Below are 59,460 nucleotides of genomic sequence, written 5' to 3' on the forward strand. Positions count from 1 at the left end.
CTTCCACTCGGAGCAGAAATGTGGGCGACCCACTCCAGTCCTTTTCCTTCAGCTTGTCTGATCCAGCTGATGTCAGCATCACCGTCTGATATTCCTGCATATGTACACGTCAGTTTGTGGGATTCTCCAGGCTGCTTTACAACTGATCCAGACTCAGTCAGTGTCTGACTGAAAACATCTGAGGAGAAAATCAATTTCATCAATAAAGAGTCACACAAATGGCTGTAAATGAAAAAGAGCAGAGCAGGAATATTCACCAGAAACCACTGAGAGCAGCACAAAGGTTAAACATGGAGCTGAAGCCATGGTGAACCTCCTGAGTCTGGTTGGTGGTGAACTTGTCTGCAGTCTGCAGTCAGATAAATGAAGACGGAGGAGAACAAGATTTGCATCGATCCGTCCTCCAGCTGATGAATTATTCATATTTTGAGGGTCTGACTTCATTGGTCGTTTGTTGTTCAGTTGTTCTCAGGTTGGAATGTTGGAGGTTGTTGGTTCAGACTCACGAAATAAAGGGAACAGACTGGATCCTGCATGACTCCAGCTCGTATCAAATAAAAAACATGGTGCAGCGTAGATGTGCACTTTATTATATCAGTTCCTAGCAGAGTGGAAGAGGGAGGATGTGAGACACAGTCATTGATAAATGAACAAATAAGGTGATAGTGATAAACTACAACTGACACTGGATCAGTCAGTCCCTCTTTATTTGAATACCACCTTGAAAACACTTGAATTAATATTCAGAGTGCTTGGCAGTTGAATTATTCTATGAATAAAATAAAAATAAAAAGTCTGAACTACAAATGTGAAAACTACAAAAACAAAAGGGCAATAAAATTTGAAGTAGCCATATATTTACATATTGCACTGAAGAAAATAATTCAAACCATCCAACTACCATGTAACCAGCATGACGAGTGTGAAATGTAGTGTGAGCTGCAGAACCTTTGACATTCATTTTAGCTGACTGACTGTTTGAGTGAATAAGACTGAAGAATCAGACCCATGAGGAGGTGCAGGAGAAAACACAGGACCACTTTACCAGCACCAGAGGTGTTCGTGGTTGTAGTAGATCAGGGAGTAGTTTTTGAATGGCGCTCCAGTTACTCTGTCTCACAGTGTTTCTTCTGGCACAGTAATACACAGCTGTGTCCTCAGGCTGTAAATTCTGCCCTGTTAACGTCACTGTTCCTGCTGAAGTGTCTCTGCTGTAGCTGAACTTGTTCTTTAAAGCCTGGTTTTGGTAAAAGTTGCCTCCTCCCCACATGTGAGAGATCCAATCCATCGGTTTTCCTTCACACTGCTTGATCCAAGCAGTAGCATAGCTGTTATCAGTGAGAGAATAACCAGAGACCCGGCAGGTGATGGTCAAAGACTGTCCAGGCTGCACAACCAGTGATTGTGGCTGGATGAGATCAAGACCGTCCACACCTGTGGAAACACAAGTCACCATGACTTCTGTCATTCATCAGACTGCTGACGGTGTCTAAGAGAGGGAAGCCACTGAAAGCTACTCACAGGATCCAGCTGCTAGCAGCAGCAGCAGCAGCAGCATCCCAGCTACAGAGAACATGTTGATGGTGAACTGATGCAAGCTCACTGAGACACACACACACTGACACACACACCCACACCCACACATGCTCTTCCTGTTTTTATCAGCAGGATTCATTTGCATTTTGATAAATAAATCATGAGAGTTTTGTTTAAAAAATTCTGGAGATGAAAAATGAGCCTTCTGAGGTCCAAACTGAAGAATGGACACCTTTTTACCAAAAAACAAAAACAAAAAACAACTTAATTGTTGAATTTAAAGCGGAACATTGATGAACTTTGATGACACATGAAGTTCATTTATGATGAAATCCTGTGAAAATGAATAAAACCAGTTCAGGGTTAAAGCTAAGATGTTTCTATTGATGAATTTAATTTGTTTCATATTCATGGAAATGTGGGAGACAGTGAAGGAACATAATAAGATATTAAGCCACATTGAAAAGTCTATTTTTTATATTCCTCTATTTGCTTCATCAGAGTAAATTCTGGTGACTATGATTGTTCAAATGCATGTTGGAGGCTCTTATTTGGAATCTTGAAACAAATCACATGAATGTTGAGGAATCTTCTCACAAACCGAATTCCATGAATCTGATCATCATTCAACTCCAATCCCAATCTGAATGTTTAGAATCAAGAATCTACTTGATCTCATTTCTCCAGTTCATGTTTGGTCCAGAGCTTTCAAAGAGAGATTTGCTCCTCAGTATGAAACTGGTCTAAACTGGTGTGAGGGCTCCTCCTCTGGTGGCTTCATGTTCCAAGTGTTCAGCCTCTGAGGGGTTTTTGTTCAGGTCTGCTGATGCTTTGTGTTGTTGTGGGTCTCTGGCACAGTAATACACAGCAGAGTCTTCAGGCTGCATGTTCTCTCCCTTTAGAGTCACTCTGTTGCTGGAAGAGTCCATGTCGACACTGAACTTGTTCTTCAGTGAATCTTTGATGGTTGAGTCACTGCTGATCCACTCCAGTCCTTTCCCTGCAGGCTGTCTGATCCAAGCTGTGTAGTAGCTACTGATAGAATAGGAGACCCTGCAGGTGATTGTCAGACGTTGACCCTGCTGCACAGTCACAGAGGCTGGCTGGTCCAACTGTTGACACTTGACACCTGTGGAGGAAAACATGTTGAATCAGTGGACTAAGAGTCAGTGAGCTGGAATCCTACTGTCAGTGTCTCTGCCTCACTGAGACTCACAGGATCCAGCAGCCAGCAGCAGCAGCAGAGCGACACACAACATGGTTGCTCCTGAAGGTGGAACTCCTCTTCCTCTCCTGAAACTGACATCATGACATCAACTTATTTATGATTGGAGAGAGACTCACTTTGCATACAGACACTGGCAGCTTATAAAAGATGGTCATGGTGCACGTTGTCAAAAGTTGTGTTATAATTTTCTCTACTTACTCAGTGGACTCAATGATTCATGAATGAACTGACTGAATATAAGAAGCTGACCAACTTGTTGAACTGAATTTATTTAAAGTTACATTTTTGGCTCTTAGATTATTGCATTCATTTGCAGTTTTGGAGCCAGAAATTTTATAGTAAAATCCTTGTTTTAGAAAACTGTGTTTGACTGAATTGATTTCACAAAAAATATAAAAGGTTTAAAGGCAGGGCTGCACGGTGGTGCAGTGGTCAGCACTGTGGCCTCACAGCAAGACGGTTCCGGGTTTGAGTCCCGGCTCAGGCACGGGATCTTTCTGTGTGGAGTTTGCATGTTCTCCCCGTGCCTGCGTGGGTTCTCTCCGGGTACTCCGGCTTCCTCCCACCATCCAAAGACATGCAATTTGGGGAGTAGGCTGATTGGATACTCTAAATTGACCGTAGGCATGAAAGTGAGTGTGAATGGTTGTTCGTCTCTCTATGTTGGCCCTGCGATGGACTGGTGACCTGTCCAGGGTGAGCCCACCTCTCGCCTGCTGATGCTGGGATAGGCTCCAGCCCCCGCGCGACCCTTAATGTGTAGGAATAAGCAGAAGATGACGATGGATGGATGGTTTAAAGGCAAGTTTTTTTTTAATAACAGACAAATATTTTGGTCAAAAATTAGACAGAAGAAAGAAGAAGTTTCAAACCACAACCCAGCTGGTGCTTTCACAATGTGTTCTCTCTCTCCATTCTTTGCACGATCATAGAAATGGGCTTGGGTTTTTGCTGCCCCCTGCTGGTTTGATTGTTGACTCAGATCTCTGCAGATTTCTGAAGTTCAGCTTCCAAATGTTCAGCTTTTTCCATGAAATCAGTTCATTCATTTTTCAATGAGAACCATGTGCCAACCATGACCATCTTTTTTAAACTTAACTTCTTATTCCAATCACTTCCCTGGTTTGTCTCATTTTAATTGCAGTCAGATATCTTGGGAACCAGATTTCAGGCCTTAAATGATTTCTCATTTTCTGCATTTGTTTATCGGCTAGTGAAGAAGGGATCGGCACTCTTTTGGGAAGCTGATCTTGCGTGACAGTTTTCAAACTACATTATTTTAGAGTAACACTATTTTCATGCTTGGGTTGACACAAGGGAGTCACCTACTCCAAAACAAAATGTTGAGACAAGACCTGGTGCTGATATACCATCATTTGGCAATTGCAATATTGTCATCTAGAACAACATTCCAGTAAGTTTGCAGAATCATGCAGCACTTCCAGGATGGAGGACACAACGTGTCGAAAGTGAATGAGTGCGCCGCTATCAAAAAGGGTTGATGCTTGAATCTAACAAACATGGTTCCAGACTTAAGTTTGAAAACGATCATCAACAATCGTGTGGTAACGGCAGTAGAAAACAATCCCTGCCCGAAAACACCTGCGGTGACGATCCAGGTTGGACGAATGGTGATGACATAATCACAAGCTCACAACCACGTTTGTGTTGTTCTGTCACTCAGTCTGTCATCTTCACTGTCACTCAATCTTTCATCTTGACTGTCTCTCAAGTCTGTCATCTTGAATGGAACTCACTGTCAGTCACATGACTGCCAGTGTCATTTGGGAGAGCAGATTAAAAGCCTCTTGTAACACTGATAACCTTTGTGACACTTCTTGACTCTCATCCATCTAATATTGTTTTATCGTGACAATGAACGGATTGTACTTCAGCAGCAACAATGTACACATCACCACACAGGCCCTGCTCCCACTGGTGAAAAAACACTTTGACCAAGTTTCTGATGTTCAGTGGAGCCTGCTGTCTGATGGGGTCTGGGACTCGGCCACTGAGGCAACACTCGGTGAAATGTACATTGAGCTGATTCAGACGCTCGCCACAGGTATCCTGAGGGCTATGTTGGCCAACAGTTTGGCAGAGCAGTGTCACAACGATGGACAAAACAATGCGCAGTTAGAATCACTGCTGTTGACTCTTGGTGACTCCATCAATGAGACATTCGCCATTGCGCTTGGTTTTCCGCAGAAGGAATGCAAGAGTGCCAGAGAGCTCACGGCACTGATTGAGACAGAGATTTCGGTTAGGGTCACCTCCGCCATATCCACAGGCATGCGGGACAAGGCTTGGCCTTCAAACTCCCTCATTTACATACCCAGTACCATGTCCAACGTCAGCTTTCTACGGGATATGGTGTATCACACCCTGCAATGTTTGCAGAATTATTTAGGTAAGGTGAAAAGGAAACTGTGTTGGTGTCCAGAAGACACGGAAAATATAAGTAAGGAACCAGAGGCACTGAAACTAAATGGCACAGTAACAACTGACATCATGAGTAAAATCCTCATGAAGTGGTCAGTGACCAACAAACCTGCAGCAGCTGTGGATGCTCAGACTGCAGCGGTTGACATTTTGGCCACGATTGCCAAGGACCTTCGTTATAATGCTTCCAGACGTTACGTGTACGTCAACATGCAACCAATCCAGAAAAAGCTTAATCAGTTCTTTGCATCCCAAGCAAAGACCACTGACAGGACATTTAATCCAAATATCTACGAACGCAGCTATTTCACTGATCAACACCAGCTACGGCTGATGGAGGAGCTGAAGGGAATGTTTCAGAAGGAACACTCCCAATTCCTGGTGGGTCTCCCAGAGAGGTCTGTGGTATGTGCTGGTCCCAGGTCTCTCAGACCAGAATCCCCGTTAACCTGGAAGGTCAAGAATCTCGAGGGGACATCTCCTCCAGCCAACTTTGACATCATCCAGGAGGGTTTTGTTGATTTGGTCAAGAAAGTGGACCAGCCAGACTTCCAGAGTGAGATCGCTAAGTTCTCCAAAGAACTAACCAGTAATCTGTTGGAGCACGTGCTGTCTGGTGCAACGTTGGCCGGGCCCCTAGTCCCAACAGAACCCGAAGAGCCCAACCAGGTCATGTCAGGAAGCGACCTCAACAATCTTGAAGTCCTGCATGTGATGGCAGCGGACAATGTGAGAAACTTCCTACAGAAGGTGCTCCTCACGGTGCAGATGGGGCCACTGAAGGTGAATTACGCTGATGAGGCCACTGGTGCTCTGAGTGACATCAGCAAGTTGTTAACGGGGCTGAACAAACCCGAGGACCTGCAAATCACACCAGAGTCAACAGAAGCTTCATCTCATGACCAGAATCAAGAGCAGGTCAGCATTCTGATGCATGCTCTCATCATCAGGCTGGTCAAGCTCCTCCCCCGTAAATACAAGTCCTTGCATCTGTACATTTTCCCCATCATTAAACGTCTGTCTGAAAACCTACCAGGAGAGATCATCTCCCCTCATCTTGATGCTCTCCAAAACACAACCACCTGGACGAATTTATGCAAGGCTGTGATGAAGGGCCTTGTGAAGGAGTGTGGTTCTGCTGTTCAGCTCATGGAGGCTGCAGAGAACGGGGACTCTTCTTTTGATGAGGCTTTTTTTGAGCATTTAAAGAGACACCTCAATGCCCTCCAAGATGGTTCTTTACATGGAAAGAACAACAAGATCCGTCGCTTTTTATCCGCTGTACGGCGAGGTTTGGCCAAGCCCTTCAAGAAGTGCTTTCGATGCAACCGAATAAGTGACTCACACTTCCTGGAGTAAGGTGGACCCTGAGGAGATTTTTGGGATCATCGTCAGTGTTGGCTGCACAAGTAGAGCAGGTGTAGAACCACTCCTCCAATGAATTTACATCCAACAGTTTTTCATGAGCAGTCACACGCTGCAATAGCAGCTATGAAACAGCTTCCTTTTAACGGGCAGGGACATTGAGCAGATCCAGGATCAATGGGAATGGACATCTGCTTTGACAGGTCAGGAGGACAGAATGGGGCAGAGACAGAGACGGAGAGAGAAAGGGAGAGAAAAGAAAGAAAGAAAAGGAGACAGAGAGAGGGAGAAGGTAGGTGGGGCCGAATGGGTTTGGGCCTCTTTGGTGAGTGTGAGGTCCCCGTCCTTTTTTTGTTTTTTGGGGTGTGTATGTGTGTGTGTGTGTGTGTGTGTGTGGGGGGGTGCTCTGTCCAGTGCCGCTGACCCTGGTTCTTGTAGTGGGCTGTGGTTTGCCCTGTCTGGGCGTAGGGTGTGGGTGTGTGTCGGCCTCGCCCCTGGCTGAACGATGGGGCTCTGGCCAGATCTCGGGCTTGAGGGGCTCCATGCTCCTTTGCTCAGCTCGTACTGCTTGGGGAGAAATGCCCAGTGGCTGCAGGTTCCTCTGTCTCCCCTGTCTCTCTGCGGGCAGCCTCCGGATGGGGGTTGCTGCTCCTGTGATTTCTGCGGGTACTGGCATGAGTTTGGCCTGTTGCTGTCTCCTGGGGGCAGGCTGACCTGGGGCTCCCTGTGATCTGGGGCTTTCTGGGTGTCCTGGTGGCTTGGTCCTGACTTGCCTGCTATCCAGGACCGGGGGTGTTCTGGTCCCACACATCAACTACAGTCAGCTACCCACAGCATCCAATGACAAACCGTAGCATACACACACACACACACACACACGTGCATACACACACACAGTGCACAACAAATAGCTAAGTACACACTCATGCATTTATTTTAAATCATATTAAACCAAATTTTGAATTTTCACTGGAAATTCCGCAACCAATGTTTTTCTTTTTTTCTGTTGTTATTGTTGTTGTTGTTTTTTTTATTGTTGAGCCTCGGTCTGGTAGGTTTATCAATGAACCAATACCATTCCCAATAAAATTAAACACTGATGTAACAAAGGTATGTTGATGCAACATTTATTTAAAATAGTTGACACAGTGAATGAAAGCTGCTAGACATGTGACAAAGACGATGCTGTCACTCCACCGGTTTGACACATCATGACAAACAACACCAAACTTTTATATTTTGTTTTGTTTTACAATCACAAAGACTGGTGACATCTCAGGAGTTTCCATGGCAGAACAAAGAAACAGAAGAGCAGGTTGGCACAAAATGTCCCACTTAAAGCTGAATCACATCTATTCAACATTCAAGCAAGTTACCCAGGACACTAGAAACATCTCTGGACTTGGTAGACTTATTCCCCCCGGCTGGCCAGACGTTGCAGCTGAATTTATTGATTTTTTTAACCTTTATTTTACCAGGTACTCACTTGAGATCAGGTGATCTCTTTTCCGAGTGAGACCTGGCCAAAATGGCAACACCTAAAACAAGCAAAATAACACAAAATCAGACAAGAAAAAAAAAGCGACTTTGTCCAGAGAACAAACGAACAGTGAAAAAAAGGCCAGAAGTAGATAAAAGTTGAAGCAAGGAGGCAGGGGGAGGCGGGGCTTTACAAAGGGACACTTTTGGGTCCGTCCTGTCTGAAAGAAACATTTGTACTCTGACAGGGGTCAAATTGTACATTGAGAGCTATGAGGCCGCTGGAAAAAATTGGCCCCCATAGCTTCTTATTTGGCCCCCATAGATCCCCATTTGGTGTCTAAATTGGTGTCCCTCTTTAAAAAACTTGGCACTTTTCCTCACAAATCTGTCACCATTTGAAGCCAGTTTCAGAGGATATGTCATTCAATGTTATGAGAGTTTAAAAATGGACCCCAATTAAAACCAGTGTTCCAGTGAGTGACCTGTACAGTACTGTCACGATCAAACTGTAGCTTCTCCAATGCAAACTGCTATTCAGTCAATCAATTTGTACCAAAAAGTTTTTCACTTTCATCATTGGTGGCAATTTCATCAATAAAGAGTCACAGAAACGGCTGTAAATGAAAAAGAGCAGAGCAGGAATATTCACCAGAAACCACTGAGAGCAGCACAAAGGTTAAACATGGAGCTGAAGCCATGGTGAACCCCCTGAGTCTGGTTGGTGGTGAACTTGTCTGCAGTCTGCAGTCAGATGATTGAAGACGGAGGAGATCAAGATTTGCATCGATCCGTCCTCCAGCTGATGAATTATTCATATTTTGAGGGTCTGACTTCATTGGTCGTTTGTTGTTCAGTTGTTCTCAGGTTGGAATGTTGGAGGTTGTTGGTTCAGACTCACGAAATAAAGGGAACAGACTGGATCCTGCATGACTCCAGCTCGTATCAAATGAAAAGCATGGTGCAGCGTAGATGTGCACTTTATTATATCAGTTCCTAGCAGAGTGGAAGAGGGGAGGATGTGAGACACAGTCATTGATAAATGAACAAATAAAGTGATAGTGATAAACTACAACTGACACTGGATCAGTCAATCCCACTTTATTTGAATACCACATTGAAACACTTGAATTAATATTCAGAGTGCTTGGCAGTTGAATTATTCTATGAATAAAATAAAAATAAAAAGTCTGAACTACAAATGTGAAAACTACAAAAACAAAAGGGCAATAAAATTTGAAGTAGCCATATATTTACATATTGCACTGAAGAAAATAATTCAAACCATCCAACTACCATGTAACCAGCATGACGAGTGTGAAATGTAGTGTGAGCTGCAGAACCTTTGACATTCATTTTAGCTGACTGACTGTTTGAGTGAATAAGACTGAAGAATCAGACCCATGAGGAGGTGCAGGAGAAAACACAGGACCACTTTACCAGCACCAGAGGTGTTCGTGGTTGTAGTAGATCAGGGAGTAGTTTTTGAATGGCGCTCCAGTTACTCTGTCTCACAGTGTTTCTTCTGGCACAGTAATACACAGCTGTGTCCTCAGGCTGTAAATTCTGCCCTGTTAACGTCACTGTTCCTGCTGAAGTGTCTCTGCTGTAGCTGAACTTGTTCTTTAAAGCCTGGTTTTGGTTAAAGCTGCCTCCTCCCCACATGTGAGAGATCCAATCCATCGGTTTTCCTTCACACTGCCTGATCCAAGCAGTAGCATAGCTGTTATGAGTGAGAGAATAACCAGAGACCCAGCAGGTGATGGTCAAAGACTGTCCAGGCTGCACAACCAGTGATTGTGGCTGGATGAGATCAAGACCGTCCACACCTGTGGAAACACAAGTCACCATGACTTCTGTCATTCATCAGACTGCTGACGGTGTCTAAGAGAGGGAAGCCACTGAAAGCTACTCACAGGATCCAGCTGCTAGCAGCAGCAGCAGCAGCAGCATCCCAGCTACAGAGAACATGTTGATGGTGAACTGATGCAAGCTCACTGAGACACACACACACTGACACACACACCCACACCCACACATGCTCTTCCTGTTTTTATCAGCAGGATTCATTTGCATTTTGATACATAAATCATGAGAGTTTTGTTTAAAAAATTCTGGAGATGAAAAATGAGCCTTCTGAGGTCCAAACTGAAGAATGGACACCTTTTTACCAAAAAACAAAAACACAAAACAACTTAATTGTTGAATTTAAAGCGGAACATTGATGAACTTTGATGACACATGAAGTTCATTTATGATGAAATCCTGTGAAAATGAATAAAACCAGTTCAGTGTTAAAGCTAAGATGTTTCTATTGATGAATTTAATTTGTTTCATATTCATGGAAATGTGGGAGACAGTGAAGGAACATAATAAGATATTAAGCCACATTGAAAAGTCTATTTTTTATATTCCTCTCTTTGCTTCATCAGAGTAAATTCTTGTGACTATGATTGTTCAAATGCATGTTGGAGGCTCTTATTTGGAATCTTGAAACAAATCACATGAATGTTGAGGAATCTTCTCACAAACTGAATTCCCTGAATCTGATCATCATTCAACTCCAATCCCAATCTGAATGTTCAGAATCAAGAATCTACTGGATCTCATTTCTCCAGTTCATGTTTGGTCCAGAGCTTTCAAAGAGAGATTTGCTCCTCAGTATTAAAACTGGTCTAAACTGGTGTGAGGGCTCCTCCTCTGGTGGCTTCATGTTCCAAGTGTTCAGCCTCTGAGGGGTTTTTGTTCAGGTCTGCTGATGCTTTGTGTTGTTGTGGGTCTCTGGCACAGTAATACACAGCAGAGTCTTCAGGCTGCATGTTCTCTCCATTTAGAGTCACTGTCTTGCTGGAAGAGTCCAAGTCCATACTGAACTTGTTCTTCAGTGAATCTTTGTAGTATTTGGTTGAGCCAACAGCTTCATATCCAATCCACTCCAGTCCTTTCCCTGCAGGCTGTCTTATCCAAGCTGTGTAGTAGCCACTGATAGAATAGGAGACCCTGCAGGTGATGGTCAGACGTTGACCCTGCTGCACAGTCACAGAGGCTGGCTGGTCCAAACTTTCACACTTGACACCTGTGGAGGAAAACATGTTGAATCAGTGGACTAAGAGTCAGTGAGCTGGAATCCTACTGTCAGTGTCTCTGCCTCACTGAGACTCACAGGATCCAGCAGCCAGCAGCAGCAGCAGAGCGACACACAACATGGTTGCTCCTGAAGGTGGAACTCCTCTTCCTCTCCTGCAACTGACATCAACATGTTTTTATAGCAGATGAGGAGGAAGTTCTCTTTGCATAGGGAAGGATTCTGAGGGCTCATAAGAGCAGGATCCTGCAGAAGCAGTGAGACCACAAACTGGCCAGCTGCACCAGCAACAGAGAAGCAGAGCAGCACAACAGCACTGCTATGAATTCTGCTGCTAGGAAGCCAAACATTATGAATGCAACTTAACATGAGACATAAAAACATGTTTTAAAATGTCCTCTGATGTTTTTCTTGTGGTCTTGGTTCCCTTCTTTGTGTTCAACACATTAAATCCTGGTGTCATTGTGGGAGAGCGAGGCTGTTTCTCTCTTTCTTGTCTTCAGTTCAAGAGCTGCTGACTGGAATGTTTTATGGAACAAACAAACATGAGAATGATCTCCTACTGTAGATTATTAGCTGCAGAAGAGCATTTCACAAAAAGAGGAACTATTCTCATATTGAGGGAAACATTTGATAGCACCAGTTTCCTGCAAGACCAACAGGTGCACTGACGACGCCATCTGTTTCCTGCTCCGCACCGTCCTCACTCACCTGGAGACCCGACATGAGGATGCTGTTTGTTGACTCTAGCTCTGCTTTCAATACCATCAACGCAAGCAAGCTGGTCGACAAACTGCTGTTGCTCAGCCTGGATTACCACCTCTGCAGTTGGATTAAGGACTTCCTCTCCCAGAGACCTCAGCCCGTGAGACTGGGAGACGTCACTTCATCCATCACCATCCTCAACACCAGCACCCTTCAAGGCTGTGTTCTTAGCCCCCTTCTCTGCTCACTCTTCACCCACAACTGCACTACCATTCACTCAACAAACCACACATTCTAGTTTGCAGATGACACAGCAGTAGTGGGGGTGATTACCAACGGCACTGAGGCAGCCTACAGAGAGGAGGTTCAGACCCTCACGTCCTGGTGTCGGAACAATGACCTGCTCCTCTACACCAGCAGGACAAAGGAGCTCGTCATCGACTTCAGGAAACGCAGGGACCCATCTCAGGCCAGTCTGATGATCGATGGAGAAGTGGTGGAACTGGTGGAGAGTTTCAAATACCTTGGTGTTCATCTTTCCAAGGACCTGACAAGGGGAGTGATCACCAGGGAGCTGGTGAAGAAGGCCCAGCAGAGACTCTTCTTTCTGCAGGCCCTCAGGAAGACTGGCCTACCACAGAAACTCCTCACCAACTTCTACCAGTGCACCAAAGAGAGTGTCTTGAGCTATGGATGCACTGTGTGGTTCACCAGCAACACCTCAGAGGAGAAGCAAGACCTTCAGGGGATCATCAAGACTGCCCAAAAAAAATCCTCAGGACCCCTGCTCACACCCCTGGATCATATCCACCCCGCCCAGTTGGAAAATAGAGCTGAAAAATCAGGTCTGACTGGACACATACTGGACAAGGTCTTTTTGAGCCCCTTCCCTCTGGCAGGCTCAGGGTCATGAGGGCACAGAAAGAAAGACTGAGAAAAAGCTTCTTCCCCAGGGCTGTGAAAGCTCTGATCACAGCCTGAGCTGGAGTGTTGCTGCAGATTCTAAGCTGCACTTTACTTGTGATGGACATTCAATTCACAAACGTACAACATCACTGGACTCACTGCTCTAGCCTTTATTCTTTTCTATCCGGTTGTTTATTTTCTGTTTTTTATTTATCTATTTAGGCTGCTGTGTGACTGACTGTGTGAAATTTTCATTGAGAATTAAGAAACATTAAAAGTTAATAAATCATGAGAGTTTTGTTTAAAAAATTCTGGAGATGAAAAATGAGCCTTCTGAGGTCCAAACTAAAGAATGGACACCTTTTTACCAAAGAACAAAAACACAAAACAAATTAATTGTTGAATTTAAAGCGGAACATTGATGAACTTTGATGACACATGAAGTTCATTTATGATGAAATCCTGTGAAAATGAATAAAACCAGTTCAGTGTTAAAGCTAAGATGTTTCTATTGATGAATTTAATTTGTTTCATATTCATGGAAATGTGGGAGACAGTGAAGGAACATAATAAGATATTAAGCCACATTGAAAAGTCTATTTTTTATATTCCTCTACTTGCTTCATCAGAGTAAATTCTTGTGACTATGATTGTTCAAATGCATGTTGGAGGCTCTTATTTGGAATCTTGAAACAAATCACATGAATGTTGAGGAATCTTCTCACAAACTGAATTCCATGAATCTGATCATCATTCAACTCCAATCCCAATCTGAATGTTCAGAATCAAGAATCTACTGGATCTCATTTTTCCAGTTCATGTTTGGTCCAGAGCTTTCATAGAGACATTTGCTCCTCAGTATTAAACTGGTCTAAACTGGTGTGAGGGCTCCTCCTCTGGTGGCTTCATGTTCCAAGTGTTCAGCCTCTGAGGGGTTTTTGTTCAGGTCTGCTGATGCTTTGTGTTGTTGTGGGTCTCTGGCACAGTAATACACAGCAGAGTCTTCAGGCTGCATGTTCTCTCCCTTTAGAGTCACTGTCTTGCTGGAAGAGTCCAAGTCCATACTGAACTTGTTCTTCAGTGAATCTTTGTAGTATTTGGTTGAGCCAACGCGTTCATATCCAATCCACTCCAGTCCTTTCCCTGCTGGCTGTCTGATCCAAGCTGTGTACCAGCTACTGATAGAATAGGAGACCCTGCAGGTGATCGTCAGACGTTGACCTGGCTGCACAGTCACAGAGGCTGGCTGGTCCAAACTTTCACACTTGACACCTGTGGAGGAAAACATGTTGAATCAGTGGACTAAGAGTCAGTGAGCTGGAATCCTACTGTCAGTGTCTCTGCCTCACTGAGACTCACAGGATCCAGCAGCCAGCAGCAGCAGCAGAGCGACACACAACATGGTTGCTCCTGAAGGTGGAACTCCTCTTCCTCTCCTGAAACTGACATAATGACATCAACTTATTTATGATTGGGGAGAGACTCACTTTGCATACAGACACTGGCAGCTTATAAAAGATGGTCATGGTGCACGTTGTCAACAGTTGTGTCATAATTTTCTCTACTTACTCAGTGGACTCAATGATTCATGAATGAACTGACTGAATATAAGAAGCAGACCAACTTGTTGAACTGAATTTATTTGAAGTTACATTTTTGGCTCTTAGATTATTGCATTCATTTCCAGTTTTGGAGCCAGAAATTTTATAGTAAAATCTTTGTTACATAAAATTGTGTTTGATTGAATTGATTTCACAAAAAATATAAAAAGTTTAAAGGCAATTTTTTTTTTGAATAACAGACAAATATTTTGGTCAAAAATTAGAAAGAAGAAAGAAGAAGTTTCAAACCACAACCCAGCAGGTGCTTTCACAATGTGTTCTCTCTCTCCATTCTTTGCACGATCATAGAAATGGGCTTAGGTTTTTGCTGCCCCCTGCTGGTTTGATTGTTGACTCAGATCTCTGCAGATTTCTGAAGTTCAGCTTCCAAATGTTCAGCTTTTTCCATGAAATCAGTTCATTCATTTTTCAATGAGAACCATGTGCCAACCATGACCATCGTTTTTAAACTTAACTTCTTATTCCAATCACTTCCCTGGTTTGTCTCATTTTAATTGCAGTCAGATATCTTGGGAACCAGATTTCAGGCCTTAAATGATTTCTCATTTTCTGCATTTGTTTATCGGCTAGTGAAGAAGGGATCGGCACTCTTTTGGGAAGCTGATCTTGCGTGACAGTTTTCAAACTACACTGTTTTAGAGGAACACTATTTTCATTCTTGGGTTGACACAAGGGAGTCACCTACTCCAAAACAAAATGTTGAGACAAGACCTGGTGCTGATATACCATCATTTGGCAGTTGCAATATTGTCATCTAGAACAATATTCCAGTAAGTTTGCAGAATCATGCAGCACTTCCAGGATGGAGGACACAACGTGTCTAAAATGAATGAGTGCGCTGCTATCAAAAAGGGTTTGATGCTTGAATCTAACAAACATGGTTCCAGACTTAAGTTTGAAAACGATAATCAACGATCTTGTGGTAACGGCAGTAGAAAACAATCCCTGCCCGAAAACATCTGCGGTGACGATCCAGGTTGGACGAATGGTGATGACATCATCACAAGCTCACAACCACATGTTTGTGTTGTTCTGTCATCTCAGTCTGTCATCTTGACTGTCACTCATTCTGTCATCTTGACTGTCTCTCAAGTCTGTCATCTTGAATGGAACTCACTGTCAGTCACATGACTGCCAGTGTCATTTGGGAGAGCAGATTAAAAGCCTCTTGTAACACTGATAACCTTTGTGACACTTCTTGACTCTGATCCATCTAATATTGTTTTATCGTGACAATGAACGGATTGTACTTCAGCAGCAACAATGTACACATCACCACACAGGCCCTGCTCCCACTGGTGAAAAAACACTTTGACCAAGTCTCTGATGTTCAGTGGAGCCTGCTGTCTGATGGGGTCTGGGACTCGGCCACTGAGGCAACACTCGGTGAAATGTACATTGAGCTGATTCAGACGCTCGCCACAGGTATCCTGAGGGCTATGTTGGCCAACAGTTTGGCAGAGCAGTGTCACAACGATGGACAAAACAATGCGCAGTTAGAATCACTGCTGTTGACTCTTGGTGACTCCATCAATGAGACATTCGCCATTGCGCTTGGCGTTCTGCAGAAGGAATGCAAGAGTGCCAGAGAGCTCACGGCACTGATTGAGACGGAGATTTCGGTTAGGGTCACCTCCGCCATATCCACAGGCAAGCAGGACAAGGCTTGGCCTTCAAACTCCCTCATTTACATACCCAGTACCATGTCCAACGTCACCTTTCTACGGGATATGGTGTATCACACCCTGCAATGTTTGCAGAATTATTTAGGTAAGGTGAAAAGGAAACTGTGTTGGTGTCCAGAAGACACGGAAAAGATAAGTAAGGAACCAGAGGCACTGAAACTAAATGGCACAGTAACAACTGACACGATGAGTAAAATCCTCATGAAGTGGTCAGTGACCAACAAACCTACAGCAGCTGTGGATGCTCAGACTGCAGCGGCTGACATTTTGGCCACGATTGCCAAGGACCTTCGTTATAATGCTTCCAGACGTTACGTGTACGTCAGCATGCGACCAATCCAGAAAAAGCTTAATCAGTTCTTTGCATCCCAAGCAAAGACCACTGACAGGACATTTGATCCAAATATCTACGAACGCAGCTATTTAACTGATCAACACCAGCTACGGCTGATGGAGGAGCTGAAGGGAACGTTTCAGAAGGAACACTCCCAATTCCTGGTGGGTCTCCCAGAGAGGTCTGTGGTATGTGCTGGTCCCAGGTCTCTCAGACCAGAATCCCCGTTAACCTGGAAGGTCAAGAATCTCGAGGAGACATCTCCTCCAGCCAACTTTGACATCATCCAGGAGGGTTTTGTTGATTTGGTCAAGAAAGTGGACCAGCCAGACTTCCAGAGTGAGATCGCCAAGTTCTCCAAAGAACTAACCAGTAATCTGTTGGAGCACGTGCTGTCTGGTGCAACGTTTGCCGGGCCCTTAGTCCCAACAGAACCCGAAGAGCCCAACCAGGTCATGTCAGGAAGCGACCTCAACAATCTTGAAGTCCTGCATGTGATGGCAGCGGACAATGTGAGAAACTTCCTACAGAAGGTGCTCCTCGCGGTGCAGATGGGGCCAATGAAGGTGAATTACGCTGATGAGGCCACTGGTGCTCTGAGTGACATCAGCAAGTTGTTAACGGGGCTGAACAAACCCGAGGACCTGCAAATCACACCAGAGTCAACAGAAGCTTCATCTCATGACCAGAATCAAGAGCAGGTCAGCATTCTGATGCATGCTCTCATCATCAGGCTGGTCAAGCTCCTCCCCCGTAAATACAAGTCCCTGCATCTGAACATTTTCCCCATCATTAAACGTCTGTCTGAAAACCTACCAGGAGAGATCATCTCCCCTCATCTTGATGCTCTCCAAAACACAACCACCTGGACGAATTTATGCAAGGCTGTGATGAAGGGCCTTGTGAAGGAGTGTGGTTCTGCTGTTCAGCTCATGGAGGCTGCAGAGAACGGGGACTCTTCTTTTGATGAGGCTGTTTTTGAGCATTTAAAGAGACACCTCAATGCCCTCCAAGATGGTTCTTTACATGGAAAGAACAACAAGATCCGTCGCTTCTTCTCCGCTGTACGGCGAGGTTTGGCCAAGCCCTTCAAGAAGTGCTTTCGATGCAACCGAATAAGTGACTCACACTTCCTGGAGTAAGGTGGACCCTGAGGAGATTTTTGGGATCATCGTCAGTGCTGGCTGCACAAGTAGAGCAGGTGTAGAACCACTCCTCCAGTGAATTTACATCCAACAGTTTTTCATGAGCAGTCACACGCTGCAATAGCAGCTATGAAACAGCTTCCTTTTAACGGGCAGGGACATTGAGCAGATCCAGGATCAATGGGAATGGACATCTGCTTTGACAGGTCAGGAGGACAGAATGGGGCAGAGACAGAGACGGAAAGAGAAAGGGAGAGAAAAGAAAGAAAGAAAAGGAGACAGAGAGAGGGAGAAGGTAGGTGGGGCCGAATGGGTTTGGCCCTCTTGGGTGAGTGTGAGGTCCCCTTCCTTTTTTTTTTTTGTTTGGGGTGTGTGTGTGTGTGTGTGTGTGGGGTGCTCTGTCCAGTGCCGGTGACCCTGGTTGTTGTAGTGGGCTGTGGTTTGCCCTGTCTCAGCGTAGGGTGTGGGTGTTTGTGTGTGTGTGTGTGTGTGTGTGTGTGTGTGTGTGTGGGGGGGGGGGTGCTCTGTCCAGTGCCGGTGACCCTGGTTGTTGTAATGGGCTGTGGTTTGCCCTTTCTGGGTGTAAGGTGTGGGTGTGTGTCGGCCTCGCCCCTGGATGAACGATGGGGCTCTGGCCAGATCTCGGGCTTGAGGGGCTCCATGCTCCTTTGCATGCCCTGTGGCTCCAGGTTCCTCTGTCTCCCTTATCTCTCTGCGGGCAGCCTCCAGATGGGGGTTGCTGCTCCTATGATTTCTGCGGGTACAGGCATGGGTTTGGCCTGTTGCTGTCTCCTGGGGGCAGGCTGACCTGGGGCTCCCTGTGATCTGGGGCTTTCTGGGTGTCCTGGTGGCTTGGTCCTGACTTGCCTGCTATCCAGGACCGGGGGTGTTCTGGTCCCACACATCAACTACAGTCAGCTACCCACAGCATCCAATGACAAATCGTAGCATACACATACACACACGCAGTGCACAACGAATAGCTAATTCCACACTCATGCATTTATTTTAAATTATGTTAAACCAAATTTTGAATTTTCACTAGAAATTCTGCAACCAGTGTTTTTCTTTTTTTTCTGTTGTTATTGTTATTGTTTGTTATTGACTGTGAAGGAACATAAGATATTAAGCCACATTGAAAAGTCTATTTTTTATGTTCCTCTCTTTGCTTCATCAGAGTAAATTCTGGTGACTATGATTGTTCAAATGCATGTTGGAGGCTCTTATTTGGAATCTTGAAACAAATCACATGAATGTTGAGGAATCTTCTCACAAACCGAATTCCTTGAATCTGATCATCATTCAACTCCAATCCCAATCTGAATGTTTAGAATCAAGGATCTACTGGATCTCATTTTTTCCAGTTCATGTTTGGTCCAGAGCTTTCAAAGAGAGATTTGCTCCTCAGTATTAAACTGGTCTAAACTGGTGTGAGGGCTCCTCCTCTGGTGGCTACATGTTCCAAGTGTTCAGCCTCTGAGGGGTTTTTGTTCAGGTCTGCTGATGCTTTGTGTTGTTGTGGGTCTCTGGCACAGTAATACACAGCAGAGTCTTCAGGCTGCATGTTCTCTCCCTTTAGAGTCACTCTGTTGCTGGAAGAGTCCAAGTCCATACTGAACTTGTTCTTCAGTGAATCTTTTAAGTATTTGGATCCGCCAACGCGTTCAAATCCAATCCACTCCAGTCCTTTCCCTGCAGGCTGTCTGATCCAAGCTGTGAAGTAGCCACTGATAGAATAGGAGACCCTGCAGGTGATGGTCAGACGTTGACCCTGCTGCACAGTCACAGAGGCTGGCTGGTCCAAACTTTCACACTTGACACCTGTGGAGGAAAACATGTTGAATCAGTGGACTAAGAGTCAGTGAGCTGGAATCCTACTGTCAGTGTCTCTGCCTCACTGAGACTCACAGGATCCAGCAGCCAGCAGCAGCAGCAGAGCGACACACAACATGGTTGCTCCTGAAGGTGGAACTCCTCTTCCTCTCCTGCAACTGACATCAACATGTTTTTATAGCAGATGAGGAGGAAGTTCTCTTTGCATAGGGAAGGATTCTGAGGGCTCATAAGAGCAGGATCCTGCAGAAGCAGTGAGACCACAAACTGGCCAGCTGCACCAGCAACAGAGAAGCAGAGCAGCACAACAGCACTGCTATGAATTCTGCTGCTAGGAAGCCAAACATTATGAATGCAACTTAACATGAGACATAAAAACATGTTTTAAAATGTCCTCTGATGTTTTTCTTGTGGTCTTGGTTCTCTTCTTTGTGTTCAACACATTAAATCCTGGTGTCATTGTGGGAGAGCGAGGCTGTTTCTCTCTTTCTTGTCTTCAGTTCAAGAGCTGCTGACTGGAATGTTTTATGGAACAAACAAACATGAGAATGATCTCCTACTGTAGATTATTAGCTGCAGAAGAGCATTTCACAAAAAGAGGAACTATTCTCATATTGAGGGAAACATTTGATAGCACCAGTTTCCTGCAAGACCAACAGGTGCACTGACGACGCCATCTGTTTCCTGCTCCGCACCGTCCTCACTCACCTGGAGACCCGACATGAGGATGCTGTTTGTTGACTCTAGCTCTGCTTTCAATACCATCAACGCAAGCAAGCTGGTCGACAAACTGCTGTTGCTCAGCCTGGATTACCACCTCTGCAGTTGGATTAAGGACTTCCTCTCCCAGAGACCTCAGCCCGTGAGACTGGGAGACGTCACTTCATCCATCACCATCCTCAACACCAGCACCCTTCAAGGCTGTGTTCTTAGCCCCCTTCTCTGCTCACTCTTCACCCACAACTGCACTACCATTCACTCAACAAACCACACATTCTAGTTTGCAGATGACACAGCAGTAGTGGGGGTGATTACCAACGGCACTGAGGCAGCCTACAGAGAGGAGGTTCAGACCCTCACGTCCTGGTGTCGGAACAATGACCTGCTCCTCTACACCAGCAGGACAAAGGAGCTCGTCATCGACTTCAGGAAACGCAGGGACCCATCTCAGGCCAGTCTGATGATCGATGGAGAAGTGGTGGAACTGGTGGAGAGTTTCAAATACCTTGGTGTTCATCTTTCCAAGGACCTGACAAGGGGAGTGATCACCAGGGAGCTGGTGAAGAAGGCCCAGCAGAGACTCTTCTTTCTGCAGGCCCTCAGGAAGACTGGCCTACCACAGAAACTCCTCACCAACTTCTACCAGTGCACCAAAGAGAGTGTCTTGAGCTATGGATGCACTGTGTGGTTCACCAGCAACACCTCAGAGGAGAAGCAAGACCTTCAGGGGATCATCAAGACTGCCCAAAAAAAATCCTCAGGACCCCTGCTCACACCCCTGGATCATATCCACCCCGCCCAGTTGGAAAATTGAGCTGAAAAATCAGGTCTGACTGGACACATACTGGACAAGGTCTTTTTGAGCCCCTTCCCTCTGGCAGGCTCAGGGTCATGAGGGCACAGAAAGAAAGACTGAGAAAAAGCTTCTTCCCCAGGGCTGTGAAAGCTCTGATCACAGCCTGAGCTGGAGTGTTGCTGCAGATTCTAAGCTGCACTTTACTTGTGATGGACATTCAATTCACAAACGTACAACATCACTGGACTCACTGCTCTAGCCTTTATTCTTTTCTATCCGGTTGTTTATTTTCTGTTTTTTATTTATCTATTTAGGCTGCTGTGTGACTGACTGTGTGAAATTTTCATTGAGAATTAAGAAACATTAAAAGTTCAATCAGGACTTTGGACTGAGTCTCTTTTTCCCCTCTCTGTGCTATTTGATTAAATTGAATGAATCACATTTCATAATGTCTCTGATGAAAATCTGGAGTCTGTTTATGTCTTCAACAGTGATGAGGTCTTGAACTGGTCTAAACTGGTGTGAGGGCTCCTCCTCTGGTGGCTTCATGTTCCAAGTGTTCAGCCTCTGAGGGGTTTATGTTCAGGTCTGCTGATGCTTTGTGTTGTTGTGGGTCTCTGGCACAGTAATACACAGCAGAGTCTTCAGGCTGCATGTTCTCTCCATTTAGAGTCACTGTCTTGCTGGAAGAGTCCAAGTCAATACTGAACTTGTTCTTCAGTGAATCTTTGGTGTAAGAAGCTCCAGTATATTTACTTCCAATCCACTCCAGTCCTTTCCCTGCTGGCTGTCTGATCCAAGCTGTGAAGTAGCTACTGAGAGAATAGGAGACCCTGCAGGTGATCGTCAGACGTTGACCCTGCTGCACAGTCACAGAGGCTGGCTGGTCCAAACTTTCACACTTGACACCTGTGGAGGAAAACATGTTGAATCAGTGGACTAAGAGTCAGTGAGCTGGAATCCTACTGTCAGTGTCTCTGCCTCACTGAGACTCACAGGATCCAGCAGCCAGCAGCAGCAGCAGAGCGACACACAACATGGTTGCTCCTGAAGGTGGAACTCCTCTTCCTCTCCTGAAACTGACATCATGACATCAACTTATTTATGATTGGGGAGAGACTCACTTTGCATACAGACACTGGCAGCTTATAAAAGATGGTCACGGTGCACGTTGTCAACAGTTGTGTCATAATTTTCTCTACTTACTCAGTGGACTCAATGATTCATGAATGAACTGACTGAATATAAGAAGCTGACCAACTTGTTGAACTCAATTTATTTGAAGTTACATTTTTGGCTCTTAGATTATTGCATTCATTTCCAGTTTTGGAGCCAGAAATTTTATAGTAAAATCCTTGTTATATAAAACTGTGTTTGACTGAATTGATTCCACAAAAAATATAAAAGGTTTAAAGGCATATTTTTTTTTTGAACAACAGAAAAATACTTTGGTCAAAAATTAGAAAGAAGAAAGAAGAAGTTTCAAACCACAACCCAGCAGGTGCTTTCACAATGTGTTCTCTCTCTCCATTCTTTGCACGATCATAGAAATGGGCTTAGGTTTTTGCTGCCCCCTGCTGGTTTGATTGTTGACTCAGATATCTGCAGATTTCTGAAGTTCAGCTTCAAATTGTTCAGCTTTTTCCATCTAATCAGTTCATTCATTTTTCACTCAGAACCATGTGTCAACCATGACCATCTTTTATAAGGTGCCAGTGTCTGTATGCAAAGTGAGTCTCTCTCCAATCATAAATAAGTTGATGTCATGATGTCAGTTGCAGGAGAGGAAGAGGAGTTCCACCTTCAGGAGCAACCATGTTGTGTGTCGCTCTGCTGCTGCTGCTGGCTGCTGGATCCTATGAGTCTCAGTGAGGCAGAGACACTGACAGTAGGATTCCAGCTCACTGACTCTTAGTCCACTGATTCAACATGTTTTCCTCCATAGTTGTCAAGTGTCAACAGTTGGACCAGCCAGCCTCTGTGACTGTGCAGCCAGGTCAACGTCTGACCATCACCTGCAGGGTCTCCTATTCTATCAGTGGCTACTACACAGCTTGGATCAGACAGCCTGCAGGGAAAGGACTGGAGTGGATTGGATATGAAGCTGTTGGCTCAACCAAATACTACAAAGATTCACTGAAGAACAAGTTCAGCATTGACTTGGACTCTTCCAGCAACAGAGTGACTCTAAAGGGAGAGAACATGCAGCCTGAAGACTCTGCTGTGTATTACTGTGCCAGAGACCCACAACAACATAAAGCATCAGCAGACCTGAACAAAAATCCCTCAGAGGCTGAACACTTGGAACATGAAGCCACCAGAGGAGGAGCCCTCACACCAGTTTAGACCAGTTTAATACTGAGGAGCAAATGTCTCTTTGAAAGCTCTGGACCAAACATGAACTGGAGAAATGAGATCCAGTAGATTCTTGATTGTAAACATTCAGATTGGGATTGGAGTTGAATGATGATCAGATTCATGGAATTCGGTTTGTGAGAAGATTCCTCAACATTCATGTGATTTGTTTCAAGATTCAAAATAAGAGCCTCCAACATGCATTTGAACAATCATAGTCACCAGAATTTACTCTGATGAAGCAAATAGAGGAATATAAAAAATAGACTTTTCAATGTGGTTTAATCTTATTATGTTCCTCTCTCTCTCTCCCACGCACACACACACACACACACACACACACACACACACACACACACACACACAGAGGACCACTCTCCAGTCATAACCCAACACATACTGTTCATACACTGAAGCAGCTCTTTTCCCGTCTCCATCTGTGTGTATGTGGACGTTGATGTTACTGCTAAACAATAGTGTTTGTCTGCGTGTGTGTAGACAGGTGGAATGTCTTATTTGCTGTGATTGTACCAAAATCAAAAACTCCCTTTCCCCCTTGACCCTGAGTTCCTCGCCACTGCAAGTTCAAAGTAACGGGGACCCCCTGCAGGAGATGAGGGCTCATCGATTTCCGTTCAGGTAGATGATTCTTATCAGCACTTGGATAAAACTGCGTGTAAGCCAAAATCAAGGAAGGAAAAAAACCAAAACAGACAAAGCTGCTGTTTCCTCCTAAGTATAAACATTTTAATTGTCTAATTGACTCTGATCATCTTAATTTTTTTCAACTTAACTTCTTATTCAAATCACTTCCCTGGTTTGTCTCAGTGTAATTGCAGTCAGATATCTTGGGAACCAGACTTCAGGCCTTAAAAGATTTCTCATTTTCTGAATTTGTTTATTGGCTAGTGAAGAAGGGATCGGCACTCATTTGGGAAGCTGATCTTGCGAGACAGTTTTCATTTTACATGGTTTTAGAGGAACACTATTTTCATGCTTGGGTTGACACAAGGGAGTCACCTACTCCAGAACAAAATGTTGAGACAAGACCTGGTGCTGATATACCATCATTTGGCAATTGCAATATTGTCATCTAGAGCAACATTCCAGTAAGTTTGCAGAATCATGCAGCACTTCCAGGATGGAGGACACAACGTGTCGAAAGTGAATGAGTGCGCCGCTATAAAAAAGGGTTGATGCTTGAATCTAACAAACATGGTTCCAGACTTGAGTTTGAAAACGATAATCAACAATCGTGTGGTAACGGCAGTAGAAAACAATCCCTGCCCGAAAACACCTGCGGTGACGATCCAGGTTGGACGAATGGTGATGACATCATCACAAGCTCACAACCACATGTTTGTGTTGTTCTGTCATCTCAGTCTGTCATCTTGACTGTCACTCAAGTCTGTCATCTTGAATGGAACTCACTGTCAGTCACATGACTGCCAGTGTCATTTGGGAGAGCAGATTAAAAGCCTCTTGTAACACTGATAACCTTTGTGACACTTCTTGACTCTGATCCATCTAATATTGTTTTATCGTGACAATGAACGGATTGTACTTCAGCAGCAACAATGTACACATCACCACACAGGCCCTGCTCCCACTGGTGAAAAAACACTTTGACCAAGTCTCTGATGTTCAGTGGAGCCTGCTGTCTGATGGGGTCTGGGACTCGGCCACTGAGGCAACACTCGGTGAAATGTACATTGAGCTGATTCAGACGCTCGCCACAGGTATCCTGAGGGCTATGTTGGCCAACAGTTTGGCAGAGCAGTGTCACAACGATGGACAAAACAATGCGCAGTTAGAATCACTGCTGTTGACTCTTGGTGATTCCATCAATGAGACATTCGCCATTGCGCTTGGCGTTCCGCAGAAGGAATGCAAGAGTGCCAGAGAGCTCACGGCACTGATTGAGACGGAGATTTCGGTTAGGGTCACCTCCGCCATATCCACAGGCAAGCAGGACAAGGCTTGGCCTTCAAACTCCCTCATTTACATACCCAGTACCATGTCCAACGTCAGCTTTCTACGGGATATGGTGTATCACACCCTGCAATGTTTGCAGAATTATTTAGGTAAGGTGAAAAGGAAACTGTGTTGGTGTCCAGAAGACACAGAAAAGATAAGTAAGGAACCAGAGGCACTGAAACTAAATGGCACAGTAACAACTGACACGATGAGTAAAATCCTCATGAAGTGGTCAGTGACCAACAAACCTGCAGCAGCTGTTGATGCTCAGACTGCAGCGGTTGACATTTTGGAGACGATTGCCAAGGACCTTCGTTATAATGCTTCCAGACGTTACGTGTACGTCAGCATGCGACCAATCCAGAAAAAGCTTAATCAGTTCTTTGCATCCCAAGCAAAGACCACTGACAGGACATTTGATCCAAATATCTACGAACGCAGCTATTTCACTGATCAACACCAGCTACGGCTGATGGAGGAGCTGAAGGGAATGTTTCAGAAGGAACACTCCCAATTCCTGGTGGGTCTCCCAGAGAGGTCTGTGGTATGTGCTGGTCCCAGGTCTCTCAGACCAGAATCCCCGTTAACCTGGAAGGTCAAGAATCTCGAGGAGACATCTCCTCCAGCAAACTTTGACATCATCCAGGAGGGTTTTGTTGATTTGGTCAAGAAAGTTGACCAGCCAGACTTCCAGAGTGAGATCGCTAAGTTCTCCAAAGAACTAACCAGTAATCTGTTGGAGCACGCGCTGTCTGGTGCAACGTTTGCCGGGCCCTTAGTCCCAACAGAACCCGAAGAGCCCAACCAGGTCATGTCAGGAAGCGACCTCAACAATCTTGAAGTCCTGCATGTGATGGCAGCGGACAATGTGAGAAACTTCCTACAGAAGGTGCTCCTCGCGGTGCAGATGGGGCCAATGAAGGTGAATTACGCTGATGAGGCCACTGGTGCTCTGAGTGACATCAGCAAGTTGTTAACGGGGCTGAACAAACCCGAGGACCTGCAAATCACACCAGAGTCAACAGAAGCTTCATCTCATGACCAGAATCAAGAGCAGGTCAGCATTCTGATGCATGCTCTCATCATCAGGCTGGTCAAGCTCCTCCCCCGTAAATACAAGTCCATGCATCTGAACATTTTCCCCATCATTAAACGTCTGTCTGAAAACCTACCAGGAGAGATCATCTCCCCTCATCTTGATGCTCTCCAAAACACAACCACCTGGACGAATTTATGCAAGGCTGTGATGAAGGGCCTTGTGAAGGAGTGTGGTTCTGCTGTTCAGCTCATGGAGGCTGCAGAGAACGGGGACTCTTCTTTTGATGAGGCTGTTTTTGAGCATTTAAAGAGACACCTCAATGCCCTCCAAGATGGTTCTTTACATGGAAAGAAAAACAAGATCCGTCGCTTCTTCTCCGCTGTACGGCGAGGTTTGGCCAAGCCCTTCAAGAAGTGCTTTCGATGCAACCGAATAAGTGACTCACACTTCCTGGAGTAAGGTGGACCCTGAGGAGATTTTTGGGATCATCGTCAGTGTTGGCTGCACAAGTAGAGCAGGTGTAGAACCACTCCTCCAATGAATTTACATCCAACAGTTTTTCATGAGCAGTCACATGCTGCAATAGCAGCTATGAAACAGCTTCCTTTTAACGGGCAGGGACATTGAGCAGATCCAGGATCAATGGGAATGGACATCTGCTTTGACAGGTCAGGAGGACAGAATGGGGCAGAGACAGAGACGGAAAGAGAAAGGGAGAGAAAAGAAAGAAAGAAAAGGAGACAGAGAGAGGGAGAAGGTAGGTGGGGCCGAATGGGTTTGGCCCTCTTGGGTGAGTGTGAGGTCCCCTTCCTTTTTTTTTTTGTTTGGGGTGTGTGTGTGTGTGTGTGTGTGTGTGTGTGTGTGTGTGTGTGTGTGTGGGGTGCTCTGTCCAGTGCCGGTGACCCTGGTTGTTGTAGTGGGCTGTGGTTTGCCCTGTCTCAGCGTAGGGTGTGGGTGTTTGTGTGTGTGTGTGTGTGGGGGGGGGGGGGGGGGTGCTCTGTCCAGTGCCGGTGACCCTGGTTGTTGTAGTGGGCTGTGGTTTGCCCTTTCTGGGTGTAAGGTGTGGGTGTGTGTCGGCCTCGCCCCTGGCTGAACGATGGGGCTCTGGCCAGATCTCGGGCTTGAGGGGCTCCATGCTCCTTTGCTCAGCTCGTACTGCCGGGGGAGAAATGCCCAGTGGCTCCAGGTTCCTCTGTCTCCCCTGTCTCTCTGCGGGCAGCCTCCAGATGGGGGTTGCTGCTCCTATGATTTCTGCGGGTACAGGTATCGGTTTGGCCTGTTGCTGTCTCCTGGGGGCAGGCTGACCTGGGGCTCCCTGTGATCTGGGGCTTTCTGGATGTCCTGGTGGCTTGGTCCTGACTTGCCTGCTATCCAGGACCGGGGGTGTTCTGGTCCCACACATCAACTACAGTCAGCTACCCACAGCATCCAATGACAAATCGTAGCATACACATGCACACACGCAGTGCATAACGAATAGCTAATTCCACACTCATGCATTTATTTTAAATTATATTAAACCAAATTTTGAATTTTCACTAGAAATTCTGCAACCAGTGTTTTTCTTTTTTTCTGTTGTTATTGTTATTGTTTGTTATTGACAGTGAAGGAACATAAGATATTAAGCCACATTGAAAAGTCTATTTTTTATATTCCTCTCTTTGCTTCATCAGAGTAAATTCTTGTGACAATGATTGTTCAAATGCATGTTGGAGGCTCTTATTTGGAATCTTGAAACAAATCACATGAATGTTGAGGAATCTTCTCACAAACCGAATTACTTGAATCTGATCATCATTCAACTCCAATCCCAATCTGAATGTTCAGAATCAAGAATCTACTGGATCTCATTTCTCCAGTTCATGTTTGGTCCAGAGCTTTCATAGAGAGATTTGCTCCTCAGTATTAAACTGGTCTAAACTGGTGTGAGGGCTCCTCCTCTGGTGGCTTCATGTTCCAAGTGTTCAGCCTCTGAGGGGTTTTTGTTCAGGTCTGCTGATGCTTTGTGTTGTTGTGGGTCTCTGGCACAGTAATACACAACAGAGTCTTCAGGCTGCATGTTCTCTCCCTTTAGAGTCACTGTCTTGCTGGAAGAGTCCAAGTCCATACTGAACTTGTTCTTCAGTGAATCTTTTAAGTATTTGGATCCGCCAACGCGTTCAAATCCAATCCACTCCAGTCCTTTCCCTGCAGGCTGTCTGATCCAAGCTGTGTACCAACTACTGATAGAAAAGGAGACCCTGCAGGTGATGGTCAGACGTTGACCCTGCTGCACAGTCACAGAGGCTGGCTGGTCCAAACTTTCACACTTGACACCTGTGGAGGAAAACATGTTGAATCAGTGGACTAAGAGTCAGTGAGCTGGAATCCTACTGTCAGTGTCTCTGCCTCACTGAGACTCACAGGATCCAGCAGCCAGCAGCAGCAGCAGAGCGACACACAACATGGTTGCTCCTGAAGGTGGAACTCCTCTTCCTCTCCTGCAACTGACATCAACATGTTTTTATAGCAGATGAGGAGGAAGTTCTCTTTGCATAGGGAAGGATTCTGAGGGCTCATAAGAGCAGGATCCTGCAGAAGCAGTGAGACCACAAACTGGCCAGCTGCACCAGCAACAGAGAAGCAGAGCAGCACAACAGCACTGCTATGAATTCTGCTGCTAGGAAGCCAAACATTATGAATGCAACTTAACATGAGACATAAAAACATGTTTTAAAATGTCCTCTGATGTTTTTCTTGTGGTCTTGGTTCTCTTCTTTGTGTTCAACACATTAAATCCTGGTGTCATTGTGGGAGAGCGAGGCTGTTTCTCTCTTTCTTGTCTTCAGTTCAAGAGCTGCTGACTGGAATGTTTTATGGAACAAACAAACATGAGAATGATCTCCTACTGTAGATTATTAGCTGCAGAAGAGCATTTCACAAAAAGAGGAACTATTCTCATATTGAGGGAAACATTTGATAGCACCAGTTTCCTGCAAGACCAACAGGTGCACTGACGACGCCATCTGTTTCCTGCTCCGCACCGTCCTCACTCACCTGGAGACCCGACATGAGGATGCTGTTTGTTGACTCTAGCTCTGCTTTCAATACCATCAACGCAAGCAAGCTGGTCGACAAACTGCTGTTGCTCAGCCTGGATTACCACCTCTGCAGTTGGATTAAGGACTTCCTCTCCCAGAGACCTCAGCCCGTGAGACTGGGAGACGTCACTTCATCCATCACCATCCTCAACACCAGCACCCCTCAAGGCTGTGTTCTTAGCCCCCTTCTCTGCTCACTCTTCACCCACGACTGCACTACCATTCACTCAACAAACCACACATTCTAGTTTGCAGATGACACAGCAGTAGTGGGGTTGATTACCAACGGCACTGAGGCAGCCTACAGAGAGGAGGTTCAGACCCTCACGTCCTGGTGTCGGAACAATGACCTGCTCCTCTACACCAGCAGGACAAAGGAGCTCGTCATCGACTTCAGGAAACGCAGGGACCCATCTCAGGCCAGTCTGATGATCGATGGAGAAGTGGTGGAACTGGTGGAGAGTTTCAAATACCTTGGTGTTCATCTTTCCAAGGACCTGATAAGGGGAGTGATCACCAGGGAGCTGGTGAAGAAGGCCCAGCAGAGACTCTTCTTTCTGCAGACCCTCAGGAAGACTGGCCTACCACAGAAACTCCTCACCAACTTCTACCAGTGCACCAAAGAGAGTGTCTTGAGCTATGGATGCACTGTGTGGTTCACCAGCAACACCTCAGAGGAGAAGCAAGACCTTCAGGGGATCATCAAGACTGCCCAAAAAAAATCCTCAGGACCCCTGCTCACACCCCTGGATCATATCCACCCCGCCCAGTTGGAAAATAGAGCTGAAAAATCAGGTCTGACTGGACACATACTGGACAAGGTCTTTTTGAGCCCCTTCCCTCTGGCAGGTTCAGGGTCATGAGGGCACAGAAAGAAAGACTGAGAAAAAGCTTCTTCCCCAGGGCTGTGAAAGCTCTGATCACAGCCTGAGCTGGAGTGTTGCTGCAGATTCTAAGCTGCACTTTACTTGTGATGGACATTCAATTCACAAACGTACAAAATCACTGGACTCACTGCTCTAGCCTTTATTCTTTTCTATCCGGTTGTTTATTTTCTGTTTTTTATTTATCTATTTAGGCTGCTGTGTGACTGACTGTGTGAAATTTTCATTGAGAATTAAGAAACATTAAAAGTTAATAAATCATGAGAGTTTTGTTTAAAAAATTCTGGAGATGAAAAATGAGCCTTCTGAGGTCCAAACTGAAGAATGGACACCTTTTTACCAAAAAACAAAAACACAAAACAACTTAATTGTTGAATTTAAAGCGGAACATTGATGAACTTTGATGACACATGAAGTTCATTTATGATGAAATCCTGTGAAAATGAATAAAACCAGTTCAGTGTTAAAGCTAAGATGTTTCTATTGATGAATTTAATTTGTTTCATATTCATGGAAATGTGGGAGACAGTGAAGGAACATAATAAGATATTAAGCCACATTGAAAAGTCTATTTTTTATATTCCTCTATTTGCTTCATCAGAGTAAATTCTGGTGACTATGATTGTTCAAATGCATGTTGGAGGCTCTTATTTGGAATCTTGAAACAAATCACATGAATGTTGAGGAATCTTCTCACAAACTGAATTCCATGAATCTGATCATCATTCAACTCCAATCCCAATCTGAATGTTCAGAATCAAGAACCTACTGGATCTCATTTCTCCAGTTCATGTTTGGTCCAGAGCTTTCATAGAGACATTTGCTCCTCAGTATTAAACTGGTCTAAACTGGTGTGAGGGCTCCTCCTCTGGTGGCTTCATGTTCCAAGTGTTCAGCCTCTGAGGGGTTTTTGTTCAGGTCTGCTGATGCTTTGTGTTGTTGTGGGTCTCTGGCACAGTAATACACAGCAGAGTCTTCAGGCTGCATGTTCTCTCCCTTTAGAGTCACTCTGTTGCTGGAAGAGTCCAAGTCCATACTGAACTTGTTCTTCAGTGAATCTTTTAAGTATTTGGATCCACCAACGCGTTCAGATCCAATCCACTCCAGTCCTTTCCCTGCTGGCTGTCTTATCCAAGCTGTGTAGTAGCTACTGATAGAATAGGAGACCCTGCAGGTGATCGTCAGACGTTGACCTGGCTGCACAGTCACAGAGGCTGGCTGGTCCAAACTTTCACACTTGACACCTGTGGAGGAAAACATGTTGAATCAGTGGACTAAGAGTCAGTGAGCTGGAATCCTACTGTCAGTGTCTCTGCCTCACTGAGACTCACAGGATCCAGCAGCCAGCAGCAGCAGCAGAGCGACACACAACATGGTTGCTCCTGAAGGTGGAACTCCTCTTCCTCTCCTGAAACTGACATCATGACATCAACTTATTTATGATTGGGGAGAGACTCACTTTGCATACAGACACTGGCAGCTTATAAAAGATGGTCATGGTGCACGTTGTCAACAGTTGTGTCATAATTTTCTCTACTTACTCAGTGGACTCAATGATTCATGAATGAACTTACTGAATATAAGAAGCAGACCAACTTGTTGAACTAAATTTATTTGAAGTTACATTTTTGGCTCTTAGATTATTGCATTCATTTCCAGTTTTGGAGCCAGAAATTTTATAGTAAAATCTTTGTTATATAAAACTGTGTTTGATTGAATTGATTTCACAAAAAATATAAAAGGTTTAAAGGCAATTTTTTTTTGAATAACAGACAAATATTTTGGTCAAAAATTAGAAAGAAGAAAGAAGAAGTTTCAAACCACAACCCAGCAGGTGCTTTCACAATGTGTTCTCTCTCTCCATTCTTTGCACGATCATAGAAATGGGCTTAGGTTTTTGCTGCCCCCTGCTGGTTTGATTGTTGACTCAGATCTCTGCAGATTTCTGAAGTTCAGCTTCCAAATGTTCAGCTTTTTCCATGAAATCAGTTCATTCATTTTTCAATGAGAACCATGTGCCAACCATGACCATCGTTTTTAAACTTAACTTCTTATTCCAATCACTTCCCTGGTTTGTCTCATTTTAATTGCAGTCAGATATCTTGGGAACCAGATTTCAGGCCTTAAATGATTTCTCATTTTCTGCATTTGTTTATCGGCTAGTGAAGAAGGGATCGGCACTCTTTTGGGAAGCTGATCTTGCGTGACAGTTTTCAAACTACACTGTTTTAGAGGAACACTATTTTCATGCTTGGGTTGACACAAGGGAGTCACCTACTCCAAAACAAAATGTTGAGACAAGACCTGGTGCTGATATACCATCATTTGGCAGTTGCAATATTGTCATCTAGAACAACATTCCAGTAAGTTTGCAGAATCATGCAGCACTTCCAGGATGGAGGACACAACGTGTCTAAAATGAATGAGTGCGCCGCTATCAAAAAGGGTTTGATGCTTGAATCTAACAAACATGGTTCCAGACTTGAGTTTGAAAACGATAATCAACGATCTTGTGGTAACGGCAGTAGAAAACAATCCCTGCCCGAAAACATCTGCGGTGACGATCCAGGTTGGACGAATGGTGATGACATCATCACAAGCTCACAACCACATGTTTGTGTTGTTCTGTCATCTCAGTCTGTCATCTTGACTGTCACTCATTCTGTCATCTTGACTGTCTCTCAAGTCTGTCATCTTGAATGGAACTCACTGTCAGTCACATGACTGCCAGTGTCATTTGGGAGAGCAGATTAAAAGCCTCTTGTAACACTGATAACCTTTGTGACACTTCTTGACTCTCATCCATCTAATATTGTTTTATCGTGACAATGAACGGATTGTACTTCAGCAGCAACAATGTACACATCACCACACAGGCCCTGCTCCCACTGGTGAAAAAACACTTTGACCGAGTCTCTGATGTTCAGTGGAGCCTGCTGTCTGATGGGGTCTGGGACTCGGCTACTGAGGCAACACTCGGTGAAATGTACATTGAGCTGATTCAGACGCTCGCCACAGGTATCCTGAGGGCTATGTTGGCCAACAGCTTGGCAGAGCAGTGTCACAACGATGGACAAAACAATGCGCAGTTAGAATCACTGCTGTTGACTCTTGGTGACTCCATCAATGAGACATTCGCCATTGCGCTTGGCGTTCTGCAGAAGGAATGCAAGAGTGCCAGAGAGCTCACGGCACTGATTGAGACGGAGATTTCAGTTAGGGTCACCTCCGCCATATCCACAGGCAAGCAGGACAAGGCTTGGCCTTCAAACTCCCTCATTTACATACCCAGTACCATGTCCAACGTCACCTTTCTACGGGATATGGTGTATCACACCCTGCAATGTTTGCAGAATTATTTAGGTAAGGTGAAAAGGAAACTGTGTTGGTGTCCAGAAGACACGGAAAAGATAAGTAAGGAACCAGAGGCACTGAAACTAAATGGCACAGTAACAACTGACACGATGAGTAAAATCCTCATGAAGTGGTCAGTGACCAACAAACCTACAGCAGCTGTGGATGCTCAGACTGCAGCAGCTGACATTTTGGCCACGATTGCCAAGGACCTTCGTTATAATGCTTCCAGACGTTACGTGTACATCAGCATGCGACCAATCCAGAAAAAGCTTAATCAGTTCTTTGCATCCCAAGCAAAGACCACTGACAGGACATTTGATCCAAATATCTACGAACGCAGCTATTTCACTGATCAACACCAGCTACGGCTGATGGAGGAGCTGAAGGGAACGTTTCAGAAGGAACACTCCCAATTCCTGGTGGGTCTCCCAGAGAGGTCTGTGGTATGTGCTGGTCCCAGGTCTCTCAGACCAGAATCCCCGTTAACCTGGAAGGTCAAGAATCTCGAGGAGACATCTCCTCCAGCCAACTTTGACATCATCCAGGAGGGTTTTGTTGATTTGGTCAAGAAAGTGGACCAGCCAGACTTCCAGAGTGAGATCGCCAAGTTCTCCAAAGAACTAACCAGTAATCTGTTGGAGCACGTGCTGTCTGGTGCAACGTTTGCCGGGCCCTTAGTCCCAACAGAACCCGAAGAGCCCAACCAGGTCATGTCAGGAAGCGACCTCAACAATCTTGAAGTCCTGCATGTGATGGCAGCGGACAACGTGAGAAACTTCCTACAGAAGGTGCTCCTCGGGGTGCAGATGGGGCCAATGAAGGTGAATTACGCTGATGAGGCCACTGGTGCTCTGAGTGACATCAGCAAGTTGTTAACGGGGCTGAACAAACCCGAGGACCTGCAAATCACACCAGAGTCAACAGAAGCTTCATCTCATGACCAGAATCAAGAGCAGGTCAGCATTCTGATGCATGCTCTCATCATCAGGCTGGTCAAGCTCCTCCCCCGTAAATACAAGTCCCTGCATCTGAACATTTTCCCCATCATTAAACGTCTGTCTGAAAACCTACCAGGAGAGATCATCTCCCCTCATCTTGATGCTCTCCAAAACACAACCACCTGGACGAATTTATGCAAGGCTGTGATGAAGGGCCTTGTGAAGGAGTGTGGTTCTGCTGTTCAGCTCATGGAGGCTGCAGAGAACGGGGACTCTTCTTTTGATGAGGCTGTTTTTGAGCATTTAAAGAGACACCTCAATGCCCTCCAAGATGGTTCTTTACATGGAAAGAAAAACAAGATCCGTCGCTTCTTCTCCGCTGTACGGCGAGGTTTGGCCAAGCCCTTCAAGAAGTGCTTTCGATGCAACCGAATAAGTGACTCACACTTCCTGGAGTAAGGTGGACCCTGAGGAGATTTTTGGGATCATCGTCAGTGTTGGCTGCACAAGTAGAGCAGGTGTAGAACCACTCCTCCAATGAATTTACATCCAACAGTTTTTCATGAGCAGTCACATGCTGCAATAGCAGCTATGAAACAGCTTCCTTTTAACGGGCAGGGACATTGAGCAGATCCAGGATCAATGGGAATGGACATCTGCTTTGACAGGTCAGGAGGACAGAATGGGGCAGAGACAGAGACGGAAAGAGAAAGGGAGAGAAAAGAAAGAAAGAAAAGGAGACAGAGAGAGGGAGAAGGTAGGTGGGGCCGAATGGGTTTGGCCCTCTTGGGTGAGTGTGAGGTCCCCTTCCTTTTTTTTTTTTGTTTGGGGTGTGTGTGTGTGTGTGTGTGTGGGGTGCTCTGTCCAGTGCCGGTGACCCTGGTTGTTGTAGTGGGCTGTGGTTTGCCCTGTCTCAGCGTAGGGTGTGGGTGTTTGTGTGTGTGTGTGGGGGGGGGGGGGGGGGTGCTCTGTCCAGTGCCGGTGACCCTGGTTGTTGTAGTGGGCTGTGGTTTGCCCTTTCTGGGTGTAAGGTGTGGGTGTGTGTCGGCCTCGCCCCTGGCTGAACGATGGGGCTCTGGCCAGATCTCGGGCTTGAGGGGCTCCATGCTCCTTTGCTCAGCTCGTACTGCCGGGGGAGAAATGCCCAGTGGCTCCAGGTTCCTCTGTCTCCCCTGTCTCTCTGCGGGCAGCCTCCAGATGGGGGTTGCTGCTCCTATGATTTCTGCGGGTACAGGTATCGGTTTGGCCTTTTGCTGTCTCCTGGGGGCAGGCTGACCTGGGGCTCCCTGTGATCTGGGGCTTTCTGGATGTCCTGGTGGCTTGGTCCTGACTTGCCTGCTATCCAGGACCGGGGGTGTTCTGGTCCCACACATCAACTACAGTCAGCTACCCACAGCATCCAATGACAAATCGTAGCATACACATGCACACACGCAGTGCATAACGAATAGCTAATTCCACACTCATGCATTTATTTTAAATTATATTAAACCAAATTTTGAATTTTCACTAGAAATTCTGCAACCAGTGTTTTTCTTTTTTTCTGTTGTTATTGTTATTGTTTGTTATTGACAGTGAAGGAACATAAGATATTAAGCCACATTGAAAAGTCTATTTTTTATATTCCTCTCTTTGCTTCATCAGAGTAAATTCTTGTGACAATGATTGTTCAAATGCATGTTGGAGGCTCTTATTTGGAATCTTGAAACAAATCACATGAATGTTGAGGAATCTTCTCACAAACCGAATTACTTGAATCTGATCATCATTCAACTCCAATCCCAATCTGAATGTTCAGAATCAAGGATGTACTGGATCTCATTTTTTCCAGTTCATGTTTGGTCCAGAGCTTTCAAAGAGAGATTTGCTCCTCAGTATTAAACTGGTCTAAACTGGTGTGAGGGCTCCTCCTCTGGTGGCTTCATGTTCCAAGTGTTCAGCCTCTGAGGGATTTTTGTTCAGGTCTGCTGATGCTTTGTGTTGTTGTGGGTCTCTGGCACAGTAATACACAGCAGAGTCTTCAGGCTGCATGTTCTCTCCCTTTAGAGTCACTCTGTTGCTGGAAGAGTCCAAGTCCAGACTGAACTTGTTCTTCAGTGAATCTTTTAAGTATTTGGATCCGCCAACGCGTTCCAATCCAATCCACTCCAGTCCTTTCCCTGCAGGCTGTCTGATCCAAGCTGTGTACCAGCTACTGATAGAATAGGAGACCCTGCAGGTGATGGTAATACGTTGACCCTGCTGCACAGTCACAGAGGCTGGCTGGTCCAAACTTTCACACTTGACACCTGTGGAGGAAAACATGTTGAATCAGTGGACTAAGAGTCAGTGAGCTGGAATCCTACTGTCAGTGTCTCTGCCTCACTGAGACTCACAGGATCCAGCAGCCAGCAGCAGCAGCAGAGCGACACACAACATGGTTGCTCCTGAAGGTGGAACTCCTCTTCCTCTCCTGCAACTGACATCAACATGTTTTTATAGCAGATGAGGAGGAAGTTCTCTTTGCATAGGGAAGGATTCTGAGGGCTCATAAGAGCAGGATCCTGCAAAAGCAGTGAGACCACAAACTGGCCAGCTGCACCAGCAACAGAGAAGCAGAGCAGCACAACAGCACTGCTATGAATTCTGCTGCTAGGAAGCCAAACATTATGAATGCAACTTAACATGAGACATGAAAACATGTTTTAAAATGTCCTCTGATGTTTTTCTTGTGGTCTTGGTTCTCTTCTTTGTGTTCAACACATTAAATCCTGGTGTCATTGTGGGAGAGCGAGGCTGTTTCTCTCTTTCTTGTCTTCAGTTCAAGAGCTGCTGACTGGAATGTTTTATGGAACAAACAAACATGAGAATGATCTCCTACTGTAGATTATTAGCTGCAGAAGAGCATTTCACAAAAAGAGGAACTATTCTCATATTGAGGGAAACATTTGATAGCACCAGTTTCCTGCAAGACCAACAGGTGCACTGACGACGCCATCTGTTTCCTGCTCCGCACCGTCCTCACTCACCTGGAGACCCGACATGAGGATGCTGTTTGTTGACTCTAGCTCTGCTTTCAATACCATCAACGCAAGCAAGCTGGTCGACAAACTGCTGTTGCTCAGCTTGGATTACCACCTCTGCAGTTGGATTAAGGACTTCCTCTCCCAGAGACCTCAGCCCGTGAGACTGGGAGACGTCACTTCATCCATCACCATCCTCAACACCAGCACCCCTCAAAGCTGTGTTCTTAGCCCCCTTCTCTGCTCACTCTTCACCCACAACTGCACTACCATTCACTCAACAAACCACACATTCTAGTTTGCAGATGACACAGCAGTAGTGGGGTTGATTACCAACGGCACTGAGGCAGCCTACAGAGAGGAGGTTCAGACCCTCACGTCCTGGTGTCGGAACAATGACCTGCTCCTCTACACCAGCAGGACAAAGGAGCTCGTCATCGACTTCAGGAAACGCAGGGACCCATCTCAGGCCAGTCTGATGATCGATGGAGAAGTGGTGGAACTGGTGGAGAGTTTCAAATATCTTGGTGTTCATCTTTCCAAGGACCTGATAAGGGGAGTGATCACCAGGGAGCTGGTGAAGAAGGCCCAGCAGAGACTCTTCTTTCTGCAGACCCTCAGGAAGACTGGCCTACCACAGAAACTCCTCACCAACTTCTACCAGTGCACCAAAGAGAGTGTCTTGAGCTATGGATGCACTGTGTGGTTCACCAGCAACACCTCAGAGGAGAAGCAAGACCTTCAGGGGATCATCAAGACTGCCCAAAAAAAATCCTCAGGACCCCTGCTCACACCCCTGGATCATATCCACCCCGCCCAGTTGGAAAATTGAGCTGAAAAATCAGGTCTGACTGGACACATACTGGACAAGGTCTTTTTGAGCCCCTTCCCTCTGGCAGGCTCAGGGTCATGAGGGCACAGAAAGAAAGACTGAGAAAAAGCTTCTTCCCCAGGGCTGTGAAAGCTCTGATCACAGCCTGAGCTGGAGTGTTGCTGCAGATTCTAAGCTGCACTTTACTTGTGATGGACATTCAATTCACAAACGTACAACATCACTGGACTCACTGCTCTAGCCTTTATTCTTTTCTATCCGGTTGTTTATTTTCTGTTTTTTATTTATCTATTTAGGCTGCTGTGTGACTGACTGTGTGAAATTTTCATTGAGAATTAAGAAACATTAAAAGTTCAATCAGGACTTTGGACTGAGTCTCTTTTTCCCCTCTCTGTGCTATTTGATTAAATTGAATGAATCACATTTCATAATGTCTCTGATGAAAATCTGGAGTCTGTTTATGTCTTCAACAGTGATGAGGTCTTGAACTGGTCTAAACTGGTGTGAGGGCTCCTCCTCTGGTGGCTTCATGTTCCAAGTGTTCAGCCTCTGAGGGGTTTTTGTTCAGGTCTGCTGATGCTTTGTGTTGTTGTGGGTCTCTGGCACAGTAATACACAGCAGAGTCTTCAGGCTGCATGTTCTCTCCCTTTAGAGTCACTGTCTTGCTGGAAGAGTCCAAGTCAATACTGAACTTGTTCTTCAGTGAATCTTTGGTGTAAGAAGCTCCAGTATATTTACTTCCAATCCACTCCAGTCCTTTCCCTGCTGGCTGTCTGATCCAAGCTGTGTAGTAGCTACTGAGAGAATAGGAGACCCTGCAGGTGATGGTCAGACGTTGACCCTGCTGCACAGTCACAGAGGCTGGCTGGTCCAAACTTTCACACTTGACACCTGTGGAGGAAAACATGTTGAATCAGTGGACTAAGAGTCAGTGAGCTGGAATCCTACTGTCAGTGTCTCTGCCTCACTGAGACTCACAGGATCCAGCAGCCAGCAGCAGCAGCAGAGCGACACACAACATGGTTGCTCCTGAAGGTGGAACTCCTCTTCCTCTCCTGAAACTGACATCATGACATCAACTTATTTATGATTGGAGAGAGACTCACTTTGCATACAGACACTGGCAGCTTATAAAAGATGGTCATGGTGCACGTTGTCAACAGTTGTGTCATAATTTTCTCTACTTACTCAGTGGACTCAATGATTCATGAATGAACTGACTGAATATAAGAAGCTGACCAACTTGTTGAACTCAATTTATTTAAAGTTACATTTTTGGCTCTTAGATTATTGCATTCATTTCCAGTTTTGGAGCCAGAAATTTTATAGTAAAATCCTTGTTTTATAAAACTGTGTTTGACTGAATTGATTTCACAAAAAATATAAAAGGTTTAAAGGCAAATTTTTTTTTTTGAATAACAGAAAAATATTTTGGTCAAAAATTAGAAAGAAGAAAGAAGAAGTTTCAAACCGCAACCCAGCTGGTGCTTTCACAATGTGTTCTCTCTCTCCATTCTTTGCACGATCATAGAAATGGGCTTAGGTTTTTGCTGCCCCCTGCTGGTTTGATTGTTGACTCAGATCTCTGCAGATTTCTGAAGTTCAGCTTCAAATTGTTCAGCTTTTTCCATCTAATCAGTTCATTCATTTTTCACTCAGAACCATGTGTCAACCATGACCATCTTTTATAAGCTGCCAGTGTCTGTATGCAAAGTGAGTCTCTCTCCAATCATAAATAAGTTGATGTCATGATGTCAGTTGCAGGAGAGGAAGAGGAGTTCCACCTTCAGGAGCAACCATGTTGTGTGTCGCTCTGCTGCTGCTGCTGGCTGCTGGATCCTGTGAGTCTCAGTGAGGCAGAGACACTGACAGTAGAATTCCAGCTCACTGACTCTTAGTCCACTGATTCAACATGTTTTCCTCCATAGTTGTCAAGTGTCAACAGTTGGACCAGCCAGCCTCTGTGACTGTGCAGCCAGGTCAACGTCTGACCATCACCTGCAGGGTCTCCTATTCTATCAGTGGCTACTACACAGCTTGGATCAGACAGCCTGCAGGGAAAGGACTGGAGTGGATTGGATCTGAAGCTGTTGGCTCAACCAAATACTACAAAGATTCACTGAAGAACAAGTTCAGTATGGACTTGGACTCTTCCAGCAACAGAGTGACTCTAAAGGGAGAGAACATGCAGCCTGAAGACTCTGCTGTGTATTACTGTGCCAGAGACCCACAACAACACAAAGCATCAGCAGACCTGAACAAAAACCCCTCAGAGGCTGAACACTTGGAACATGAAGCCACCAGAGGAGGAGCCCTCACACCAGTTTAGACCAGTTTAATACTGAGGAGCAAATGTCTCTTTGAAAGCTCTGGACCAAACATGAACTGGAGAAATGAGATCCAGTAGATTCTTGATTCTGAACATTCAGATTGGGATTGGAGTTGAATGATGATCAGATTCATGGAATTCAGTTTGTGAGAAGATTCCTCAACATTCATGTGATTTGTTTCAAGATTCCAAATAAGAGCCTCCAACATGCATTTGAACAATCATAGTCACCAGAATTTACTCTGATGAAGCAAATAGAGGAATATAAAAAATAGACTTTTCAATGTGGTTTAATCTTATTATGTTCCTCTCTCTCTCTCTCTCTCCCACGCACACACACACACACACACACAGAGGACCACTCTCCAGTCATAAACCAACACATACTGTTCATACACTGAAGCAGCTCTTTTCCCGTCTCCATCTGTGTGTATGTGGACATTGATGTTACTGCTAAACAATAGTGTTTGTCTGCGTGTGTGTAGACTGGTGGAATGTCTTATTTGCTGTGATTGTACCAAAATCAATAACTCCCTTTCCCCCTTGACCCTGAGTTCCTCGCCACTGCAAGTTCAAAGTAACGGGGACCCCCTGCAGGAGATGAGGGCTCATCGATTTCCGTTCAGGTAAATGATTCTTATCAGCACTTGCATAAAACTGCGTGTAAGCCAAAATCAAGGAAGGAAAAAAACCAAAACAGACAAAGCTGCTGTTTCCTCCTAAGTAAAAACATTTTAATTGTCTAATTGACTCTGATTATCTTAATTTTTTTAAACTTAACTTCTTATTCAAATCACTTCCCTGGTTTGTCTCAGTGTAATTGCAGTCAGATATCTTGGGAACCAGACTTCAGGCCTTAAAAGATTTCTCATTTTCTGCATTTGTTTATTGGCTAGTGAAGAAGGGATCGGCACTCATTTGGGAAGCTGATCTTGCGAGACAGTTTTCATTTTACATGGTTTTAGAGGAACACTATTTTCATGCTTGGGTTGACACAAGGGAGTCACCTACTCCAAAACAAAATGTTGAGACAAGACCTGGTGCTGATATACCATCATTTGGCAATTGCAATATTGTCATCTAGAGCAACATTCCAGTAAGTTTGCAGAATCATGCAGCACTTCCAGGATGGAGGACACAACGTGTCGAAAGTGAATGAGTGCGCCGCTATAAAAAAGGGTTTGATGCTTGAATCTAACAAACATGGTTCCAGACTTGAGTTTGAAAACGATCATCAACAATCGTGTGGTAACGGCAGTAGAAAACAATCCCTGCCCGAAAACACCTGCGGTGACGATCCAGGTTGGACGAATGGTGATGACATCATCACAAGCTCACAACCACATGTTTGTGTTGTTCTGTCATCTCAGTCTGTCATCTTGACTGTCACTCAAGTCTGTCATCTTGAATGGAACTCACTGTCAGTCACATGACTGCCAGTGTCATTTGGGAGAGCAGATTAAAAGCCTCTTGTAACACTGATAACCTTTGTGACACTTCTTGACTCTCATCCATCTAATATTGTTTTATCGTGACAATGAACGGATTGTACTTCAGCGGCAACAATGTACACATCACCACACAGGCCCTGCTCCCACTGGTGAAAAAACACTTTGACCAAGTCTCTGATGTTCAGTGGAGCCTGCTGTCTGATGGGGTCTGGGACTCGGCCACTGAGGCAACACTCGGTGAAATGTACATTGAGCTGATTCAGACGCTTGCCACAGGTATCCTGAGGGCTATGTTGGCCAACAGTTTGGCAGAGCAGTGTCACAACGATGGACAAAACAATGCGCAGTTAGAATCACTGCTGTTGACTCTTGGTGACTCCATCAATGAGACATTCGCCATTGCGCTTGGCGTTCCGCAGAAGGAATGCAAGAGTGCCAGAGAGCTCACGGCACTGATTGAGACGGAGATTTCGGTTAGGGTCACCTCCGCCATATCCACAGGCAAGCAGGACAAGGCTTGGCCTTCAAACTCCCTCATTTACATACCCAGTACCATGTCCAACGTCACCTTTCTACGGGATATGGTGTATCACACCCTGCAATGTTTGCAGAATTATTTAGGTAAGGTGAAAAGGAAACTGTGTTGGCATCCAGAAGACACAGAAAAGATAAGTAAGGAACCAGAGGCACTGAAACTAAATGGCACAGTAACAACTGACACGATGAGTAAAATCCTCATGAAGTGGTCAGTGACCAACAAACCTGCAGCAGCTGTGGATGCTCAGACTGCAGCGGTTGACATTTTGGAGACGATTGCCAAGGACCTTCGTTATAATGCTTCCAGACGTTACGTGTACGTCAACATGCGACCAATCCAGAAAAAGCTTAATCAGTTCTTTGCATCCCAAGCAAAGACCACTGACAGGACATTTGATCCAAATATCTACGAACGCAGCTATTTCACTGATCAACACCAGCTACGGCTGATGGAGGAGCTGAAGGGAATGTTTCAGAAGGAACACTCCCAATTCCTGGTGGGTCTCCCAGAGAGGTCTGTGGTATGTGCTGGTCCCAGGTCTCTCAGACCAGAATCCCCGTTAACCTGGAAGGTCAAGAATCTCGAGGAGACATCTCCTCCAGCCAACTTTGACATCATCCAGGAGGGTTTTGTTGATTTGGTCAAGAAATTGGACCAGCCAGACTTCCAGAGTGAGATCGCCAAGTTCTCCAAAGAACTAACCAGTAATCTGTTGGAGCACGTGCTGTCTGGTGCAACGTTTGCCGGGCCCTTAGTCCCAACAGAACCCGAAGAGCCCAACCAGGTCATGTCAGGAAGCGACCTCAACAATCTTGAAGTCCTGCATGTGATGGCAGCGGACAATGTGAGAAACTTCCTACAGAAGGTGCTCCTCGGGGTGCAGATGGGGCCAATGAAGGTGAATTACGCTGATGAGGCCACTGGTGCTCTGAGTGACATCAGCAAGTTGTTAACGGGGCTGAACAAACCCGAGGACCTGCAAATCACACCAGAGTCAACAGAAGCTTCATCTCATGACCAGAATCAAGAGCAGGTCAGCATTCTGATGCATGCTCTCATCATCAGGCTGGTCAAGCTCCTCCCCCGTAAATACAAGTCCCTGCATCTGAACATTTTCCCCATCATTAAACGTCTGTCTGAAAACCTACCAGGAGAGATCATCTCCCCTCATCTTGATGCTCTCCAAAACACAACCACCTGGACGAATTTATGCAAGACTGTGATGAAGGGCCTTGTGAAGGAGCGTGGTTCTGCTGTTCAGCTCATGGAGGCTGCAGAGAACGGGGACTCTTCTTTTGATGAGGCTGTTTTTGAGCATTTAAAGAGACATCTCAATGCCCTCCAAGATGGTTCTTTACATGGAAAGAAGAACAAGATCCGTCGCTTCTTCTCTTCTGTAAGGCGCGGTTTGGCAAAGCCCTTCAAGAAGTGCTTTCGATGCAACCGAATAAGTGACTCACACTTCCTGGAGTAAGGTGGGCCCTGAGGAGATTTTTATTTTGGGATCATCATCCGGGTGCTGAGTGGCCCTCTGGCTGAGTGGGAGGCCCCCTTGCTTTTTTTTTTTTGGCGTTAATTTGTATGTGTGTGTGTTAGGTGTGTGTGTGTGTGTGTGAGGGGGGGGGGTCACTGGCTGGTCGTGCCTTGTGGCCTTGAGCCCGGCCTGCTCTGTGGTGAGGGGGAGAACAGGGGATGGGTGTAGTGGATTGCATTGGAAGAGTGGGGGGGGGGGGGTGCTCTGTCCAGGGACGGATGGACTGGTTGTTGTCGCGGGATGTGGTTTGCCCTGTCTGGGCGTAGGGTGTGGGTGTGTGTCAGCCTCGCCCCTGGCACACCCCTTATGGGGCTTTGGCCAGATCTTGGGCAAGAAAGGCTCCATGCCCCTGGGCTCAGCTCGTATTGACGGGGGGGGGGGGGGGGGCCCAGGTTCCTCTGTCTCCCCTGTCTCTCTGTGGTCAGCCTCCGGATGGGGGTTTCTGCTCCTATGATTTCTGCGGGTCCAGGCATGGGTTTGGCCTGTGGCTGTGTCCTGGGGTCAGGGTGGCCTGGGGCTTCCTGTGATCTGGGGCTTTCTGGGTGTGCTGGTGGCTTGGTCCTGACCTGCCTGCTATCCACGACCGGGGTTGTTCTGGTCCCACACATCAACTACAGTCAGCTACCCACAGCATCCAATGAAAAACTGTAGCATACACATACACACACATATAAACACGCATACACACACGCAGTGCACAACCGATAGCTAATTACACACTCATGCATTTATTTTAATTTATATTAAACCAAATGGTAATTTTCACTGGAAATTCTGCAACCAATGTTTTTCTTTTTTCTGTTGTTATTGTTTTTTTTTTTTATTGTTGAGCCTCAGTCCGGTAGATTTATCAATGAACCAATACCATTCCCAAGAAAATTAAACACGGATGTAACAAAGGTATGTCGATACAACATTTATTTTAAATAGTTGACACCGTGATTGAAAGCTGCTAGACATGTGACAAAGACGATGCTGTCACTCCACCGGTTTGACACATCATGACAAACAACACCAAACTGGTATATTTTGTTTTGTTTTACAATCACAAAGACTGGTGACATCACAGGAGTTTCCATGGCAGAACAAAGAAACAGAAGAGCAGGTTGGCACAAAATGTCCCACTTAAAGCTGAATCACATCTATTCAACATTCAAGCGAGTTACCCAGGACACTAGAAACATCTCTGGACTTGGTAGTCTTATTCCCCCCCGGCTGGCCAGACGTTGCAGCTGAATGTGTGGTGCTGGCTCCACTTTTTCTTGGTGGTGGTGTAAACACTGTTAACTAAGTAGCCGGGTTGGGTCTTCTGAGGGGAGAAGGTGACTACATCGGTGTAGCTCCCAGAATCCCCTCCAGCCGTGACTAAACAGGCTATGTAGTAGTCCTGCAGCACAGGACTGGAGACCAGACACACCAGGGTCACCTTGTCTCCTCGGCTGATGTCCTCCTCTGGGAGGATGTGGACAGTCACTTTTGGGTCCGTCCCATCTGAAAGAACATTTGGTTTACCAAGCAGGCTTTGACATTTGTAGTCAAATGTTGGTCAAATTATACCCAGAGAGCTACGGGGCCGACGGAAAAAATTGGCCCCCATAGCTCCTTATTTGGTCCCCATCGCTCTCCATTTGGTGCCTATATTGGGGTCCCTTTTTAAAAAAACGTGGCACTTTTTCTCCCGAAATTTTCACCATTTGAAGCTAGTTTCAGAGGATATGTCATTCAATGTAATGAGAGTTTTAAAATGGACCCCAATTAAAACCAGTGTTCCAGTGATTGACCTGTACAGTACAGTCACGATGAAACTGTAGGTTTTCCAACGCAAACTGCTATTCAATCAATCAATTTTTACCGAAAAGGTGTTTACCCTCACCATTGGTGGCACTGCTAACGTTAGCCAAGCTAACGTTTTATTTGTCTGCTCTCTCGTGTCCAGGAGCAGCACTGGTGCCCAGCCCACAGTTGGTGTCGTCAGCTGTGGTAGTACTGGATGCTGTCCATTTCATTTTTTTTGTTTTTTGTGAAGCTAAAGTTTTCAAGGCTTGTTGTTGTCCATTTTGGTCTTTTTTGTGTCATTTGGTCAACTCACTATTGATCGATGTGTGGTTTGACAATAGCTGTATTAAAATATTAAAAAAGTAAAAACTCATGACACACACACACTACGACCAAAACTGTATAATAATCATAATAATCATAATAATAATAATGATAACTGTATTATTAGTAGTAGTATTGTCATTTTTACTATTTAATTATTATTTAATTATTATTATAATTATAATCAAACCCTTTCCAGGTCAGTTAATTTTTCAGTGTAAATATAAAATATTAATTCCGATTAAATATTTTTCATTTCAGCGCTAGGGAACTCTTTAAAACATTAATTTAAAGAAGATTTTTCATTTTAAATGAATATTGTCCAAGGTCACCAACACAAGTACGTTACAATGGAAATGCAAAGTGAATTAAAGTGTTTTCATTTGAAGTTGGACCCAAATCATAATGCATGTATTCAACATGAAAACGATATTATGGATTTTATTTTATTCAAAATCAAGTCCCTCGTGGGCTTCCATACTCTCTGACAGTAATCCAGTCTTGTTTACAGATTCCAAACAACAAAAGCAGTGCTTCTGCTACTTTTACTGCTACCAATACTACGACTGCTACCACCACCACCACCACCACCACAACTAAGTGTATTAATATTATTATGATTAGGGCCTGAGGTACTTCAGGCGAAGACCCTACTATGTTTTTATAATTATAATAATAATATTATTATTATTATTATCATTATTATTATTATTATTGTTGTTGTTGTTATTATTATATTATAATAATTATTATTAGCCTATATACAAAAAAGGAGTTCGTTCCAGGTCAGTTTTCATATGTAAAATTATATTTAAATTGAGGCTGTCAGTTTCAGTGTAAATCTAAAATATTTAAATATTTTCCATTTCAGTGCTGGGGAAATCTTTAAAACGTTAATTTAAAGAAGATTTTTCATTTTTTAATGAATATTGTCCAAGTTCATCAATACAAGTAAGTTACAATGGAAATGCAAAGTTAATTAATGTGTTTGAAGTTGGACCCAAATCATACATGCATGTATTCAACATCCATCCATCCATTGTCTTCCGCTTATTCCTACATTAAGGGTCGTGGGGGGGCTGGATTCCATCCCAGCATCAACGGGCAAGAGGCGGGGTTCACCCTGGACAGGACACATGTCCATCTCAGGGCCAACACATAGAGACAGACAACCATTCACACTCACAGTCACACCTACGGTCAATTTAGAGTATCAATCAGCCTCGTCCCCTCTTGATGTCTTTGGACTGTGGGAGGAAGCTGGAGTACCAGAGAGAACCCACACAGGAACAGGGAGAACATGGAGACTCACATAGAAAGATCCTGTGCCCTATGTATTCAACATAAAAACTATATTATGGATTTTATTTTGTTCAAAATCAAGTCCCTCATGGGCTTCCATACTCTCTGACAGTAATCCAGTCTTGTTTACAGAATCCAGACCTACGCACAAATGTGAACCACTGAGACGAGCTGATACAAACACACTCATTCACTTTTGCTCCCAGTAGTGCAGAACTGGAAATGTGTGTGTAAAGATCTCAAATCAAAGTGTGAGTGGATGAGTGAGTGACCTGGATCAAGAGGACCTGGGATGTTTGGGACGATGTGTTTGAGAGTTTGTAAACTGACGTTTTGGATAGTTTGCTAGCGTTCTGTCTCTGTTAGCTTTAAGCTAAAAATATGTAGCTTGTGACTTCTGGAGTCACCATGAAGAAATGCTGGACAAGGCAAAGTCACTGAAGCCCAAATTCCAGCTTCTGGGTCAAATATTGTTTTCAGACTTTGTTGCACTTTCACACAGGTTGAGCCAAGAACAGATGTTGGTGAAAGTGCTAATAGAATCTGAACTTGGGGTATTTATCCAAATGTTTTTGTGCAACAAGTTTCCACCACTGTCTATGAGTGACAGGGAGGTCTGCAGGGGTTTGTGTCAGGCTCTGTGGCTTCCTGTACCACAGTGGCTCTCTGGCACAGTAATAAACAGCAGAGTCTTCAGTCCCCAGGCTGTTCATCTGCAGATACACCTGGTCCACGTTGTTGTCTCTGGAAACGCTGAAGCGGTTCTTGACCGATGTGGAATAATATTTAGCGCTTCCACTCGGAGCAGAAATGTGGGCGACCCACTCCAGTCCTTTTCCTTCAGCTTGTCTGATCCAGTTGATGTCAGCATCACCGTCTGATATTCCTGCATATGTACACGTCAGTTTGTGGGATTCTCCAGGCTGCTTTACAACTGATCCAGACTCAGTCAGTGTCTGACTGAAAACATCTGAGGAGAAAATCAATTTCATCAATAAAGAGTCACACAAATGGCTGTAAATGAAAAAGAGCAGAGCAGGAATATTCACCAGAAACCACTGAGAGCAGCACAAAGGTTAAACATGGAGCTGAAGCCATGGTGAACCTCCTGAGTCTGGTTGGTGGTGAACTTGTCTGCAGTCTGCAGTCAGATAAATGAAGACGGAGGAGATCAAGATTTGCATCGATCCGTCCTCCAGCTGATGAATTATTCATATTTTGAGGGTTCATTGGTCGTTTGTTGTTCAGTTGTTCTCAGGTTGGAATGTTGGAGGTTGTTGGTTCAGACTCACGAAATAAAGGGAGCAGACTGGATCCTGCATGACTCCAGCTCGTATCAAATAAAAAACATGGTGCAGCGCAGATGTGCACTTTATTATATCAGTTCCTAGCAGAGTGGAAGAGGGAGGATGTGAAACACAGTCATTGATAAATGAACAAATAAGGTGATAGTGATAAACTACAACTGACACTGGATCATTCAATCCCTCTTCATTTGAATACCACCTTGAAAACACTTGAATTAATATTCAGAGTGCTTGGCAGTTGAATTATTCTATGAATAAAATAAAAATAAAAAGTCTGAACTACAAATGTGAAAACTACAAAAACAAAAGGGCAATAAAATTTGAAGTAGCCATATATTTACATATTGCACTGAAGAAAATAATGCAAACCATCCAACTACCATGTAACCAGCATGACGAGTGTGAAATGTAGTGTGAGCTGCAGAACCTTTGACATTCATTTTAGCTGACTGACTGTTTGAGTGAATAAGTCTGAAGAATCAGACCCATGAGGAGGTGCAGGAGAAAACACAGGACCACTTTACCAGCACCAGAGGTGTTCGTGGTTGTAGTAGATCAGGGAGTAGTTTTTGAATGGCGCTCCAGTTACTCTGTCTCACAGTGTTTCTTCTGGCACAGTAATACACAGCTGTGTCCTCAGGCTGTAAATTCTGCCCTGTTAACGTCACTGTTCCTGCTGAAGTGTCTCTGCTGTAGCTGAACTTGTTCTTTAAAGCCTGGTTTTGGTTAAAGCTGCCTCCTCCCCACATGTGAGAGATCCAATCCATCGGTTTTCCTTCACACTGCCTGATCCAAGCAGTAGCATAGCTGTTATCAGTGAGAGAATAACCAGAGACCCGGCAGGTGATGGTCAAAGACTGTCCAGGCTGCACAACCAGTGATTGTGGCTGGATGAGATCAAGACCGTCCACACCTGTGGAAACACAAGTCACCATGACTTCTGTCATTCATCAGACTGCTGACGGTGTCTAAGAGAGGGAAGCCACTGAAAGCTACTCACAGGATCCAGCTGCTAGCAGCAGCAGCAGCAGCAGCATCCCAGCTACAGAGAACATGTTGATGGTGAACTGACGTGAATGTTTAGAATCAAGAATCTACTGGATCTCATTTCTCCAGTTCATGTTTGGTCCAGAGCTTTCATAGAGACATTTGCTCCTCAGTATTAAACTGGTCTAAACTGGTGTGAGGGCTCCTCCTCTGGTGGCTTCATGTTCCAAGTGTTCAGCCTCTGAGGGGTTTTTGTTCAGGTCTGCTGATGCTTTGTGTTGTTGTGGGTCTCTGGCACAGTAATACACAGCAGAGTCTTCAGGCTGCATGTTCTCTCCATTTAGAGTCACTGTCTTGCTGGAAGAGTCCAAGTCCATACTGAACTTGTTCTTCAGTGAATCTTTGAAGAACTCATAATAATTAGATTTACTTCCAATCCACTCCAGTCCTTTCCCTGCAGGCTGTCTGATCCAAGCTGTGTAGTAGTCACTGAAAGAATAGGAGACCTGGCAGGTGATGGTCAGACGTTGACCTGGCTGCACAGTCACAGAGGCTGGCTGGTCCAACTGTTGACACTTGACACCTGTGGAGGAAAACATGTTGAATCAGTGGACTAAGAGTCAGTGAGCTGGAATCCTACTGTCAGTGTCTCTGCCTCACTGAGACTCACAGGATCCAGCAGCCAGCAGCAGCAGCAGAGCGACACACAACATGGTTGCTCCTGAAGGTGGAACTCCTCTTCCTCTCCTGCAACTGACATCAACATGTTTTTATAGCAGATGAGGAGGAAGTTCTCTTTGCATAGGGAAGGATTCTGAGGACTCATAAGAGCAGGATCCTGCAGAAGCAGTGAGACCACAAACTGGCCAGCTGCACCAGCAACATAGAAGCAGAGCAGCACAACAGCACTGCCAGGAATTCTGCTGCTAGGAAGCCAAACATTATGAATGCATATTATCGCATCCCATATTATTGGATGCTGGGAGCCCGAAGGCGCCGAAGAAAAAGATGAGTTAGTAACACATACAGTATGAATATGATTTGTAGCTTAAAATACAGAAAAAAACATATCAGTGCATTTAAGACTTTTGGAGACATGAAAACCATCCACCAAAAATGAGTGTTGTTATGATGAAGGCAAGCTACTCTCGTGACAGTGAGTTATCTTCATGTTTCCATGTTGAACTGATGACATGTTTATCATCACCTTCCAAACAGAAACCAGGAAATGTTACTGATTCAAGACAATAATCAAGAGTGACCCAAACAAGGCGGCTGCATCAACCAATAACATGGCTCCACTCTCCACAGTAGAATAAATGTGGCATCAGGATGTATGACCTCCCATTTTGATCAGTGGCCTTTGTTAACAAAATTGACTCATTCATGAATTTCAACTTACTCTGAATATTTGTTGATATTCTTGCTTCATTTTTATTTCACTGACATTGTTTTATGCATTCAGAAATGATGACTATAATCAATATTGCACTGAATGGCAGTCCAGAGTTGTCGCTCCAGAAACCTCAATGTAGTCTGGTGCACAGCCATGCTGAGCACCTTATGAGCAAATAAAATAATTCAAACCATCCAACTACCATGTAACCAGCATGACGAGTGTGAAATGTAGTGTGAGCTGCAGAACCTTTGACATTCATTTTAGCTGACTGACTGTTTGAGTGAATAAGACTGAAGAATCAGACCCATGAGGAGGTGCAGGAGAAAACACAGGACCACTTTACCAGCACCAGAGGTGTTCGTGGTTGTAGTAGATCAGGGAGTAGTTTTTGAATGGCGCTCCAGTTACTCTGTCTCACAGTGTTTCTTCTGGCACAGTAATACACAGCTGTGTCCTCAGGCTGTAAATTCTGCCCTGTTAACGTCACTGTTCCTGCTGAAGTGTCTCTGCTGTAGCTGAACTTGTTCTTTAAAGCCTGGTTTTGGTAAAAGTCGCCTCCTCCCCACATGTGAGAGATCCAATCCATCGGTTTTCCTTCACACTGCCTGATCCAAGCAGTAGCATAGCTGTTATCAGTGAGAGAATAACCAGAGACCCGGCAGGTGATGGTCAAAGACTGTCCAGGCTGCACAACCAGTGATTGTGGCTGGATGAGATCAAGACCGTCCACACCTGTGGAAACACAAGTCACCATGACTTCTGTCATTCATCAGACTGCTGACGGTGTCTAAGAGAGGGAAGCCACTGAAAGCTACTCACAGGATCCCAGCTACAGAGAACATGTTGATGGTGAACTGACGTGAATGTTTAGAATCAAGAATCTACTGGATCTCATTTCTCCAGTTCATGTTTGGTCCAGAGCTTTCAAAGAGAGATTTGCTCCTCAGTATTAAACTGGTCTAAACTGGTTTGAGGGCTCCTCCTCTGGTGGCTTCATGTTCCAAGTGTTCAGCCTCTGAGGGGTTTTTGTTCAGGTCTGCTGATGCTTTGTGTTGTTGTGGGTCTCTGGCACAGTAATACACAGCAGAGTCTTCAGGCTGCATGTTCTCTCCATTTAGAGTCACTGTCTTGCTGGAAGAGTCCAAGTCCATACTGAACTTGTTCTTCAGTGAATCTTTGAAGAACTCATAATAATTAGATTTACTTCCAATCCACTCCAGTCCTTTCCCTGCAGGCTGTCTGATCCAAGCTGTGTAGTAGTCACTGAAAGAATAGGAGACCTGGCAGGTGATGGTCAGACGTTGACCTGGCTGCACAGTCACAGAGGCTGGCTGGTCCAACTGTTGACACTTGACACCTGTGGAGGAAAACATGTTGAATCAGTGGACTAAGAGTCAGTGAGCTGGAATCCTACTGTCAGTGTCTCTGCCTCACTGAGACTCACAGGATCCAGCAGCCAGCAGCAGCAGCAGAGCGACACACAACATGGTTGCTCCTGAAGGTGGAACTCCTCTTCCTCTCCTGCAACTGACATCAACATGTTTTTATAGCAGATGAGGAGGAAGTTCTCTTTGCATAGGGAAGGATTCTGAGGGCTCATAAGAGCAGGATCCTGCAGAAGCAGTGAGACCACAAACTGGCCAGCTGCACCAGCAACAGAGAAGCAGAGCAGCACAACAGCACTGCTATGAATTCTGCTGCTAGGAAGCCAAACATTATGAATGCATATTATCGCATCCCATATTATTGGATGCTGGGAGCCCGAAGGCGCCGAAGAAAAAGATGAGTTAGTAACACATACAGTATGAATATGATTTAAACATAACACATATAAGGAGGACAGAGAGAAAAGAGAGGAGGAGGAGAGAGAAGCCCAGTGCACCATGGGAGATCCCCCAGCAGCCTAAGCCTATAGCAGCATATCTAAGAGCCAGTCTGAGCAGTCCTAACTGTAAGCCTGATCAAAAAGGAAGGTCTAAAGTCTGCTCTAAAAGGTAGAGAGGGTGTCTGCATCCCAGACTGAAACTTGGAGACGGTTCCAAAGGAAGAGAGCCTGATAGCTGAAGGCTCTGACTCCCATTCTACTTTTAGAAACTCTGGGAACCACAAGTAACCCTGCATCCTGGGAGCCAAGGATTCTAGCTGGGTAATAGGGGACTATGAGCTCTGTCAGGTATGAAGGAGCCTGACTGTTGAGGACTTTGTATGTTAGAAGAAGAATTTTGAATTCTATTCTGAATTTGACAGGAAGGCAATGCAGAGAAGATAGCACAGGAGAGACATGGTCTTTTTCTCGTCAGCACGCGAGCAGCAGCGTTCTGGACCAGCTGGAGAGTCTTTCGGGACCTACTGGTGCAGCCTGATAGGAGGGAATTGCAGGAATCCAGCCTGGAAGTGACAAAGGCATGGACTAGTTTTTCTGCATCTTTTTGAGACAGGATGTGTCTGGTCTTAGCAATGTTATGTAAATGAAAGAAAACAGTCTTCAAAATTTGCTTAATGTGGGAGTTAAAGGACAGAGAACTCTGGGATCCTTATGGTCATCCTGGGGGCCAGGTTGATGCCATCCAGGGTACCTGTCTCATTAGATAGGGTGGCTCTATCATGTTTTGGGCTCAGCACACTAACTTCAGTTTTATCTGAGTTTAATAAAAGGAAATTATGGGTCATCCAAATTTGCATCTCCTTTAGACAGGCCTCCAGTTTAGTCAGCTGATTTGTTTCATGTGAATATATTGATAAGTACAGTTGCGTATCGCCTGCATAGCAGTGAAAATTAATCAAGTGTTTCCTAATAATGTGACCTAGAGGAAGTAGGTATAGGATGAAGAGGACTGGTCCAAGCACAGACCCTTGTGGAACACCATAAGTGACTGCAGTGGTTTCAGAGGGGTTATCATTAGTTCGTACGAACTGAGATCGATCGAGTTAATATGACCTAAACCAGTTTAGTGCAGTTCCTTTAATGCCAATAACATGTTCCAGTCTCTGTAGAAGGATATGGTGGTCAATGGTATCAAAAGTTCCACTGAGATCTAATAGGACCAGCACAGAGACCAGTCCCTCATCTGATGCTAGTGGGAGGGTTAGTCACAAAGCTGTTTAGCAACTGCTTTCTCCAGAATTTTGGAGAGAAATGGAAGATTTGATATTGGTCTGTAGTTGGCCAAAACGTCTGGACCCAGGGTTTGATTTTTTGAGAAGGGGTCTAATTACTGGCACTTTAAAGGACTGTGGGATGTAACCAGATAACAGCAACACATTTATCATGTCCAAGAGAGGTGCCAATGAGGGGTAGAGAGTCCTTAAGCAGCTTAGTTGGGATGGGATCTAGAAGACAGGTGGAGGTTTAGAGGAGGAAATTATTGTACTGAGCTCATGAAGGCTGATTGGAGAAAAAATCAAAGTGTATGTCTGGTTCTACAGCTGCCTCGAGGGCTCCTGAGTTTAAAGGTGCCATGTTGTCAGCTGATGGCAGGAGATGAATTTTCTCTCTAATATGGAGAATTTTGTCATTAAAGAAGTCCATGAAGTCTTTGCTACCCAGGGAAATAGGAATGCTTCTATCAATAGAGCTGAGGCTCTCTGTCAGTCTGGCTACAGTACTGAAGAGGAACCTGGGGTTGTTCTTCTGCTCCTCGATTAGTGCTGAGCAGTAGGCTGCTCTAGCTTTTCGAAAAGCTTTCTTATAGATTTTAAGGCTGTCTTGCGAGATTATATGTGAGTTCAAATTAATTCAATTCAATAAATGTTTATTCTGGTTTATCTTCAAATGAAAGCACACAAAACAGAGACACACTGAAGGGTGTGAGAAATAGCAGAGATCAGAACAACAGCAGGTGCATCTGAGCCTATCCAGCCAAAACTAGGGGACTCATCTGGTTCTACTGTGCCAGACATGCAGAGACCTGAGTCAACAATTCAACCAGCAGGGGGCAGCAAGAACCCCAAATCTGTTCTAACATCATGCAATCATGGGGTCACCATTTTACGTACATATTGACAGAGAGAGAGAGAAACAAAACATCCTTCAAGCACCAGTGTTCATATTAAACACAGACTGAGATAAAACAAAAGGAGTTTACAATGAAATTTCAGGCTCCAAAAGTGGAAATGAATGCAAAAATCTAATAGCCAAGAATGTAACTTCTAATTAATTCAATTCAATAAATGTTTATTCTGGTTTATCTTAAAATGAAAGCACACAAAGGAGAGACACAAGCAGATTTAAGGAGAGCCTGACAACCAGAGTGAACAAGTTGTTAAACTTCTTCCATTCCATGCAAGGACCAGCTTAGCCAACAAAGAAGTTTAGTCATTTGAAGACACAAACAGAGACACACACACGTCCCCCTAAATATGAACACATTTTGTCTTTGCGTAAGAGCTCTATTCATCTCTGTGAATGATGTGCGTATAAATATACAAACACACACACAGCAGGTGAAATAAGTATTGAACACATCCCCCAGTTTTCTGAGTAAACACATCCCTAAAGGTGCTATTGACATGAAGGTATCACCAGATGTCAGTCACGAATCATGCAACCCACAAATGCAGAGACATCTAACCTTAGATGTCCATAAATTCAATTAGGTGTCATAAGTGGAATGACACAGGGGGGAACACATGAAGAAATGGAGGCACAGGAAGCCAAGACACCGGCTGACATCTATCAGTAATTAGAGAGCAATCCTGCTCCTTATTACTGCAAATTAATATCAGCTGGTTCAGTTCCAACTGACAGCCTATAAATATATGTCTCATCACCAAGATACTATAATACAATATACAACTATAAATGAACTTCTTGGCATATCACAGGTAGATGTATAGTACATACACTCTGATTTTCATCACAGTAATCTTTCTGATGTCTGCCCTATGAACCTTAAATACCTCATCAATTATCACTTTCTTTCTTTCTTATATCAGTCAGTATGGAACTCACTGCATTAGTCAACCTCCAGGAAAAGCTCTGGAATGGATGGTGGTTTTTGGAGCAATGGCACTAAATTAGTTCATCCAACCAGTCTGAAGGGTGTGAGAAATAGCAGAGATCAGAACAACAGCAGGTGCATCTGAGCCTGTCCAGCCAAAACCAGGGGACTCATCTAGTTCTACTGTGCCAGACATGCAGAGACCGGAGTCAACAATCCAACCAGCAGGGGGCAGCAAGAACCCTAAATCTGTTCCAAGATCATGCAATCATGGGGTCACCATTTTACGTACATATTGACAGAGAGAGAGAGAGAAACAAAACATCCTTCAAGCACCAGTGTTCATATTAAACACAGATTGAGATAAAAAGGAGTTTACAATGAAATTTCAGGCTCCAAAAGTGGAAATGAATGCAAAAATCCAATAGCCAAGAATGTAACTTCTAATTAATTCAATTCAATAAATGTTTATTCTGGTTTATCTTAAAATGAAAGCACTATAAGGAGAGACACAAGCAGATTTAAGGAGAGCCTGACAACCAGAGTGAACAAGTTGTTAAACTTCTTCCATTCCATGCAAGGACCAGCTTAGCCAACAAAGAAGTTTAGTCATTTGAAGACACAAACAGAGACACACACACGTCCCCCTAAATATGAACACATTTTGTCTTTGCGTAAGAGCTCTATTCATCTCTGTGAAGCTGTGTGCGCACACACACACACACACACACACACAGCAGGTGAAATAAGAATCGAACACATCCCTAAAGGTGCTATTGACATGAAGGTATTCCCAGATGTCAGAAGCACAGGAAGCCAAGACACCAGCTGACATCTATCAGTAATTAGAGAGCAATCCTGCTCCTTGTTACTGCAAATTAATATCAGCTGGTTCAGTTCCAACTGACAGCCTATAGATGTCTCATCACCAAGATGTCACACAAGATAATATAATACTATATATATATATATATATATATATATATATATATATATATATATGAACTTCTTGGAGTATCACAGGTAGATGTATAGTACATACACTCTGATTTTCATCACAGTAATCTTTCTGATGTCTGCCCTATGAACCTTAAATACCTCATCAATTATCACTTTCTTTCTTTCTTATATCAGTCAGTATGGAACTCACTGCATTAGTCAACCTCCAGGAAAAGCTCTGGAATGGATGGTGGTTTTTACAGAGCAATGGCAGTAAATTAGTTCATCCAACCAGTCTGAAGGGTGTGAGAAATAGCAGAGATCAGAACAACAGCAGGTGCATCTGAGCCTGTCCAGCCAAAACCAGAGGACTCATCTGGTTCTACTGTGCCAGACATGCAGAGACCGGAGTCAACAATCCAACCAGCAGGGGGCAGCAAGAACCCTAAATCTGTTCTAAGATCATGCAATCATGGGGTCACCATATTTATTTTCATATTTAGAGAGAGAAAGAACAGTGCAAAATCACCAGCTGGGTTGTGGTTTGAAATTGTTCCTCTAGTAACTTCCTGTTTGTTGTTTTTTTGACCGACATGCTTTTCTACAGATGAAACTCAAGAAAATTGTTTGTCATGAAACGTTTGATAATTTTGGTGAAATAACATTAACAAACAGAATTTTATATAAAAATGCCTTTATTGAAGAGTTTATTTTGAATATGAAAGCAAAAATGTCAGAAAAAAATTGAGAAAAAAAGACAAGGAATACTCAGATGGAGCAGAGTAGACAATACTCCATACGGTGTTCCTGGATCTTGCAATCGCCTTTGGCTCAGTTGCTCACAACCTCCCGTGGACAGCCTTCAACTACTTCAGGGTCCCACCAGCCCTCACAACCCTTTTCAAGACCTACTTCCAGGACCTGGAAGTGGAAATCATGGCCGGCTGCGCCATTTACCCACTGGCCTTCACCCTCACAACACTCACCATGACTAAGGCTTGCACTGTACGGCTACTAGGAGAGCTCCAGGAAAACATTGAGCCGGCTCACATAAAGATAAAGTTGAGCAAGTCCAGAAGCATCTCCATTGTCAGAGGGAAGCTGTCGGACCACTGCTTTCACATTGGCGAGGAACCCATTTCAATGGTTTCCGAGAAGCCTGTGAAAAGCCTAGGTCACTTGTATGATACGTCCTGCAAAGACAAGGCGCAAGTAGAGCAGCTCAAAATGGAGGTAGCCAGCAACCTAGAAAACATTGATAGAACCCTGCTTCCTGGCAAGCTGAAACTCTGGTGCATGCTGTATGGACTATTTCCACGTCTCCTGTGGCCACTAACACTCTATGAAGTTCTGCTCTCAAAGGTGGAAAAGCTGGAGAGATTGGTCAACTCATTTGTAAGGAAGTGGCTTGGCCTTCACACAAGTGCACCATAGTGAGACTACAGATGATGCTCCTAGATTTGAGCGATCCATTTATAGCCCAAACTGCCCCCATCATGCCCACTGGGAGGAAGTGGACCCCATTGGCTGCAACTTAGCAGGCAAAGGCAGCACTCAGACACAGGGACATGGTAGGCCGAGTGCAGGGGGGGAGGAGTGGTCTTGGCCTCGGGGCCAGTACACTGGCCTGGAGCAAGGCCAATCCATCTCAGAGATGCAAACTAGTGGTCCAGGAGGTACGTCAGGAATAGGAAGCAAAAGCTGTGGCGCAGGCAAAGCAAGAGCAGTGGATGGCATGGGAAGGAGTGGAGAAGAGGAAGATCTCCTGGAAAGATCTGTGGGAGGTGGAGGCATTCAGGGCCAAGCTTTACCATCAGGGCTACCCACGATGTCCTACCGTCTCCTGCAAACCTAAGCCAGTGGTATGGCAAAGACCTCACGTGCCCGCTTTGTCCAAGTCCAGCAACACTGATCTTAGTGGGATGCAAGTCCAGCCTCACCGAAGGCTGTTACGCCTGGCAGCACAACCAGGTGCTAAAGTGTCTTGCAGCAGTGCTGGAAGTTGGCTGCCAACGGGATGATGGAGAAGGAAGCGTGAACTCCCCTCCTTCTCCATCATCCCGTTGGCAGCCATTGCCATTTGTTTGGGAGGGCAAGGATCAAGCTAGCCTTACCACTGCAAGACCAGACACTGGGCAGCTGGGCAAAGCATGGGACTGGAAGCTGCTGGCAGACCTGGACATGAAACTCTGCTTCCCAGCTGCATCAACCAACCTGTGACCAGACCTTGTTTTGTGGTCGGCCTTGCTCAAGCTTGTTTACATCATTGAGCTCACTGTGCCATGGGAG

The 59,460-nt window shown here is 44.9% G+C and overlaps 1 protein-coding gene and 1 gene segment (V, D, J or C); one reads left to right on the forward strand and one right to left on the reverse strand.

Annotated features, from left to right (window-relative positions):
- Nucleotides 1-24,750: 24,750 nt before the first annotated feature.
- Nucleotides 24,751-27,108, forward strand: LOC147245165 (uncharacterized). The gene has a single exon (XM_086184926.1). It carries the CDS (start codon nucleotides 24,786-24,788, stop codon nucleotides 26,709-26,711), a length of 1,926 nt encoding a protein of 641 aa, XP_086041052.1. The 5' UTR covers nucleotides 24,751-24,785; the 3' UTR covers nucleotides 26,712-27,108.
- A 1,059-nt stretch (nucleotides 27,109-28,167) lies between these two features.
- On the reverse strand, nucleotides 28,168-28,698 carry LOC147245166 (Ig heavy chain V region 5A-like). The segment is given in 2 exon segments: nucleotides 28,168-28,568; nucleotides 28,656-28,698. Coding segments are annotated over 2 exon segments (444 nt in total).
- Between the last annotated feature and the right edge of the window lie 30,762 nt (nucleotides 28,699-59,460).

Source organism: Aulostomus chinensis, chromosome 18 (assembly GCF_037954235.1).
Source record: "Aulostomus chinensis isolate RoL2024-O1b breed Wild chromosome 18, RoL_Achi_v1.0, whole genome shotgun sequence".
NCBI classification, from domain to species: domain Eukaryota; kingdom Metazoa; phylum Chordata; class Actinopteri; order Syngnathiformes; family Aulostomidae; genus Aulostomus; species Aulostomus chinensis.

What these genes read in the sequence shown, in the direction of transcription:
- LOC147245165 (XM_086184926.1), top strand. Translation starts at nt 24,786, where the DNA reads ATGAACGGATTGTACTTCAGCAGCAACAATGTACACATCACCACACAG.